At 41.1% G+C, this 64,566-nt stretch overlaps 3 protein-coding genes across 4 annotated transcripts in view; 2 read left to right on the top strand and 1 right to left on the bottom strand.

The window, feature by feature from the left end:
• Nucleotides 1-12,720: 12,720 nt before the first annotated feature.
• On the bottom strand, nt 12,721-27,131 carry retreg1 (reticulophagy regulator 1). Of its 2 annotated transcripts, XM_061920721.1 has the most exons (10): nt 27,049-27,131; nt 26,630-26,971; nt 26,100-26,209; nt 24,507-24,534; nt 17,938-18,025; nt 17,771-17,855; nt 17,570-17,692; nt 17,417-17,487; nt 13,613-13,736; nt 12,721-13,543 (listed from the first exon to the last, which is right to left on the bottom strand). In XM_061920721.1, exons 2-10 carry the CDS (start codon nt 26,800-26,802, stop codon nt 13,065-13,067), a joined length of 1,281 nt encoding a protein of 426 aa, XP_061776705.1. In that variant the 5' UTR covers nt 26,803-26,971; nt 27,049-27,131; the 3' UTR covers nt 12,721-13,064. The 2 variants fall into 2 exon arrangements, with proteins under 2 accessions (XP_061776705.1, XP_061776706.1); XM_061920722.1 differs by lacking the exons at nt 24,507-24,534; nt 26,100-26,209 and having other exon boundaries at nt 27,049-27,127.
• Nucleotides 27,132-30,841: 3,710 nt separating this feature from the next.
• Nucleotides 30,842-32,504, top strand: rnf182 (ring finger protein 182). The gene has a single exon (XM_061921134.1). The coding sequence runs from the start codon at nt 31,367-31,369 to the stop codon at nt 32,129-32,131; it is 765 nt and encodes a 254-aa protein (XP_061777118.1). The 5' UTR covers nt 30,842-31,366; the 3' UTR covers nt 32,132-32,504.
• A 17,305-nt stretch (nt 32,505-49,809) lies between these two features.
• Nucleotides 49,810-64,566, top strand: part of ranbp9 (RAN binding protein 9) — a 28,361-nt gene continuing 13,604 nt past the window's right edge. Inside the window, exons 1-3 of the mRNA XM_061920718.1 lie at nt 49,810-50,457; nt 54,286-54,397; nt 58,398-58,450. Coding sequence (XP_061776702.1) covers nt 50,241-50,457; nt 54,286-54,397; nt 58,398-58,450 — 382 coding nt within the window. The 5' untranslated portion in view covers nt 49,810-50,240. The remainder of the gene's footprint in view (nt 50,458-54,285; nt 54,398-58,397; nt 58,451-64,566) is intronic.

Genomic DNA, 64,566 nt, shown 5'->3' with positions numbered 1-64,566 from the left:
AGGTTAAGAACCACTGCTCTATTGCTTGGATTCAAAATGACGTCACGTCGGGCTCATTGAACACGCGTGGTGGTTTTTGATTAAGTGAAAATTTTATTAGTATATTGCACAGTACAGTACATATTCTGTACAATTGACCACTAAATGGTAACATCTGAATAAGTTTTTCAACTTGTTTAAGTCGGGGTCCACGTTAATCAATTCATGGTACAAATATATACAATCAGCATAATACAGTCATCACACAAGTTAATCATCGGAGTATATACATTGAATTATTTACATTATTTATAATCCGGGGGGTGGGAAGAGGGGCTTTGGTTGATATCAGTACTTCAGTCATCAACAATTGCATCAACAGAGAAATGGACATTGAAACAGTGTAGGTCTGACTTAGCAGGATATGTACAGCCAGCAGAGAACATAGTGAGTTCAGATAGCATAAGAACAAGTAAATACATTACAAGTAAATAAATAAATAAATGGGTTGTACTTGTATAGCGCTTTTCTACCTTCAAGGTACTCAAAGCGCTTTGACATTACTTCCACATTTACCCATTCACACACACATTCACACACTGATGGAGGGAGCTGCCATGCAAGGCGCCAACCAGCACACATCAGGAGCAAGGGTGAAGTGTCTTGCTCAGGACACAACGGACGTGACGAGGTTGGTACTAGGTGGGAATTGAACCAGGGACGCTCGGGTTGCGCACGGCCACTCTCCCCACTGCGCCACGCCGTCCCCAAGTACATTTGATTATTTACATTAGGCTATTTGCAATCCGAGGAGATGGGATGTGAATGGGGGAGGGTATTAGAAAAGGGTTGATGTTGCCTGGAGGTGTTGTTTTAGAGCGGTTTTGAAGGAATATAGAGATGCACTTACTTTTACACCTGTTGGGAGTGCAAAAGTTATTTTATTAGATGGCAATTTTTGCCAGTCCTGATGTGTGTGTAAAATTTGGTGAGTTTTGAAGCATGTTAAGGGAGTCAAATTACAGCTCGAAGAGGCGGCGGAATAATAATAATAATAATAAAGAATAAAACCTTAGAAATACAATAGGGTCCTCTGTCCCAAAGGGACATTCGGTCCCTAATAAATAATAAATACATGCGAGGGACACAAACAAATAAAAAGCAAATAAAAATATGTAGCTAACTACACATCATTAAATTTTTCTTTGGGTTATACTTGTATAGCGCTTTTCTACCTTCAAGGTACTCAAAGCGCTTTGACACTATTTCTACATTCACCCATTCACAAACACATTCACACACTGATGGTGGGAGCTGCCATAAGGCGCTAACCACGACCCATCAGGAGCAAGGGTGAATTGAGTGTCTTGCTCAAGGACACAATGGACGTGACGGGATTGGTAGAAGGTGGGCATCGAACCAGGAACCCTCAGGTTGCAGGCACAGCCAATCTCTCAACCTTGCCATGCCGTCATTGATAATAATTGTTTTTATAATTTCTTTCAGAACATGGAAGGTTACTATGACATTTTTGTTTTCCTATGTTATTATTAGTGAGTTATATATTTGTTTTTCAATTCAGAAAAATCCAAAATAAATATTTGGATTGCATGACATTACTCTGGAATTATGAATATGAACATTTACAAGAAGACATAACAGTTTGACTCCATTCTCTAAATCTTGATTGAATTTACAATGTAAAAACAGAACAATTTCTTCTTCGAAATTAAAAAGTGTATTGCAAGTAAAACGGTTAAGTGACTCTTTTTGAACATGACAAAAAAATTATTCTAGAGAAACATCCTGGAGGAATTTGGTCATGCGTCTGCCTCACAATACAAAGTTCCTGCAGTCCTGGGTTCAATTCCTGGCTCGGGATCTTTCTGTGTGGAGTTAGCATGTTCTCCCCGTGAATGCGTGGGTTCCCTCCGGGTACTCCGGCTTCCTCCCACTTCCAAAGACATGCACCTGGGGATAGGTTGATTGGCAACACTAAATTGGCCCTAGTGTGTGAATGTGAGTGTGAATGTTGTCTGTCTATCTATGTTGGCCCTGCGATGAGGTGGCGACTTGTCCAGGGTGTACACTGCCTTCCGCCCGATTGTAGCTGAGATAGGCGCCAGCGCCCCCCGCGACCCCAAAAGGGAATAAGCGGTAGAAAATGGATGGATGGATGGCATTTTTCCTACACAGGCAAGGGGCAAATATAAAGTGCTGCACAAAAAAAAGTAGAAGAAAAGTGTTGTATATTTGATGATCGTGTGATGAATGATGAGCCAAGGAGACGCCAAGAGGAGTCGTCGAACAAAAAGCTTTGTTTTCTTTCAGCGAGCCTCAGACTAGAGCTGCAGCTCGAGCCTGATCCGGCCTGCGGATCGTACGTTTGACACCCCTGTTGCAAAACCAAGTAAATGCATTATTTCCCAGGCGTGGCCACCGATGCTGCTCCCCTCGCTTCCCGTGGGGTGAACAAGGGGATGGGTCAAATGCAGAGGACAAATTTCACCACACCTAGTGTGTGTGTTACAATCATTGGTATTTGAATTTCAACTTTGATTTGAGTTAGGATTAATAATCCTAAAACGGTCTTGCAGAGCTAATTTACCACAGAAATAATGACTTATCGGGTTGATAATAAATTTGTAAATTCTTTGTGGAAATCTGTCAAGAGTTTTGGGGCTTCATTAAAATTTCCTCTACTAATAAAATAGGCTTCTGTATATTGACTGTTTATTTGTAGTATTTTTTAGGCTTCATTATCAAAAACCTCGACATTTGCAGCTGCAATGTAGCACCCATAGACGTTACAAAAAAGGAAATATTTTGTTTGCACTACCGTTATGATCCACCCTCCATCCATCCATCCATCAATCATCTTCCACTTATCCGAGGTCGGGTCGCGGGGGCAGCAGCCTTCGTCTAGCTCTTCCCGGGGGATCCCGAGGCGTTCCCAGGCCAGCCGGGAGACATAGTCTTCCCAACGTGTCCTGGGTCTTCCCCGTGGCCTCCTACCAGCTGGACGTGCCCTAAACACCTCCCTAGGGAGGCGTTCGGGTGGCATCCTGACCAGATGCCCGAACCACCTCATCTGGCTCCTCTCGATGTGGAGGAGCAGCGGCTTTACGTTGAGCTCCTCCCAGATGGCAGAGCTTCTCACCCTATCTCTAAGGGAGAAACCCGCCACACGGCGGAGGAAACTCATTTCGGCCGCTTGTACCCGTGATCTTATCCTTTCGGTCATGACCCAAAGCTCATGACCATAGGTGAGGATGGGAACGTAGATCGACCGGTAAATTGAGAGCTTTGCCTTGCGGCTCAGCTCCTTCTTCACCACAACGGATCGGTACAACGTCCGCATTACTGAAGACGCCGCACCGATCCGCCTGTCGATCTCACGATCCACTCTTCCCCCACTCGTGAACAAGACTCCTAGGTACTTGAACTCCTCCACTTGGGGCAGGGTCTCCTCCCCAACCCGGAGATGGCACTCCACCCTTTTCCGGGCGAGAACCATGGACTCGGACTTGGAGGTGCTGATTCTCATTCCGGTCGCTTCACACTCGGCTGCGAACCGATCCAGTGAGAGCTGAAGATCCCGGCCAGATGAAGCCATCAGGACTACATCATCTGCAAAAAGCAGAGACCTAATCCCGTGGCCACCAAACCGGAACCCCTCAACGCCTTGGCTGCGCCTAGAAATTCTGTCCATAAAAGTTATGAACAGAATCGGTGACAAAGGACAGCCTTGGCGGAGTCCAACCCTCACTGGAAACGTGTCCGACTTACTGCCAGCAATGCGGACCAAGCTCTGACACTGATCATACAGGGAGCGGACTGCCACAATAAGACATTCCGATACCCCATACTCTCTGAGCACTCCCCACAGGACTTCCCGAGGGACACAGTCGAATGCCTTCTCTAAGTCCACAAAGCACATGTAGACTGGTTGGGCAAACTCCCATGCACCCTCAAGAACCCTGCCGAGAGTATAGAGCTGGTCCACAGTTCCACGACCAGGACGAAAACCACACTGTTCCTCCTGAATCCGAGGTTCGACTATCCGGCGAAGCCTCCTCTCCAGTACACCTGAATAAACCTTACCGGGAAGGCTGAGGAGTGTGATCCCACGATCGTTGGAACACACCCTCCGGTCCCCCTTCTTAAAGAGAGGGACCACCACCCCGGTCTGCCAATCCAGAGGTACCGCCCCCGATGTCCACGAGATGCTGCAGAGTCTTGTCAACCAAGACAGCCCCACAGCATCCAGAGCCTTAAGGAACTCCGTGCGGTTCTCATCCACCCCCGGGGCCTTGCCGCCGAGGAGCTTTTTAACTACCTCAGCGACCTCAGCCCCAGAAATAGGAGAGTCCACTACAGATTCCCGAGGCACCGCTTCCTCAAAGAAAGACGTGTTGGTGGGATTGAGGAGGTCTTCGAAGTATTCCCTCCACCGATCCACAACATCCGCAGTCGAAGTCAGCAGAACACCATCCGCACCATACACGGTGTTGATAGTGCACTGCTTCCCCTTCCTGAGGCGCCGTATGGTGGTCCAGAATCGCTTCGAAGCCGTCCGGAAGTCGTTTTCCATGGCTTCCCCGAACTCTTCCCATGTCCGAGTTTTTGCCTCCGCGACCGCTAAAGCTGCACACCGCTTGGCCCGTCTGTACCCGTCCACTGCCTCCGGAGTCCTATGAGCCAAAAGAACCCGATAGGACTCCTTCTTCAGCTTGACGGCATCCCTCACTGCTGGTGTCCACCAGCGGGTTCTGGGATTACTGCCACGACAGGCACCAACAACCTTGCGGCCACAGCTCCAATCAGCCGCCTCGACAATAGAGGTTCGGAACATGGTCCACTCGGACTCAATGTCCCGCACCTCCCTCGTGACATGTTCAAAGTTCTCCCGGAGGTGTGAATTGAAACTCTCTCTGACAGGAGACTCTGCCAGACGTTCCCAGCAGACCCTCACAATGCGCTTGGGCCTGCCAGGTCTGTCCGGCATCCTCCCCCACCATCGCAGCCAACTCACCACCAGGTGGTGATCGGTAGAAAGCTCCGCCCCTCTCTTCACCCGAGTGTCCAAAACATAAGGCCGCAAATCCGATGACACAACTACAAAGTCGATCATGGAACTGCGGCCTAGGGTGTCCTGGTGCCATGTGCACATATGGACACCCTTATGTTTGAACATGGTGTTTGTTATGGACAATCCGTGACGAGCACAAAAGTCCAATAACAAAACACCACTCGGGTTCAGATCCGGGCGGCCATTCTTCCCAATCACGCCTCTCCAGGTTTCACTGTCGTTGCCAACATGAGCGTTGAAGTCTCCCAGTAGGACAAGGGAATCACCCGGAGGAGCACTTTCCAGTACTCCCTCGAGTGTACCCAAAATGGGTGGGTATTCTGAACTGCTGTTTGGTGCGTAAGCACAAACAACAGTCAGGACCCGTCCCCCCACCCGAAGGCGAAGGGAAGCTACCCTCTTGTCCACTGGGTTGAACTCAAACGTGCAGGCTTTGAGCCGGGGGGCAACGAGAATTGCCACCCCAGCCCGTCGCCTCTCACTGCCGGCAACGCCAGAGTGGAAGAGGGTCCAGTCCCTCTCGAGAGAACTGGTTCCAGAGCCCTTGCTGTGCGACGAGGTGAGTCCGACTATATCCAGCCGGAACTTCTCTACCTCGCGCACTAGCTCAGGCTCCTTCCCCCCCAGTGAGGTGACGTTCCACGTCCCAAGAGCTAGCTTCTGTAGCCGAGGATCGGACCGCCAAGTGCCCTGCCTTCGGCTGTCGCCCAGCTCACAATGCACCCGACCTCTATGGCCCCTGCTATGGGTGGTGAGCCCATTGGAGGGATGACCCACGTTGCCTCTTCGGGCTGTGCCCGGCCGGGCCCCATGGGGACAGGCCCGACCACCAGGCGCTCGCCATTGTGCCCCAACTCCGGGCCTGGCTCCAGAGCGGGGCCCCGGTGACCCACGTCCGGGCGAGGGAAATCTGGGTTCATTTTGTTGTAATTCCATAGAAGTCTTTGAGCTGCTCTTTGTCTGATCACTCACCTAGGACCTGTTTGTCTTGGGAGACCCTACCAGGGGGCATGAAAGCCCCCAGACAACATAGCTCCTAGGATCATTGGGACACGCAAACTCCTCTACCACGGTAAGGTAGCAGCTCAGAGAGGAGGATCCACCCTCCTTCCAACCTAAATTGTGAGTTAACAAATGTTTCCCTTGAAATCCCTCTCGCACAAAATGGCGACCCTACAAGAGTGATTGGAGCCGTGGCTAAAAATTAATTTCTCCCGGAAAAGGGTGGAGTGCCATCTCCGGGTTGGGGAGGAGACCGCGCCCCAATTAGAGGAGTTCAAGTACCTCGGAGTCTTGTTCACGAGTGAGGGAAGAGTGAATCGTGAGATGGACAGGCGGATCGATGCGGTGCCTTCAGTAATGCGGACGCTGTATCGATCTGTTGTGGTGAAGAAGGAGCTGAGCCGGAAGGCAAAGCTCTCAATTTACGAGTCAATCTAAGTTCCCATCCTCCCCTACGGTCATGAGCTTTGGGTTATGACCGAAAGGACAAGATCACGAGTACAAGCGGCCGAAATGAGTTTCCTCCGCCTCTTATAGATAGGGTGAGAAGCTTGGGCGGTATAGCTCGGTTGGTAGAGCGGCCGTGCCAGCAACTTGAGGGTTGCAGGTTCGATCCCCGCTTCAGCCATCCTAGTCACTGCTGTTGTGTCCTTGGGCAAGACACTTTACCGACCTGCTCCCAGTGCCACCCACACTGGTTTAAAAGTAAAAATTTGATATTGGGTTTCACTATGTAAAGCGCTTTGAGTCACTAGAGAAAAAGCGCTATATAAATATAATTCACTTCACTCTGCCATCCAAGGGTAGCTCAAAGTAAAGCCGCTGCTCCTCCACATCAAGAGGAGCCAGATGAAATGGTTCGGGCATCTGGTCAGGATGCCACTCGAAGGCCTCCCTAGGGAGGTGTTTAGGGCACGTCCAGCTGGTAGGAGGCCACGGGGAAGATCCAGGACACGTTGGGAAGACTATGTCTCCCCGCTGGCCTGGGAACGCCTCGGGATCACCCGGGAAGAGCTGGACGAAGTGGCTGGAGCTTAGGCTGCTTCCCCTGCGACCCATCCTCACATAAGTAGAAGAAGAGGGATGGATGGATTGATTTGAAAAATAATTGATATAAAATATCCACCCATCCATTTTCTACCACTTGTCCCTTTTGGGGTCGCGGGGGGTCGCTGGAGTCTATCTCAGCTGCAATCGGGCGGAAGGCGGGGTACACCCTGGACAAGTCTCCACCTCAAAGCAGGGCCAACACAGATAGACAGACAACATTCACACTCAAATCAACACATGAAATAATAAAATAGGGATTATCTTGCTACACATTCAAAAGGAATGAACAAGATTGTCGTCAGCTGAGAACTTCCTCAAATTTTCCTTTTTATGGGTACAATCTTCTGAAGTTATGTATTATGTATAGCATAGTATATGGATTATATTCTAAACTCTGCCAGCTCATTCCAGTGAGCACTACTTCTCAGAGATATAACACTAGAAGTAAACCTTTATTAAGAGGGAAAATCGTCATCTAAAGTGTACAAGCTTCAGTATAGCCTGTAGAGGCCTGATGATCTGCAATGAGATTGATAGCTCTATAAAAGGATCATATTCTTTAAACATTTTTAAAAAGCTTCTCAAGCAAATATTTTTGCGACGTTATGCTTAGTACCTTTAGCACACCCCTTATGGTTGAGGAATTCACGTTAGTCGCGTAATTTTGGTCTTGACCTTTGTATGTCTGATGAGATTACCGCAGCTCTTCAAGATGCAACATTTTAATCAAATTTGAATAATAGGATATTGAGACTGATTAGGTGGATTTAAAGATTCCTTTGTTATTTATAAATTAAATTGTAAATGGGTATTTTTGGGTAGATTTGAAATGTATTGTATTGTACTGTATTTTGTATATTTTATGAAGATGTATCATAATATATATGATGTATATTTTAACTGTGGGTCCCTGTCCATAAGCTGTGTGCTTCTATGGATGACCTTTTTGCAGAATGGACTCTGATATTAACAAAAAAACAATGATATAATACAAAAATATGTATGTCTGTAAATAAATAAATATAAACTTATTTCCATCGATAAAGGCAAACGCTCCTTTTTCATCTGTTTCTTGGCTTCTTCCACAAGAAGCACATCTTGGCTCCTGTTTCTCTGTCGCGCTGAACCTGGTCTTCCCTGATTTTTATTTGATTCTGCTTGTGGATTTCAGAGTTCTTGGCATCTTCCCACATCCAGTCTCGTACAGAGCGTGACCGGAAATGCTGCCATTTCCTTTGCGTTGCTTTGGACCCAGTCAGTGTGCTATGTCCACTGAACTTTGCAGGAGGTCGGCCAGGTGTAGTCAGATTCTTCAGACCAGGTCAGCTGCTCTTTTCATCATCTTGTTCTGGAATGCCAGATATTTTGAGATTCCGACAGCGCTGAAAAGCTTCCAACACTTTTAGCAAAAAAAATGGAGCTGTTTGTTTTCTTTTGATTAAGTAGTTATGTCCTTTTCTGCCGTTTCCATCCTTGATTTCATGTTTCTCCCCACGCTGTTCATCTCCTCTATTGAGATTGTCTCATGTTTTGGTATTTTTATTTAATCCATTCTCCATTACAATGAGCTTTTGGATAATAAATTGTTATGTTTCCCCTATCTTGTTTAAAGCTGCTTATAGGGCATGGGTCGGCAACCTTTACCACTCAAAGAGCCATTTTGACCCGTTCCACAAAATAAAGAAAACAATGGTAGCCACAAATCTCTTTTGAAATTTAAAATGAAATAACACTGCACACACAGTTTTTTTTACTTTGTGTTATGTATACACCAGGGGTCTCAGACACACTTTAATATGAAAATTTAATGATAGTGGGGCCCGCAAGTTTTTTATGAATGCCGCTTGACGGCATCACACTTGCCAACAATCCCGAATATTCCGAGAGACTAGCAAATGTCAGATCAACCATTCTCGCAAATGTTTGCAGAATTTCCCTCAATAAACAACAACAAGGGCAACCTATGAAGGTGCTGCCTTTGACGCTCTCTACAACATGTCCAATCAGCTTGTCAGCTCAGTCACATGTCGAACGAAGTTTCTGCTGACACACGCAAACGGTTGCAAGGCATAGTTGTTCAACAGCCATACAGGTTACACTGAGGGTTGTGATATAAACAAGTTTAACACTCTTACTAATATGCACCACACTGTGAACCCACACCAAACAAGAATGAAAAACACATTTTGGGAGAACATCGGCACTGTAACACAACATAGACACAAAAGAACAAATACCCAGAATCCCATGCATCCCACTCTACCGGGCTACATAAAACACCCCTCCAGCACCAATTTCCCCCACCCCCTCCGTGCGTCGGTTGAGGTGGGCCGGGTTGGAGGGGGCGGGGTTTGGTGCTAATGTAGCCCGGAAGAGCAGGGATGCATGGAATTCTGGGTATTTGTTCTTTTGTGTTTATGTTGTGTTACAGTGCGGATGTTCTCCCGAAATGTGTTTGTCATTCTTGTTTGGTGTGGGTTCACAGTGTGGCGCATATTAGTAACAGTGTTACAGTTGTTTATATTACAACCCTCAGTGTAAACTGCATGGTTGTTGACTAAGTATGCGTTGCAGTTGCATTCGTGTGTTAACAGAGGCTGAACATAAAATGACTAGTTGACACGCAGATCGCGTGATGTAAAAGCGGGTGCGACGACATGTTGTACAGGAGGTTAAAGACATTGCCATCACAGCACACCCTCAGTATTGTAGTCCAGGGGAAAATTGGAGAATGTTATCCTCGGGTGATTTTACAGATCGGCTCTAAAATCCGGAAACCTCACGGAATAGTCGTTGGGGTCGGCAATTTAGCAGCTGAGCCACATCAGAGTGATCAAAGAGCCGCATGCGGCTCCGGAGCCGCGAATTGCCGACCCTTGTTATATGGTCTGGTTGGCGATGTCATCATTGTTCTCTAGGAGAATAACTATTTTCATTGGGCTACTGGCCGGTGACATCAATCTTCTCGCAGGCTTCGAATGAGTTTTAGTATAGATGAGATCTCGTTTACCACTTACCTGGTCGATGTACACCGGACTCTCCTTTGTTTTTTGAGTTGCCTTCACCTTCTTTACTGGCCGTAATGGCCACTCGCACCTGCTTAGCTCATAACACTCAATGCTAGCGTCAGATGATACTGTTATGTTCTGCTGCACAATCCTACCTTCTTGATGCTGACAATAGTCCTGTTCTTAACAGTTCTTTGGTGAATATGTCAACGCAATGCACCTTATTTCTTATTATTTAAGTCAGTATACTTGATTCTGCAGAGGAATTATTGCTGCGGTATAAAAGAGTGCAATTATTCTGATGCCGTCTTGGCCGGACCTCCTCAAATATGAGGCAGATGTTTGTTAGATTCAAATATCATTGAATCATTTTGCCACTAGTGCAAAATAACAGGGAAAAACAACAAAAATGTATTCAAAAATAAACATAAATGTTGTGTCAAGAATCATTAGAACAAAGTGCATGGTTTGTAATTTCGCTAATCTTTTTATAAAAACTGGGCCAGTTTGTGACATGGGCAATAGGGCGACCGCCCAGGGGACAATCTATGTGAGGGCGTGTGCACACACAAAAAAAGATCACATCCAAAACTTGCCAGTTTGCTATACGACTGCCACTCATTTCCTTTAGTGGCCCTATTTATTTTGAGAAGGTGGCACATTTGCTCTAAGGTAAGGGTGGCAATTTGCAGGCCTGTCATTTTAATTTCATCCTTTTTCATAATCCGCCTCTGGTGCAGGTCATTAACACCTCCGCCCATCCGGCACATTTCAGCTTCGGTTTTATACAGAACTCGAGGCGGAAAAAGGGGGACCCTCTGAGGCGGAAAATCGGAGGACCAAAACAGACCCCCGATTTTCCGCCACATGTTGAAAAAAACTATGACTGAGCTGCTAAAAGGACAAGCAAAATGGTGGTTTGGTGTTTCGAATAAAACTGTTACTGATATGTTGGCAAGGGGTGAGGGGCGAAGACTCATAGACCAACATGTAATTAATTGGGTTGTGTAAAAATGGCAAGAACAAAAAAAAGTCTATGCAGTCATTTATGTGACTCACAAGACTCCGGTTGATTGTCTGGTGGATAAGTGAAGCTTATTAAAACGTACTTGAGATCCTCATTGTCACAGGAGCCTGTCTGTGGACTTGCTATAATCAGCATTAATCATACAGTTGCACAACAGATTTCGTATGATGATGTAATTAATCATTTTGCATCAAAAAAGGCTAGAAAAGTCAAGTAATAGATTACACTCCCATGTTTCATGTTAATGCCAGTCGTAAACGGGGTGAAAAATCTGCTACAGTCTGAGCAACCATGACATGAACACGCGGTAGAAAATGGATGGAATGTATTCATATGCTATTGAAGATCAGAAATATTTTTTTTTTAAATCAGCAACTTGGATTTTTTTTCCCAAAATAAGACTTGTAATATATTCAGCTAGACACCAGCTATGTGTCATGTGTTTTTAGGACAATATAATGTATATTCATAAAGCTATCGAAAATTAGAAACTACAAATACCATGAGTTGATTTAAAGTGGACCCTGACTTAAACAAGTTGAAAAACTTATTTGGGTGTTACCATTTAGTGGTCAATTGTATTATATGGAACATGTACTGTACTGTGCAATCTACTAATACATTTCTCAATCATCCATCCATCCATCCATTTTAAACCACTTATTCCCTTTGGGGTCGCGGGGGGCGCTGGAGCCTATCTCAGCTACAATCAGGCGGAAGGCGGGGTACACCCTGGACAAGTCGCCACCTCATCACAGGGCCAACACAGATAGACAGCCAACATTCACACACTAGAGACCATTTAGTGTTGCCAATCAACCTATCCCCAGGTTTTGATTGATTGATTAAAACTTTTATTAGTAGATTGCACAGTACAGTACATATTCCCTACAATTGACCACTAAATGGTAACACCCGAATAAGTTTTTCAACTTGTTTAAGTCGGGGTCCACGTTAATCAATTCATGGTAAATGAGGTGCATGTCTTTGGAAGTAGGAGGAAGCCCGAGCACCCGGAGGGAACCCACGCGGTCACAGGGAGAACATGTAAACTCCACACAGAAAGATCCCGAGCGCAGGAGCGAACCCAGGACCTTCATATTGTGAGGCAGAGGCACTAACCCCTGTTTCACCGTGCTGCCCAAGTCTCAATCAATCAATCAATCAATCAAAATAATTCATAAAAATCAGCAAAAAAAATTTTTACAAAATAAAACTTGTAGTCGAACCAACAAGATACTTATGTTTTATGTGTTTTTGAGACTATATTATGTATAATCATTAAGTTATTGAATATTATTTATCATTATTTATATGTTTAAAATATATACAAAACATGATCCGTCCAAAATGATAAATGTGGTATTATTAACATGAGACCATATATCTGATTTATTTTTGGTACTGTGAAGTTATAATTTATTTAACATTTATGGGGTTGCACACACGTACAAGCACACATATATTTCAGTGACAAATCATTATCTACCTCTACAGCGGTTAGAAAGAGGCATTGTTTGTGTTTTAAAGATTTTTTGCTACTGAGTTATTGATCCAAAAACTTTGAATGTGCCAAGATCTTTCTAACTTTAATGGTGACAAGGTGAATTTGTTTTCACTAAAGTGCACATAAATCATGTACATACTCTGAAGTTATTCATTTTACTGAAGCTCGAGATAGTAAAGCAACAAATGTACCATGAAAAAGTTATGAAAATAAAAAAATGGACAGAGTAAAAAAAGAAGAGCCACAATGAAACTGTTAAAGAAAACTAACAAACCAGCTTGAGATGATTAAGAACATTTACATTCGACACAAAACTGACAAAGATTCTCCTCCAGCTCCAACAAACTGTCGGTTTTGAAAGATATTATAAGAGCAAAGCCGAATGAAAACTCCTTCCTGTCATTGACGTCTCAGCAGTTTGGAAAAGAAACCAGAACCTTTGTGGGTGTTGTCCTGATCTTCTCTGTCGGTCGCTAAACCCAGCTCCCCCTCCAATTGTTCCAGCTCGGCCTGGTCCAGCAGCTCAAAGTCTTCCATTTCGCTGTCAGACTCGTCGGCCAGTTCCAGTGCCCTGGTGGATTCTGGTAGTCTGGACTGCTCTGGACAGTTCTGGTCTGAGCTCGCCGGGAAGCAAACCGCCTCTATTCTTTCCTGGATGGCGGCCGTGATGGCGGTGGCTATGACATCGCCCGCCATATGATGGACCAGGTCCAGAGCTGTATAGGTGGGCGTGTCCTCCGCAGGGCAAGCTCTATGCTTGGTTCTGATTGGCTGAGGAAGGCTGAAGTCGTCATCTTCGTCGCCATTGGTCGTCGCCCCGTTGTCAAGAGAGGGAAAGTCTGGGAGACCGCCAGTGAACACGTCTTCTCGGTTGAGGTCTGTGTGGTTAGTGCATCACAACAATGTCAAATAGGCTCCTCCCACTGCTATTTGATGATGTCTCGTACCTTCAGAGTTCTCCGTTTGGGGCGTATGTTCCTCTGACAGGTTGAAGGTGCTGTTGTCCGTCCACGTCACCTCAGAAATAGACGTGTCCGACACAGACATCTCCTTACAGGCCGTAGAGTCCAACTATGGAAAGCCATATAAAAAATAAAAACACCCGTCTATTAATAAACTTGTCTGGACATTAAAAACATCTATCCATCCATTTTCTACTGCTTTTCCCGTTCGGAGTCGCGGGGGGATGCTGGAGCCTATCTCAGCTGCATTCGGGCTGTAGGCGGAGTACACCCTGGACAAGTCGCCACCTCATCGCAGGGCCAACACAGATGGACAGACAACATTCAGACTCATGTTCATTCATTAGGGCCAATTTAGTGTTGCCAATCAACCTATCCACTAGACCAGTGGTTCTCAAATGGGGGTACACGTACCCCTGGGGGTACTTGAAGGTATGCGAAGGGGTACGTGAGATTTTTTTTTAAATATTCTAAAAATATTCTGTTCCTCCCGCAGAGTCGTTCCAAACACCACAGTGACTTTGTGTCAGCTTCACTTATAGGTTAGCATTCTACATCCGGTATGGGCTTTCAAAATAAACCTAACTTCCTGAAGAATGCTAACAGTCTTACAGTGGTTCTCAAATGGGGGTACACGTACCCCTGGGGGTACTTGAAGGTATGCCAAGGGGTACGTGAGATTTTTTTTTTAATATTCTAAAAATAGCAACAATTCAAAAATCCTTTATAAATATATTTATTGAATAATACTTCAACAAAATATGAATGTAAGTTCATAAACTGTGAAAAGAAATGCAGTGTTGACAGCTAGATTTTTTTGTGGACATGTTCCATAAATATTGATGTTAAAGATTTCTTTTTTTGTGAAGAAATGTTTAGAATTAAGTTCATGGATCCAGATGGATCTCTATTACAATCCCCAAAGAGGGCACTTTAAGTTGATGATTACTTCTATGTGTAGAAATCTTTATTTATAATTGAATCACTTGTTTATTTTTCAACAAGTTTTTAGTTATTTTTATATATTTTTTTCCAAATAGTTCAAGAAAGACCACTACAAATGAGCAATATTTTGCACTGTTATACAAATTAATAAATCAGAAACTGATGACATAGTACTGTATTTTACTTCTTTATCTCTTTTTTTCAACCAAAAATGCTTTGCTCTGATTAGGGGGTACTTGAATTAAAAACATTTTCACAGGGGGTACATCACTGAAAAAAGGTTGAGAACCACTGGTCTAGAAATTGTGGAAATGTTTTGAATCTTTTCACTCCCGTCAGGAAATACTAGTCCAACAAGAATTAAGAAGTAAAATCAAACTTAACTATAGAGACAACTCAATAGAACTTATACTGACCACTCAAGGTTGACAACATAAGTAGCCAGTATACACAGTTAAACAGCCCTTTTGAACTTGCGGCCATCTTGATTTTTCAGCTGGTAAAAACATGTGTGGTTGGATAATAGGAATAGCAATGTTGTTGTGGAGAGTTAGGACTTTAAGATGTTTACATTCCCATTAAAGAGCAAGGTGAGAACACCAAAAAACAAACAACTTTGTTTTATTGTCTTCTGTCAGATCTTTACATATTCCGTTTTTTGGTTTTTGGTAGCAGTCTGAAAGGTCAATATCTGTCTGGTATCTGAAATAAACGAAGAAGTAAGGATGTGTTGGTTAAGTTTATCATCTACCTAAATGAGTTAGCATATCAGCTGGCACATAAGCAACAAACGATTTGCAGTCTTGTTGCTGTCTATATTCAATGACAGCTAATGCAAACTATCCAAATCGCTATTATTAGCTAATGTGCGTACACGTGTTACGTATGTACGTCCAAGAAGACAGCGGGATATATCGCTTAAAGCAGGGGTGTCGAACACGGTTACACTGAGGGCCACATCGCAGTCATGGCTGCCCTAAGGGGCCACGTGTAACTGTATATAATTTATGAATATAAATGTATAAGCATTTACCTCATGATATTATAAAATTCATTGCTATGTATTTGATTATTGTATTTGTATCACATACACTGTAAAAATAACCAAAAAGGATTTTTCAGTAAAAAAAAAAAAAATGGCAGCTTCATTGTAAAATTTACACTATTTTTTAAAGCATATTGGTGTAAATGGAAAAACAGTACCAGAGTTGTGTTTTTTTTACTGTAAAATCCTGGCAACTGAGCTACCAGTTTTTTTTTAACTGTAAAATCTATTGTTATTTTTACAGTGTACAATTGGATGAATAACTTGCTTTAATATAACTCAAGCAGATATTTATTTTGTTTTAAATTTGAAAAAGTTTGAAAGTAATGATAGTATCATATTTGTTGCATTAATAGATAATAAAGTTTAAAATATACTCAATAGCATGCAATACATGTATTTCTGTCTATCACAATAAAAAGATTATATCTAGTAAATGATAAAATGCTTTATTGACTCATTATTTCAGGGCTTTCGTGGGCCGCTTTAAATGACGTGGTGGGCCAAATGAAGCCCTCGGGCCTTGAGTTTGACACCTGTGGCTTAAACTAAGTTAACGCCCTTTAGGCATCTGTGTAACTGTTGCAAACAGCCCCTTTAATATGTAGGGTCAAATGGTACTGGCTTAAATAAATACATACTTAAATAATTAAACATCCATTTAATTTTTTAGTCATGTAATTAGTTGTAATATTTAAATATTTATTTAATAATTTATTTATTGATTGTACTGTTTCCTTATATAATTATTTCCTTATTTATTTAATATATATTTTTAATCTATTTAATCAATTCATGATTTATTTGATAATTTAATGTAATATAGATGTGAATAGGAACAATTCCTAATGTACATCATTATTACTTGTTGGTGGGAATAAATCTGAAATATTTATTTATTTATGTATTTTTTTTTTTTTTTTGTGTCCTGTCCAGATTCTGAGGCAAATCATATAGTTGATGTAGATGCCCATATCGGCTGTTCAGATTTACTTCACAAAAGAGAAGTGTAGAATACTTCTCTTGTTGCCTTATTTGTATTTGACTTTATTAAATGTATTTATATTATCATTTGGTGCAGCTGGGCCGGAGTAGGAGGGGATAGAAAGAGAAAAAAAGGAAGACAGAGGGGGAAATTGTGGGGACAAGAGAGGGATTAGACAGAGAGACAAAAACAATCTGAAATATTAACTATAATTGGATGTTTAAATTTTTCCTCACTTTTGTGGCGTACCAATAAAATACACAAATACTAAATAAGAACAGAATGTATACAAAAAGTATAAATTAATTAAAACTAGAAGAAACACTAACACATAATAAAATTGTGCATACAAAATTAAACTACTCAACCTGGTGTCATATATTTCACGTACTTTACAAAAAAGTGAATCCAAATGCTGTAAGGTTTCTTTTGACCCATTTTTGAATGAGTTCTCATCATTCACTTTAAAAAGCCATTCGAAATATTTGATTTGTTCGCAAACGTCACATCTCTAGTGTCTGGCTGTGAGTTGTGGCCAACAACAGCTCTTGTGTTTTAATGACTGTCAAACAATTAAAATATTTAATCACGATTAATCGCACTTTGTTTATAGTTAACTCAAAATTAATCACGATTAATTGCAGATAAATATAATGTATTGTCTTTAGTGAGTGTACCCTAGACAGATAATGTTCATGTCATTAGCACCCTTGTGTGCAGTTTTTCTTTTCTGCTTTAATTACAACCCAAATCCAAAATTAAAGTCAAGTTAGGACTGGAAGTGTTTTTTTTTCAATTGAGATGACAAGCCCACCTTGGGAAACATGGTCGAAAGGTCCGCCTCGATGGATTCTCTCTCGGCGATAGCCTGCATCAGTTTTCTCTCTGACCACAACAGAAGCGCATGAGTCTACAGCCCAGATGATGCAAAGTACATTATTTGAATGATTTAATGCCGAATCAGCACCGTGATTTTCTTTGATTTTCCACAGGTAGGCCCCAATGCCAAAGTCCAGTTTCTGCAGAACCGGCTTCAGCCACAAGGAAACCTCATGAGATGAGAGCAGAGGCCACAGGAAGACGGACAGCACTACGCCGGACAGGACAGACAAGTCTTAAAAAAAGTGACAACGTGCTTATGAGGAGCTTTGACGAGACAAACGCTCACCAAGAAGATAGGAGACCACCATCCCAGGAATGTAGCGTCCTACGACAGCAAAGAAGGTGCAAAAGCTGCAAACCAGCAAACAGAACTGCAGGACAAAGAAGGCGTGTGCTTAAAAGAACCAACATTTACCAACACTGTCCTCCTGACTGGGTCCGCTTCTGCCTCACCTTGCCAGGGTTCTGCTGCTTGAACGCTGACATCTCCTGCAGGAAGAGGCGGAGCGAGCTGTCCTGACCCGTGTCCATCATCTCCCAGCTGCAAGAGGGAATTTAAAAGTTACTGTCGGCCGTCTTAAAAATGACACATTGACGTGTTTGTGCTACGTGGAATTGAAGAGTCAAAACAGACGAGACAGTGTCGATGAGGCAGTGCTGGCGTGCCAGACCCCCCCCCCCCGCCCCCCCACACCCCCTCGCCCCTGTTTGACCATTAATAACCCCCACATTTTTGCACATGTGCATCTTCACCCCCTCCCTTTCCAAAGGAGGCTGTTTCCTGGGAAACGTGAGCGAGACCCCACTTAGTTCCATGAACGACTCCTAAAAGAACATGCTGAGTCACCTGTTGACATTGGACATGGCTCTTGAGTCAGCAAGATTCTAGGTACATCATCCATCCATTTTCTACCGCTTGTCCCTTTTGGGATCGCGGAGGGTGCCGGAGTCTATTCTAGGTACACTAGGACACTATATTAAATATACAAACGACATAGGTAAGTTGGGTTAAACTATGTTACGGGTTTGGTGCAAATCTGGATAAAGGTGCTAACGGGACTTTTAATCTTCCATGAAGCAGCCCCAAAATGAACGCTACAGACAACTTCTTTTAGCGCAACAAGCTATCATAGCATACCCGTGCCCACAAATCGTGTTTGTTTACCTAGCATTCCTTCAATACAACAGTAAGACATCATTGTTCTAAAAATAGACAATGTGAGCAATGGAAAGGGGGAATGTTTAAGATAAGACAGGATAACAAGTTTGGTGGTCTGAACCAGTAGGACACAGCAAAGCTCTAATGTTGGACTTTGACGACAGTAGAACAACCAAGTGAAAGACCCCAGAGCGCACAAACAAATAATTGTCACCTGTACAGGAAGCACAAAGACTAGCAAACAAATCCTCCGAGACCCGATGAGGGTTTCGAACGCCATCAAGTACCTGAGTCCACGTTCCTCGGGAGACATGTCCGCAGCTTCGGCAGCCAAAGAACGAACCAGTTAAACAAAAGAAGTGTCGGTCTGAGAGTGACAATGCGCAGGTTCGAGCCCAGCTAGTGTTGAAGTGAAGGCAACTTGTGTTTATGCAGTGAAGCCAGGCCCGCTTATTTCAAGCCCCCGGCGCTAAAAATAACACGGTCACACTACTTTGTGACAGGCAGCCGCCAGCAGGACAGTGTCATGACGTGGTAAAAGAAGGTAGGGGTGGGGGCAAAGTAGAACCCCCCCACCCCTTCAGACTAACATGTGGTTTTTTATCACCGCAAATAGGAAACAACGTCAATATTCATAACGCTTCAGTCACGCCTGCACTGTTGATTGACAGCTCTGACTCATCTGTTGAGATGGTAAATAACTGACATGTGACGCGTGTTTGATTTCTATCAGCTGACCTGCGTCCAGTCAGAGGGCCCGCGACGGAGCACACCCCCTCCCATGCCTGCCAGCGATTGGTACAACTGTCGCTGCGTTGATGCTGCATGTTCAGGAAACAGCTGAGTCTCGCACACACACACGCACGCACACACACACACTGACCGTTCAGATTTCACAACTATTGAGACATTTGAAGTTTGTTGTGGGAACATGTCGTCGTCTTTGCGCCAACACCCACATGATGTTTTTACACTTGTACAATACACACACACACACACACACATTGCACACACACACACATTGGCAGGATTTGATTGACAGCTTTGTCTCCCCACTGCATGTAACCCAGGTTCATAAACACAAGGTGACGATGACCACAATAAAGAGTAAAATTATGAAAGTAGAGATATAAAGCACGGGGAATGATGTAGTGCAGTAGGACAATGACACAAATGACATTTGGGTCTTTGTCCCACAATCCTTTGCCTGAGCGGCAGCAGCAACAGGTGATAATAATAGCAACACAACAGCAGACAAATGTCGCGTACACCAGGGGTGATGAACTCAATCGCAGAGGGGGCAAAAAATTCCGACCTCGGGCAGAACAAGATTAATTGACACTGTTTACCCCACCCTCCCCACCCAATCACGCGATTAAAAAAAACATTTATGTGTACTGGATTTAAATATACACGTGTCATGTAGTTGCTTTTTCTGCCTCGGAAAAAATGTGCATGATTGCCGGTGAATGTATTTTCATGTGGATGGACCTTTTTTTTTTGTATTTCACTCGTGTCAATTGACTTTTTTTTTTTTCAAACACTGCTGTGGAGGAATTGTGCATTTCTGATAATAACCACATTTGTTTGTTCTTTCTTGAAGAGTTCTATTTTCTGTCAGTCTAATACAGTGGTTCTCAAATGGGGGTACGCGTACCCCTGGGGGTACTTGAAGGTATGCCAAGGGGTACGTGAAATTTTTTTTAAATATTCTAAAAAAAGCAAAAATTCAAAAATCCTTTATAAATATATTTATTGAATAATTCTTCAACAAAACATGAATGCAAGTTTATAAAATGTGAAAAGAAATGCAAAAATACAATATTCAGTGTTGACAGCTAGATTTTTTTTGTGGACATGTTCCATAAATATTGATGTTAAAGATTAATTTTTTCGTGAAGAAATGTTTAGAATGAAGTTCATGAATCCAGATGGATCTCTATTACAATCCCCAAAGAGGGCAGTTTAAGTTGATGATTACTTCTATGTGTAGAAATATTTATTTAAAATTGAATCACTTGTTTATTTTCCAACAAGTTTTTAATTATTTGTATATCTTTTTTTTCCAAATAGCTCAAGAAAGACCACTAGAAATGAGCAATATTTTGCACCGTTATACAATTTAATAAATCAGAAACTGATGACATAGTGCTGTATTTTACTTCTTTATCTTTTTTTTTCAACCAAAAATGCTTTGCTCTGATTAGGTGGTACTTGAATTAAAAAAATGTTCACAGGGGGTACATCACTGAAAAAAAGGTTGCGAACCACTGGTCTAAGAGTCCCTTAATGCATCATGATTGGTGAATGCGAAGGAAATGTGGATCTTGTTTTGGCTCGAATTAATCAAATTATTGTTGCTCGACCATCATCCTTTTTACAATACTATATCCGCAAACAGAGACAGCAGAGTTTTGTAACCTAGGCCGAGATGTCGGTAGACAAGGCCAATTTCTGTGAGTCTTTATTAGAACCGGTACACCGTACAACCCTAATACAGACAGCTGTGTGCCTTTCCAAATCTGGTCTAATCAACTGAATTTACCACGTGTGGACTCCAATTCAGCTGCAGGAACATTTCAAGGATGATCAGTTGAAACAAGATGCCCCTGAACACACTTTTGAGCTTCATGGCAAAGTTTGTGAATACTTATGTACATGTGATTTCTTAGTTGTGTTGTTTTTTATACATTTGCAAATAATCAAAAACATTTTCAAATTGAAATCATGGGGTATTGTGTGTAGAATTTTGAGGACCAAAATGAATATACTAATTTTTTGAATAGGGCTGTAACATAACACAATGTGGGAAAAGTAAAAGGCTGTGAATACTTTCCAGATGCACTATTTTTAAAACTATCGTGCCTTCTTTCAAACTTGCCCCAAACGAGCCATTTGGAATCCGATACTTTAGTGACATATTCTGCCTTAGTTACATCAGCAGATATCTCCATATATGGTAGAGATTTACCTGAAGAGCTTTGCGTGAGTCCGCCATTTTCATCCAATTGTAGTCAAAAAGTTGTAACCGCTAAGTTCCTTATTTTGCTCTATCCTCTTGTAGTGGGTCAGACTGGCTAGTACATACACATGCATGCCAAAATCCACAGTTGCTATTTCTGATGAAAAAGTAGAGTATAGTTCTGACTAGGGTTTTACGGTATACCGGTAGCCCTGTGATGAGGTGGCGACTTGTCCAGGGTGTACACCGCCTTCCGCCCGATTGTAGCTGAGATAGGCTCCAGCACCGCCCGCGACCCTGAATGGGATAAACGGTAGAAAATGGATGGATGGATGGTATACCGGTATTAGTATAGCACCGCGATACTGAAGAATCATATTCTGTACTACACCTCCTCTAAAAAGTACCGGTCCCCTGCCTCGTTTAAGTTTACTCCAGAGCGTGCTCATTCAAAACTTCCCGCTGCCGGCATGTCTACATACAACAACCTAAATTTGGCTACTGCTCATGGTCTACACTTCTGTGGCATGCTGGGTAATGGAGTTCTTTTGTTGCCTATCTTATAACATCGCTATATATCTGCCTTAGGCCAGCTAGAAGGCCTTACTGACAACAACTCGTGATCTGATTGGCTATCCCAACTGTCTATCACTGTATGTCTCCGTTCACTTACAGCGCATGGACGCCAGCATTGCTGAATCTGAAGGCGTTTGGCAGATTTGGTACAGCATGGCAAAATAAGCTAGCTGAATTCTGATTGGATAAAAAACTCTATAAACTAAAAAGAACAGTGCTAGAAGGAGCATAATATGACATGAAGAGAATATGAATACTTTTAGATATTTAGGGAAAGTAAATTACAAACTACTTTGATCTTTAATTATGATCATGATTTCTGGTTATATTAGGCCAGCAAAGAAGGCCTTGCCGGCCCACCACTGTTCAAACATTACAAATATAGAATAAACAAAACAATTATCAAAATGAAACCATAGCCAAATCAAGGTAACCCAACTACAAACTTAACTTATGTAAACATGGTAGATTTAAACATTAAATAAAATAGAACACACAACAAATGTAGAAACACACATTTTACAATGGAGTTCATGGTGCACATTGCATTGTCAACCAATTGCTAGCACTGCACAGGACTCTACCTACAAAGAGGATGGTCATGTTGACTTAAGGCTTTGCATTGTACCTTTTCGTTATTTCATGAGTTGAGTGCATAATTTACAATGAAAAAAGGTATTGCTGGTCGAGACTACATCCGTCTGTCGCCATGTGCTGCCAGCTACAACTGGAGCATCTGATTGCTTGCACCTGCGCTGATTAGAGTAGCGGCAGCCAATCCAGAGGGTTCTTAAAGTCAGCGGATATGTTATCCTTAAACAGTATCATGTGTGGTTTACACTTGAATTGCTATTGCGACATCGGTGGATGTTTATTTCAATAAAAAATTGCTGCTAATTTTTATATTTAGCAAACTAATCTTGAACTAAACCTCTTTGTTGGCCTGATACGGCCCAAGGGCCGTACGTTAGACACCAGTGGTCTAGAACAGTCGTTCTCAACTTTTTTCAGTGATGTACCCCCTGTGAAATTTTTTTTAATTCAAGTACCCCCTAATCAGAGCAAAGCATTTTTGGTTGAAAAAAAGAGATAAAGAAGTAAAATACAACACTATGTCATCAGTTTCTGATTTATTAAATTGTATAACAGTGCAAAATATTGCTCATTTGTAGTGGTCTTTCTTGAACTGTTTGGAAAAAAAGATATAAAAATAACTAAAAACTTAAAAATTGAAAAAATAAAAAAGTGATTCAATTGTAAATAAAGATTTCTACACATAGATGTAATCATCAACTTAAAGTGCCCTCTTTGGGGATTGTAATAGAGATCCATCTGGATTCATGAACTTAATTCTAAACATTTCTTCACAAAAAAATTAATCTTTAACATCAATATTTATGGAACATGTCCACAAAAAATCTAGCTGTCAACACTAAATATTGCATTGTTGCATTTCTTTTCACAGTTTATGAACTTACATTCATATTTTGTTGAAGTATTATTCAATAAATATATTTATAAAGGATTTTTGAATTGTTGCTATTTTTAGAATAGTTTTTGAAAATCTCACGTACCCCTTGGCATACCTTCAAGTACCACCAGGGGTACGCGTACCCCCATTTGAGAACCACTGGTCTAGAATGTGATAATTGGATCTAAAACATTTTCATGGGAACATTTGCTTTGGTTTTTGTACAATTTGGTTTATGGCTGACATTTTGGAACAGATTGTTTAACATAAACCGAGGTACCATTATTGATGAGTTCAAGACAACACGACATCAGCTACTTTACATCCACTGTGAGCAACATTCTGATCATTATGTATCAATGATTATGAACCAAAAACAACACATCAAAAGGACCGTCCTGTCACACAACAGTTCAGCATCAACATGCTAGTGACATTCTACAGGACTTATCCCATCACCGGCTCATAAATACACAACCAGACTGGCGCCCCCAAAATCTCCATGATCTGTACTGGATCCCAACAAGCTTACACATACACACACATACACATTTTTTCCATCTGCTCATGAAGGTTCTGGTCTACTAATTAACTAACAGTCTCAGCATGACTGGCGTGATACGTGATGTTGATGGATCACAGGGTTCATTCAGAGGATAGAGATGTTGCACTCAGACAGGGGCGGGGTTACTGGCCAGATCAGAAAATGTTCCTCACGACTCAACGCTTGTATTTACAGAAATGGGCCTGTCTTTTTCTTTTAATTGCTTGGGCCCCATGAAGACAACACCTTCATATAAGCTCCGCCTTCCTCAGATAGGTGGGGTATGTAGTGAGAGTTAAGCATCTCTTACCTGGCTGACATGCTGCTCCACAGGTGAGCTGCCGTGAAGAAGGTTAGAATAAGTGGACTTGCTAAAGCATTAATAATTAATGACTTAGATTTGTGATTCTCAAACTGTGGTACGCGTACCATTACTCCAAAGAAGTCGGTAGATATGTACTGTGAATGGAGTATCATTGTTGATAATGTGAGTGCAGTGTGTGTATTGTTATATAAAACCTCTGCCTTGTTTTTAATGAATACTTAGAGGCCTACTGAAACCCACTACTACCGACCACGCAGTCTGATAGTTTATATATCAATTATAAAATCTTAACATTGCAACACATTTAGTTTACTAAATTGCAATTTTAAATTTCGCGCGGAAGTATCATGCTAAAACGTTGCGGTATGATGACGCGTGCGCGTGACGTCACGCATTGTAGAGGACATTTTGGTCCAGCACCGTTCACAGCTATAAGTCGTCTCTTTTCATCGCATAATTCCACAGTATTATGGATATCTGTGTTGCTGAATCTTTTGCAATTTGTTCAATTAATAATGGATACGTCAAAGAAGAAAGATGTAGGTGGGAAGCGGTGTATTGCGGCCGCCTTTAGCAACACAAACACAGCCAGTGTTTCCTTGTTTACATTCCCAAAAGATGACAGTGAAGCTTTACTATGGAACAGAGCGGTCAAGCAAACATGGTTCCCTACCACATGTCAACCGGCAGGTATCGGTGAGAAAATGGTGGTAATAAGTCGGCTCTTACCTTAGACATGAGCGGAGAACTTGCGTCGTTCCACCTGCACTTGTCAAAGAGGCATTTGCGGATACTCTTGCCTCCTCCCACCGGCCGCACCCGACCGTCTGATGCTTCCAACGTGGAGGAAGCAATCGGCTGCCTTCGTCTCGTCGAGAAACGTGGCTTCTCTCGGAGACACTGGCGGTCACCACACCCGTGGCCACACCCCTCCGACCTTCAGGTTGTACAGGTACGACCTTTTAATCTCACTAGTAACACAATACGCAGACAAGGGATTTTCCAGAATTATCCTAGTAAATTTGTCTAATAACATCTGAATCGCTCTGCCGTCTATAGTTTTTTTTTTTTCGTAGTCCTTCATTCTGACTTTCCTCATCCACGAATCGTTCATCCTCGCTCAAATTAATGGGGAAATCGCCGCTTTCTCGGTCCGAATCGCTCTCGCTGCTGGTGGCCATGATTGTAAACAATGTGAGGTTGTGAGGAGCTCCACAACCCGTGACGCCACGCGCACATCGTCTGCTACTTCCGGTACAAAAAAGGCTTTTTTATTAGCGACCAAAAGTTGCTAACTTTATCGTCGATGTTCTCTACTAAATTCTTTCGGCAAAAATATGGCAATATCGCAAAATGATCAAGTATGAAACATAGAACGGACCTACTATCCCCGTTTAAATAAGAAAATGTCATTTCAGTAGGCCTTTAGGCTTACTATGATACTGTATATTAATGTTGGTAGTTATGGTGGCGCTTGGCGAGCAAAGTGTTTTCTGAGGTGGTACTAAGTGAAAAAAGTTTGAGAACCACTGACTGAGATCGAACAATTTTGGACTTTAGGCAAGGGCAGCCGTTTACCTTTGCATGTGTGGCGGACAACAATATCCATGACGGTCGCCATGGCGACCGCCAGAGCCAGAAGGAGAGCGACAAGGGCGTAGGCACGCAACGAGCTGCAGGCCACCAACCTAAAAGTTTTCATAACGTCATCTAACAGTACTGTACTGCAGCATCATCAAGCAGAAAAAAAAAAATATATATATAACAAATAATGTGTATTGCAGCAGCATCACACAACTAAAAACTCCAAACATATAAAAAATAATGTGTATTGCAGCATCATCACGTGACTGAATCGTCTAAAAATATGATAAAAATAATGTATCAGGCATGATGGAGGTGGGCGGTGCCCTCAATGTATCAAAAAGTATAGCAACGCCCCTGATGTGAATTGTAAAACAATGATAAATACAACAAATGACACATATTTCTACAGATGAACAAAAATGCCACAGAAAGTGAACGCATGATAATACAGAAGATGAAAAAGTATTGTTATTACAGAGTTTAAATAGAGGATTTGTTGTTAAGGCTGCGTCATTACTGACCACAAAGCTGTGATGGCTGCAGCAAACAAGGTAGAAGTCCTGCATGGTCTCTGCCTCCAGTCCACCAGGCCGCACAGGAGAACCCCAGGCCGGCGTGGACGCACCCCTTCCCCGCAGGGAGTCCGGCTCGGAGCCCCGCCGGCAGAGTTCCCTGCTTCCTTGTTTCCCAGCATCACAAGCCCACTTCTCGTCTAGTTGAGTCTCCGCCGGGCAGCGCCGCTCCTGCCCTGCTGCCGGTGATGGTCGTTCGCCAACGATCCTCCACTAAGATTCAATTCTTTCAAGTGGTTAAACTATTGGAAGCAGTGAGCCCACCACGTACCCCTCTCCCCGCCTTTCAATCTGTTAAAGTCGTACGCGATTGGTTAAAATGTGTCTACTCAGTGGAGAGTGGACTTTTAGCTCTTTGAAAATCTTACCTGAGAGTCGAATCTTGAGGAACTGTTCCTCTCGCAGAGTCGTTTCAAACACCACAGTGACTTTGTGTCAGCTTCACCTTTAGCTTAGCATTCTAAATCCGGTATGGGTTTTCAAAATAAACCTAACTTCCTGAAGAATGCTTACCATGTTGAACTCTAACTTATAATAATAATAATAATTCACCCCTGTACAATATCCTGCCCTAATACCCTATTGTGCAATACTACCCTTCGAGTGCAATACGTTCGACACTGATTGTTATTACTTCGGTACTCTTGTCTTGTTCTGTATATTGTACAGCATTTTTTATTTCTACAGTGTTTTATATATTGTATAGGATTGCTTGTTATTTTTATTGGTTAGTTAGTTCAATTGTGTTATTTATTTTACCCCATATTTGTTCCCACAACCGCCCCTTAAGTTGGAGTCTTTATTCTCGTTATATGCAAATATAATGACAATAAGGTCTATTCTATTCTATTCTTTTCTATTCTTACAGTCTTGTAAAACAGTGGTGCTCAAATGGGGGTACGCGTACCCCTGGGGGTACTTGAAGGTATGCCAAGGGGTACGTGAGATTTTTAAAAAATATTCTAAAAATAGCAACAATTCAAAAATACTTTATAAATATATTTATTGAATAATACTTCAGAGGGGTTAGTGCGTCTGCCTCACAATACAAAGTTCCTGCAGTCCTGGGTTCAAATCCAGGCTCGGGATCTTTCTGTGTGGAGTTTGCATGTTCTCCCCGTGAATGCGTGGGTTCCCTCCGGGTACTCCGGCTTCCTCCCACTTCCAAAGACATGCACCTGGGGATAGGTTGATTGGCAACACTAAATTAGCCCTAGTGTGTGAATGTGAGTGTGAAAGTTGTCTGTCTATCTGTGTTGGCCCTGCGATGAGGTAGCGACTTGTCCAGGGTGTACCCTGCCTTCCGCCCGATTGTAGCTTAGATAGGCGCCAGCGCCCCCCGCGACCCCAAAAGGGAATAAGCGGTAGAAAATGGATGGATGGATAACTTCAACAAAATATAAATGTAAGTTCATGAACTGTGAAAAGAAATGCAACAATGCAATATTCAGTGTTGACAGGTGGATTTTTTTGTGGACATGTTCCATAAATATTGATGTTAAAGATTTCTTTTTTTGTGAAGAAATGTTTAGAATTAAGTTCATGAATCCAAATGGATCTCTATTACAATCCCCAAAGTGGGCACTTTAAGTTGATGATTACTTCTATGTGTAGAAATCTCTATTTATAATTGAATCACTTTTTTACTTTTCAATTTTTTAAGTTTTTAGTTATTTTTATATCTTTTTTTCCAAATAGTTCAAGAAAGACCACTACAAATGAGAAACATTTTGCACTGTTATACAATTTAATAAATCAGAAACTGATGACATAGTGCTGTATTTTACTTCTTTATCTCTTTTTTTCAACCAAAAATGCTTTGCTCTGATTAGGGGGTACTTGAATTAAAAAAAATGTTCACAGGGGGCACATCACTGAAAAAAGGTTGAGAACCACTGTTGTAAAACATTATCAACGCTGCACACATTTTTTGTCGTTTCAATTTTGACTTGAAACAAAAGTTAAAGGGGCTGTTTTCAACCTTTACGCGGATACCTAAATGACGCTTATTTTCCTAAGTTTTACAAGCATTATATCCAGCCTGTACAGCTTTTAGCACACAATAACATAAATATAGATGTGCGTGAAACATACATTTGCTTTCATGATAGTGATTTGGCTTGCCAATGTTAGCCATCATTGCATGTACAAAACCCAAAACCAGTGAAGTTGGCACATCGTGTAATTCGTAAATAAAACCAGAATACGATTTGCAAATTATTTTCAACTTAAATTCAATTGAATACACTGCAAAAGCAATATATTTAATGTTCAAACTGAGAAACTATTTTTTTTTTGCAAATAACCATTAACTTAGAATTTATGTGGTCCTCTCCAAAGTTTCTCATAGTCATCATGGTCGACGTCCCACTGGGGAGAGTTTTTCCTTGCCCTTATGTGGGGCCTACCGAGGATGTCGTTGTGGTTTGTGCAGCCCTTTGAGGCACTTGTGATTCGGGGCTATATAAATAAACATTGATTGATTGATTGATTGATAATGGCAGCAACACATTGCAAAAAAGTTGGCACAGGGGCATTTTTTACCACTGTGTTACATGGCCTTTCCTTTTAACAACATTCAGTAAACATTCAGGAACTGAGGAGACCAATTTTTGAAATTGGAATTGAAATTTGGAATTCTTTCCCATTCTTGGTCTCTGTTGTTGTGTTTTACGCTTCATATTGCGCCACACATTTTCAAAGGGAGACAGGTCTGGACTACAAGCAGGCCAGTCGAGTACCCACACTCTTTTACTATGAAGCCATGCTGTTGTAACATGTGGCTTGGCATTGTCTTGCTGAAATAAGCAGGGGCGTCCATGATAACGTTGCGTGGATGGCAAGATATGTTGCTCCAAAACCTGTATGTACCTTTCAGCATTAATGGGGCCTTCACAGATGTGTAAGTTACCCATGCCTTGGGCACTGATACACCACCATACCATCACAGATGCTGGCTTTTGAACTTTGCGCCTATAAAAATCCGGATGGCTCTTTTCCTCTGACCTCCACAGTTTCCAAAAACAATTTGAAATGTGGACTCGTCAGACCACAGAACACTTTTCCAGTTTGAATCAGTCCATCTTAGATGAGCTCGGGCTCAGCGAAGCCGGCAGCGTTTCTGTGTGTTGTTGATAAATGGCTTTCGCTTTGCATAGTAGAGTTTTAACTTGCACTTACAGATGTAGCGACCAACTGTAGTTACTGACAGTGGTTTTCTGAAGTGTTCCTGAGCCCATGTGGTGATATCCTTTACATAATGATATCGCATTTTGATTCAGTACCGCCAAAGGGATCGAAGGTCCGTAATATCATCGCTTACGTGCAGTAATTTCTCCAGATTTTCTGAACCTTTTGATGATATTAGTGTAAAAGTCTTCTGTGTTCTGACGAGTCCACATTTCAAATTGCTTTTGGACACTGTGGACGTCGTGTCCTCCAGAACAAAGAGGAAAAGAACCATCCGGATTGTTATAGGCGCAAAGTTTATAAGCCAGCATCTGTGATGGTACGGAGGTGTATTAGTGCCCAAGGCATGGGTAACTTACACATCTGTGAAGGCACCATTAATGCTGAATGGTACATACATGTTTTGGAGAAACTTATTTCAGCATGACAATGCCAAGCCACATGTTACAACAGCGTGGCTTCATAGTAAGAGTGCGGGTACTAGACTGGCCTGTCTGTAGTCCAGACCTGTCTCCCATTGAAAATGTGGGGCGCAATATGAAGCCTAAAATGCCACAACAGAGACCCCGGACTGTTGAACAACTTAAGCTATACATCAAGCAAGAATAGGAAATAATTCCACCTGAAAAGCTTCAAAAATAGGTGTCCTCAGTTCCCAAATGTTTACTGAGTGTTGTTCAAAGGAAAGGCCATGTAACACAGTGGTAAAAATGTCCCTGTGCCAACTTTTTTGCAATGTGTTGCTGTCATTAAATTCTAACTTAATGATTATTGGTAAAATATATTGGTAAAAAAATAAAATACGTTTTTTTCAGTTTGAACATTAAATATCTTGTCTTTGCAGTCTATTCAATTGAATATAGGTTGAAAAATATTGGAAAATCCTTGTATTCTGTTTTTATTTACGAATTACACAAAGCACCAACTTCACTGGTTTGGGGTTTTGTAGATGGAACCAGTCACAAATCTTGACTTAAAAGTGCTCAAACAATGTAAGGTGCATGTTGATTTGAAATGTTTTCGCTTGTAAGTGTTTTGTCAGTGAGTGAACATGTGAGAGATAGTTTCACATAGAGATAGTGTGTCAGTCACTAATTGGACTGAATTTCACTGAGCAAGAAAAGATCTGGCTCGAAAATTCCAGCACTTGTTTGCACAGGCTGGCCTTTGTTGTCCTTGTTGCTGTGTTAATAGCTATCTCTCGGCCTCACACACTCGCATGCAGCCTCCCCCTTGAAAGGTCTTCAGTGCCAAACAAGATCAGACCCTCCACCTTCTCAGGAACCTGACGAGATCCTACGGGGATAGAGACCTATCCTCCTGGTATTTCACAGCACCGGAGCCTGCAGGACTGCAGCACCATGATCCTGAAAGCTCCACAACAGTCAGGAATCGTCTCCATGAATGGAAAGGGGGCCTCTGGGTCCCCCCTGGCTGAGCCTGGACCATAGCTAGTAGGGAATCTCCTGCTGATCTTCAGTCAAGATAGACATTGAGATGTTTGAGGTAAAGACCTGCGCTCAGGATGTTGGCAGCCATGTGGAAGAGCTGGAGTGCAAGATTTGCTACTGTGCTTATAATCTGGGGTGTCGCAGGCCAAAGGTGTTGGAATGCTGCCACTGCCTGTGTGCCAAATGTCTCGCCAAAATCCACGACTTGGGAGAGTCGCCCCCGAGTAGCGTGGTGTGCCCCTTCTGCCGCTACTCCACCAGCCTGTTGGGAGAGGTGGTGAGCAGCCTGCCGGACGACCGCAGCCTGGTGGCAATGTTGACTTTGCAAAGCAGAAACCGAAGGAACCTTCAGTACCGCCAGGAGAACACCACAGAACTGCTGCTCGACCCCAGAAACCTGGGCGACCCCTCTACTTACTCTTCCATCCGAGGCTCTCCTAACTTTGTGGTCATCACCATCATGGACACTCCGCCGCGTCCCTCCCTGAGCCAGGACACCCTGCACCGGCAGGGCGGACCCCACGCTCCAAACCGTTTGTCCAGCCAGGACTCCATGGCGTCCATCACACAGAGGTGGACCTGGTGGAACTGCATCGCCCTCCTGTGCCAGACCTCGGCCCGGGTGCTGGTGTGGATGCTGGGCCTGCTCTTCTTCAGCTCGCTGCCCATGGGGGTCTACCTGCTTATCATGCAGCAGACCACTGTGGGGGTGCTGCTGGTCGGCCTGATCCCCACCAGCCTGGTTGTTGTCATGTTCTACGGCTTCTGCCAGTGCTTCTGCCGGGAGGTCTGGAAATGCATGCCGCCATAGTGGGACCAATGGGGGTTACATGTAGCGTACTGCTTGGAAGTATTTTTGAGCCATTATGACAACTGTACTTCTTCTTTAGGAATCCCATGTTAGAAGTCATTAGTCATCACTAACAAGAGAACATGCATGTGATGTTTATCTTAACATATGTTTAGCACAGGAGTAGGCAACGCGCAGCTTTTGAGCCACAAGCGGCTCTTTGGCGCCGCCCTAGTGGCTCTCTGGAGCTTTTTCAAAAACGTATGAAAATGGAAAAAGATGAAGAAAAAAATTTTTTTTTTGTTTTAATATGGTTTCTGTAGGAGGACAAACACGACACAAACTTTCCTAACTGTTAGAAATCCCACTGTTGACATTAAACATGCTTCTCTAATGAGTGTTTGGCACGCACCATTTTGTCCTCATTTCGGAAGTCCTTGAACGCACCGTGGTTTGTTTGCATGTGATTGATTGATTGAAACTTTTATTAGTAGATTGCACAGTACAGTACATATTTCGTACAATTGACCACTAAATGGTAACACCCAAATAACTTTTTCATCTTGTTTAAGTCGGAGTCCACGTTAATCAATTCATCGTACAACTTTACTTGATGCTGCCACAGAAAGACGTGTTTTATGCCACTCCTTCTTCGTCTCTTTATGTCCGTTTAACGTCTTATGCTGTGCGTGAATGCACAAAGGTGAGCTTTGTTGATGTCATTGACATGTGTGGAGTGCTAATCAGACATAGACTGCATCAGACTGCAAGCTAATCGATGCTAACATGCTATTTGTGCTAGCTGTATGTACATAATGCATCATTATGCCTCGTATTTCAGGTATATTTGAGCTCATTTTATTTGTAGTTTTTGTTTCCTTTAACCTGAACACACACATACCTTGGGCCATTTAAGCCAGTCATTTCCAGGAGTTATCACACCCTCTGAAAAGCCTCCATTTTAGTAATTTTTTACAATGTTGTAAACATTTGTAGAATGTTTGTAGAGTGGCTGTGCAAGTAATCTGAGGTGACTGGTTCAATCCCCACCTTCTACCATCCACGTCACGTCCGTTGTGTCCTTGGGCAAGACACTTCAGCCTTGCTCCTGATGGGTCCTGGTGAGCGCCTTGCATGGCAGCTCCCGACGTCAGTGTGTGACTGTGTGTGTGAATGGGCAAATGTGGAAATACTGTCAAAGCGCTTTGGGCTCCTTAAAAAGGGGTAGAAAAGCGATATACAAGTACAACCCATTTACCATATTTGGTCACTGCCTGACTGCAAGCTAATCAATGCTAACATGCTATTTGTGCTAGCTGTATGTACATAATGCATCATTATGCCTCGTATTTCAGGTATATTTGAGCTCATTTTATTTGGAGTTTTCGTTTCCTTTAACCTGAACACACACACATCTTTACCTTGGGCCATTGTAAGCCAGTCATTTCCAGAAGTTATCACACCCTCTTAAAAGCCCCCGTTTTAGTGATGTTTTCCAATGTTGTAAAAATGTGTAGAATAAATATTACATTTCTGTCAACAAAGTTTGCACCAGCCAATGACACGTAGTCATTTTGATAATAGTTTAATATAAATGATATAAACACTTACATCATGTGTTGCCTTCCTTTTAATACTTACATAAGGCTTCACATTTTTTGCGGCTCCAGGCAGATTTTTTTTTTTTTTTAGTTTAGTTTAGTCTTTATTTGAAGGGACAATGCGCATAAACATTAAGCTCAAAGACAGCTATGTTCTGCACCAGATTATAGCTGAATAGCTCATTTACATCTGCAGTCCCTGGCTACCTAAATTAAAGTGATACAAAAATCATGCAATAAAATTATAAAAATCTAATTATACTATAGCATGTAATCAAATTAAGAAAAGCCATAAAATGCCCTTTCATTGACACATACTTATTATACAATACAACCACACCTCATTTACATTCTAACACAGAGACAATGCGTGCTCTAGTTCACATCTGTCGTTTGTAAAAACAACCATGATTTTAACACACACACCTCACAGTTTACAACAAAATGTTCTCATGCGTCAATAAAATACACATGAAGTTGACATGTCAAACATAGTGCCCACCTCAGCGACTGTGTGAGCAGGTTTGATTGCTCCAAAGCCACTTTTTAACTTTGAATTGAATTTTTATTTTATTTTTTTTTTAACTTCAATTGTGAATAAAGCGTAATCTGTTAGACTTTTCAAGTTTGTTGTGAGGTCGTTCCATTCCTTTTTCGCTTTATATGAAAAGGCTGATTTTGCAAAAGAGGTTTTACATCTGGGTACGCTACGATGCTCCCTGGTGGAGGCTCAAGTGTTTGTAGTTGTCACAGTTGATGTAAACTGGACAAAGTGCTTAAAGGGCGCTGGTGCTGTGTTATTTAGGATTCGATGGGCCATTCGTATTAATGCTAATCATTTAAAGTTAGCACAATTTAACAATCTATATTTTTGGAGAACTAGACAGTGATGGTGGTGTTGTGGTTTTCGGTCAAGGATTTTGAGTGATTGTTTGTGCAAGGTTTCTAATGGTCTCAGTGTCATTTTGCCTGCCTGGGACAAACATGTTATACAATAATAAAATCGAGACGTAATCATTGCATTGAAGTAAGTTTGAGCTGCCTCCAGTGTTAATCAGAATCAGAATCAGAATCAGATATACTTTTAATCATCCCAGTAGGCTCCAGTGTCCCCCGCCACCCCGAAGGGAATAAGCGGTAGAAATGGATGGATGGAATCCCCGAGGGTAAATGAACATTTTCACCACAATCCCATTCAAGAGCAGACAAACATTACAGGGAGACAGAACAGGATCGGTGACAGGCCTGCCAACTTCCGGCGCGCCTTACAAAAATGGTGAAAAACAGGGAGGTGGGGTGGGTGGGGGGTTGGGGGGGGGGGGACATCTGTCTATGCCTGGGCCCCTGGAGAGGGGGTCCAGACTGAGGCCAGGGAAGAAAAAAAAAAAATAAGTAAACGAAATTCCTTATACATTTAAACATGTTCATGTTGTACTTAAGACTCTGGCACATCTGTTTGATATGTTTTTTTAAAGCCAAGTGTTGGGTCTAAAATGAGACCCAGGTAACAATATTCATTAACATTTTGTATTATTTCCTTATTAACAGTTATATATGGAAAGGATGACATTTTATATGTGTTTACAAAATAAAAACCCCGTTTCCCTATGAGTTGGGAAATTGTGTTAGATGTAAATATAAACGGAATACAATGATTTGCAAATCCTTTTCAACCCATATTCAGTTGAATATGCTACAAAGACAAGATATTTGATGTTCAAACTCATAAACTTTATTTTTTTTTGCAAATAATAACTAACTTACATTTTCATGGCTGCAACACGTGCCAAAGTAGTTGGGAAAGGGCATGTTCATCACTGTGTTACATCACCTTTTCTTTTAACAACACTCAATAAATGTTTGGGAACTGAAGAAACTAATTGTTGAAGCTTTGAAAGTGGAATTCTTTCTCATTCTTGTTTTATGTAGAGCTTTAGTCGTTTTACAGTCTGGGGTCTCCGCTGTCGTATTTTACGCTTCATAATGCGCCACACATTTTCAACGGAAGACAGGTCTGGACTGCAGGTGGGCCAGGAAAGTACCAGCACTCTTTCACTACGAAACCACGCTGTTGTAACACGTGGCTTGGCATTGTCTTGCTGAAATAAGCAGGGGCGTCCATGATAACGTTGCTTGGATGACAACATAGGTTGCTCCAAAACCTGTATGGAACTTTCAGCAATAATGGTGCCTTCACAGATGTGTAAGTTACCCATGCCTTGGGCACTAATACACCCCCATACCATCACAGATGCTGGCTTTTGAACTTTGCGCCTATAACAATCCGGATGGTTATTTTCCTCTTTGTTCTGGAGGCCACCACGTCCACAGTTTCCAAATATAATTTGAAATATGGACTCGTCAGACCACAGAACACTTTTCCACTTTGCATCAGTCCATCTTATATGAGCTCGGGTCCAGCCAAGCCAGCGGCGTTCCTTGGTGTTGTTGATAAATGGGTTTTGCTTTGCATAGCAGAGTTTTAACTTGCACTTACAGATGTAGCAACCGACTGTAGTTACTGACAGTGGTTTTATGAAGTGTTCCTGAGCCCATGTGGTGATATCCTTTACACACTGATGTCGGTTTTTGATGCAGTACCGCCTGAGGGATCCAAGGTCCGTAATATCATCGCTTACGTGCAGTGATTTCTCCGGATTCTCTGAACTTTTTGATGATTTTACGGACCGTAGATGGTAAAATCCCTAAATTCCTTGCAATAGCTCGTTGAGAAATGTTCTAAAAATATTCGACAATTTGCTTACAAATTGGTGACCCTCGCCCCATCCTTGTCTGTGAATTACTTAGCATTTCATGGAAGCTGCTTTTATACCCAATCATGGCACCCACCTGTTCCCAATTAGCCTGCACACCTGTGGGATGTTCCACATGAGTGTTTGATAAGCATTTCTCAACTTTATCAGTATTTATTGCCACCTTTCCCAAATTCTATGTCACGTGTTGCTGGCATCAAATTCTAAAGTTAATGATTATTTGCAAAAAAAAAAAAAATGTTAATCAGTTTGAACATCAAATATGTTGTCTTTGTAGCATATTCAATTGATTATGGGTTGAAAATGATTTGCAAATCATTGTATTCCATTTATATTTACATCTAACACAATTTCCCAACTCATATGGAAACGGGATTTGTACATTGTTGCCTTTTTCTTAATGTTTAATGTAAGAGTAGAGTCATGTAGCCATCTTGCCACCTTCTCCATGGCTGCTGTAATTTTTTTGGCAACCGTTTCAGCGTCCTTTCCCCTGGTATATATAACCGTGTCATCTGCATCCATCTGGATATTAACATCCTCACATGGCAGGTCGTTTATACTGTATACGGTACATGGAGAGGTCCAATACGACTCTTTCAACATTTTGTGTTGCCGACCCCTGGTTTAGCCAAACAATAAAATACAAGTGATTTCCATCCACCGTGTTCCACATAGTGTATTTAAACATCCAGCACCTTTGCAAAAGTATTCAACCCTATTCAACATGTCAGCCTTGTATTACTTTGATAAAAGGTGCTTTCTGCAGACTGCACCACCAGAGAGCGTCCTTCCTCACAGCTGCAGTGAGTCATGTGACCGAATGGATGACCCCGATCACCCCAACAATCCACACCTACTCATTTGTTTTTGTGATTAGAGAGGAACGTTGAAGAAAGTACAAAAAAGTACATTCACGTGATAAAACATTCTTGAAATTCCTAAGTAGCAGGAAATGCCAGAAATGTCTTCAGTTTTTAAACGTTTTTGAAGTCCTACCACTGTGGTTGTGTGGTTTTACTACACTTGTGAGTGTGGAAGCTTTCCAGTACACTTTGTGCTTGCTCTGCTGATAAAAAGATGTTTTAAAGCTATTCTTTCCTGCCTGCAGGGACAACACATCATTCCTTGGCAGTGATGCAATCAACATTCCCACATGTTGGCTACAGAAACACTCACAGGCTGTTAAATACTTTCTTAACGTTCTTATGAGACTAATTGTGGTTGAAAACCAGCATCAAAGGTACGGTGACATCATTCTGTGAAGTGAAGTGAATTATATTTATATAGCGCTTTACTCTAGTGACTCAAAGCGCTTTACATAGTGAAACCCAATATCTATTTTTTTACATTTAAACCAGTGTGGGTGGCACTGGGAGCAGGTAGATAAAGTGTCTTGCCCAAGGACACAACGGCAGTGACTAGGATGGCGGAAGCGGGAATCGAACCTGCAACCCTCAAGTTGGTGGCACGGCCGCTCTACCAACCGAGCTACGCCGCCCCTGTTAAAATATAATTTCATATCTGATGGTATCGTCAGAATATGCAGGTTGTCATGGTAAGTAATCGTTTCATAAATATTTACCATTGCACAGTTCAACAAATCTGAGAGGGAGTAGGAAGAAGCAAAGCTGGTTTAATTCTACACCCTGGTCTACGACTATTACTGATGATTCAGGCACTTCCTGTCTTGAGTTGTCCATTCTCTTAACAAGAAGAAGGAATACGGATGTCTCGCTCTAGCATTAAAAATTATCAATAAACAAAGAGAGCATGGATGAATAGGTAAAAGATCATTTTTAAAATTGATTGATTGATTGAAACTTTTATTAGTAGATTGCACAGTACAGTACATATTTTGTACAACTGACCACTAAATGGTAACACCCGAATAATTTTTCAACCTGTTTAAGTCGGGGTCCACGTTAATCAGGTTTAGTTGATATCAGCATTTCAGTCATCAACAATTGCATCATATAAGGAATGGACATTGAAACAGTGTGGGTCTGCAAGACTTCGTAGGATATGTACAGCAAGCAGTGAACATAGTGAGTTTACAATGCATAAGAACAAGTTATTTACAATCCGGGGAGGTGGTATGTGTAGGGATGGGGGGGGGGGGTGGAAAGGAAAATGATTTAGTGACAATGAAGCCAAAAAAGACTGTGATGAGGTTGCAACTTGTCCAGGGTGTACCCCGCCTTCCGCCCGATTGTAGCTGAGATAGGCACCAGCGCCCCCTGCGACCCCAAAGGGAATAAGCGGTATTAAATGGATGGATGGGAAGCCAAAAAGATTACATACAAAACATACACACCGTTTGGATATTTTTACATTTACAATCATACAGGACAACAGATCATGCAGTCATGAATATTAAACATCCTTAACTGTAGAATTGTGGGGATGCTCCAAAACATTCACACGTATGATATTCGACACCAAAATTAATCTATTTATTTGGGCCTGCTGCAATGCAAAGCGCCCATTCACATGCTGCAAAAGTGAACGGGCACTTTGCATTGCAGCAGGTTCATAATAATATGGGCAGCTTGCCCATTCACTGCTGCTTTGCAGTATGCTAACTTTGTCAGCTACTTTTACACTTTTTTTCTTTCATCTCACTGCCATACACCTTAGAGCAGTGTTTTTCAACCACTGTGCCGCGGCACACTAGTGTGCTGTGAGATACAGTCTGGTGTGCTGTGGGAAATTATCTAATTTCACCTATTTGGGTTAAGAGTTCAAGTACCGTGTTTACGAGTGGGGGAAGAGTGGATTGTGAGGTCGACAGGCGGATCGGTGCGGCGTCGATCCGTTGTGGTGAAGAAGGAGCTGAGCCGGAAGGCAAAGCTCTAAATTTACCGGTCGAAGACTTACTGTGGAGAAAAAAATAGCGTCCACAAAGTACATCCGAACATGACATGACAATCAACAATGTCTCCACAAAGCAGGATGAAAACAACTAAAATCTTCTTGATTGCTAAAACAAAGTAGATGCGGGAAATATCGCTCAAAGAAAAACATGAAACTGCTACAGGAAAATACCAAAAAAAGAGAAAAAGCCATTAAAATAGGAGCCCGAAACAAGAACTAAAACACTATACACAGGAAAACAGCAAAAAAACTTTAAATAAGTCAGGGTGTGAATTGACAGGCGGTGACAGTACACCTACTTTGAGACAAGAGCTATAGTCATGCATGCTTGGTTATGCTTTAAAGTCATATCCAACATTTGCGACAACGACTTTTTACTGAGATTTGTTTTCTAGTGATTTCTGCTGGTGGTGTGCCTCCGGATTTTTTCAGCGCAAAAAGTGTGCCTTGGCTCAAAAAAGGTTGAAAAACACTGCCTTAGAGCCATGCAACTTGGTATATGTGACACATGCTAACTGTAAACATGCTAATGTTTTAGGCTAGCTCTGTAGCTCATTTTGTACGGTTGCTTGGTATGTGACACATGCTAAGTGTTAGCACGCTACAGTTAGCATGCTAATGTTTTAAGCCAGCTTTTTAGCTCAATTTGTACGGTTAAAGTTAAAGTACCACTGATTACCCGCTGCAATTGACCCATCCCCTTGTTCCACCCCCCTGGGAGGTGAGGGGGCACCTAAAACTCATATATTGGGATATTCGGTGCCATTTTAAAAGTACACCAGCCCCCACTGACCCCCGCACAGAGGACCAGGCCACAGATAGCAGGCCCTTCAAAACTTTCACAAGAAAATTATTCGTATTAGTTATTATTTTTATTCTTAATCTTATTATTTCGCGCTACTCTTTCCACATTTTTCAACCGATTCATACCTTTCAACCTATTGAAGAATCCTGGGCTTCACATGAAAAATATTCCCAGACTTACCAGAATTCCCAGCTTTCCGGAACATTTTTTCCTTTTCAAAATGAATTGGCCATTTTTCAAACTTCCACAATTCCCACATTTTCAACGGATTTAGGCCATTCCACCATCAACCAGTTCCACTCAACCTGGAAATTTAGACTACCATTTTTCCAAGTTAAAAAAAAAATCAGATATTTCCAAAATTCCCACTTTTCCAAACCCCTTTTCCACCCTTTTTTCTTCCGACTACTCCTTCCACATTTTTCAACCCATTTCAACCGTTCCATTGTCAAAACATTCCTCTTAATCAGGACAAAATACAGAGTTGTTTTTTAAACTGTATAAATTCTCGGTATTCCCGAAATTCCAGGAATTACATAGTACCATTCCTCAATTTAAAATGTTACTACTACAACATTTCTGAACATATAAAAAAAAATAATCACCAACCAATTCAGTTCATTCCGGTCATTCATGCTATTTATCCTTTCCCCCCCAAAATCCCACTTTTTCCGATATTCCCATTGAAATCAATGAGACATTCAAAGTTCCACAATTACAACTGCTATTGAGAACTATATTCCAACAGTTCTCAACCGATTAAAACAATTTTACCATCAAAACATTCCACTCATCCTGGAAATTCAAACTAACACATTCCCAAGTTGGCCCTGCGATGAGGTGGCGACTTGTCCAGGGTGTACATCGCCTTCCGCTCGATTGTAGCTGTGATAGGCACCAGCGCCCCCCGCGACCCGAAAAGGGAATAAGCGGTAGGAAATGGATGGATGGATGGACATTCCCAAGTTGGCCTTGCAATGAGGTGGCGACTTGTCCAGGGTGTACGCCGCCTTCCGCCCGATTGTAGCTGAGATAGGCACCAGCGCCCCCGCGACCCCAAAAGGGAATAAGCGGTAGGAAATGGATGGATGGATGGACATTCCCAAGTTGGCCTTGCAATGAGGTGGCGACTTGTCCAGGGTGTACGCCGCCTTCCGCCCGATTGTAGCTGAGATAGGCACCAGCGCCCCCGCGCGACCCCAAAGGGAATAAGCGGTAGAAATTGGATGGATGGATGGACAATCCCAAGTTCCAGACGAAATTCAGTTTTTCCTGAAATTTGTGGAAATCTTGGAATTATGTAACACTCGTGTGAATGTGAGTGTAAATTGTTATCTATCTATATTGGCCCTGCGATGAATTGGCAACTTGTCCAGAGTGTACCCTGCCTTCCGCCCGAGTGCAGCTGGGATAGGCTCCAGCCACTCTGCGACTCCAAAATGGACAAGCAATAAAAAATGGATGGATGGATATTGTCACTACTAAAACATTTCCTCAACCGCTTTAAACAATTCCAACACCAACCAATTCAGCTCATTCAGGACATTCATGCTTTTTATCACTTTTTTAAAAATTCAATTTTCCTGAAATTCCCAAATTACCAGATAATTCCCATTGAGATGAATTGGACATTTTTCTAAGTTCCACAATTCCCACATTTCTCAACTGGTTCAAACTATTCCAACACTAGCCAGTTCAGATCATTCAGGACATTCATGCTATTTATCATTTTCCAAAACTCCAAAATTACCAGGAAATTACCATTGAAATCAGTAGGACATATTTCCAATTTCAACAATTCCCACAATTATTGACCGGTTCAAACTATTTTTTTTAAACATTTGTTTATTGGATTTTTTTCAAATACAGTCCAGAAATCCAATTAAACACATGTCAAATCTTTTTTCTCCCCCCAACAAGTCACCCACAAAAATTACATATAAAAAAAAAAATAATAATAATAAACTAGATAAAAACCCAAAACGAAACCAAAAAAACATGAATCAGTCAAAAAAGTACAGGCAAATATTGACATGAAGCCACAGACAACTGCACTCCTGAAAGCTTGCATCACGGTCCAGCAATACACAATAGGAGACAAAAGGCTCATCAATTATATACCTTTCAATTAATTTTGAATCAGTTTTAAATTTTAGATCAGTCTCTTTTACATATTTTAAGAATTAACCACCCCATAATTACTGAAACTTCACAGAACAACCATTCCATTTCACCCCAATTTCCTCCAATCTAAGGAAATAAAGAATATATCTAGTGGATGTGGCAAGGAGGCGCTGCAGCCTTCCAAATTAGCACAATGAGTCTTCTATAGCCAACAAAAAAAGGGGCTATCCCAAACAGTTTGCCGAGAGCAGAGCTGTCAAACTCATTTTAACTCATGGATCGCATGGGGGAAAATCTGTTTCCACGAGGGCCGGACAAGTAAAATCATGGCCTAATAACTTCAAAATACAACTTCGACAACTTCAGATAGTTTGTTTGTTTTGTTTTACTTTGCCCCAAAAGAGAACCAGCACATTCTAAAAATGTACATATCACAAATAATCCTCTTGGTGAAACACGTCAAGTTAGTTAAAAATTCCAAGGAAAAAATTGGTGCAGTTTCAAAAACACCATCAGGAACGCAATCAATTTAAACTTAATCCCGGTGTATTTACAAAGCAATTCAAGATTAAGTAACTGCTCATCTAGGGTTGAACAAAAAAACTAAATAAAGCCCAAATAAAAATACTTATATGTACCTCATTTGTCATTTTCACTGTTCACTTTTCTTTAAATTTGCACAGAAGACAAGCATTTTCACATAACTATAGCAACGTGCAGTGTTTCATGCAGCATTTTAAGTGGGGTTACAAATTGTTTATTTTACTCCTGTTTGTTTTAGGTTGGGTCGAGGAGGCGGAGTCGCAGCCCCGTTTTACCGTGTACCTCTTGCTTGGTACACTTGCTCGCACCAGTCTAGACTATTTGCTTGCCTAACAGATTTGTTATTGCAACATCTAGTGGACACATTTAGAACAGCAGTTTCTTTCATTTAAAAATGCAGCTGAGTTTTACATTTAGCAATCTCATCTCGTGGACCATATTGAACCTGTTCACAGGCCTGATCCGGCCCATGGGCCACGTGCTTAACATCCCTGTCTTAGAGGATTCGGTTCGATCTTTTCGCAAATTACCAAAGACAAAGTATTCCACATTTCAGTCCAATAACTGCACAGGGAAGGGCAAATCTAAAACAAATGTACTGTATTACGTTAGCTGGAGACTGTTGTCACCGATCACATAATACCAATATTCCATCATACATTTTAGCCAGCCGGACCTTGGTATAATAGGTACGATGTAAAAAACCCTGTTTCCTTAAGAGTTGGGAAATTGTGTTAGATGTAAATATAAACGGAATACAATCAAATCATTTTCAACCCATATTCAGTTCAATATGCTACAAAGACAACATATTTGATGTTCAAACTGATAATATTTTTTTGTTGTTGCAAATAATCATTAACTTAAGAATTTGATGCCAGCAACACGTGACAAAGAAGTTGGGAAATGTGGCAATAAATACTGATAAAGTTGAGTAATGCTCATTACACACTTATTTGGAACATCCCATAGGTGTGCAGGCTAATTGGGAACAGGTGGGTGCCATGATTGGATATAAAAACAGCTTCCCAAAAAATGCTCAGTCTTTCACAAAAAAGGATGGGGCGAGGTACACCCCTTTGTCCACAACTGCGTGAGCAAATAGTCAAACAGTTTAAGAACAACGTTTCTCAAAGTGCAACTGCAAGAAATTTAAGGATTTCAACATCTACGGTCCATAATATCAGAAGGTTCAGAGAATCTGGAGAAATCACTCCACGTAAGCGGCATGGCCGGAAACCAACATTGAATGACCGTGACCTTCGATCCCTCAGACGGCACTGTATGAAAAACCGACATCAATCTCTAAAGGATATCACCACATGGGGATCAGGAACAATTCAGAAAACTACTGTCACTAAATACAGTTTGTCGCAACATCTGTAAGTGCAAGTTAAAGCTGTACTATGCAAAGCGAAAGCCATTTATCAACAACATCCAGAAACGCCCGAGATCATCTAAGATGGACTGATGCAAAGTGGAAAAGTGTTCTGTGGTCTGACGAGTCCACATTTCAAATTGTTTTTTGGAAATATTTTACATCGTGTCATCCAGACCAAAGGGGAAGCGAACCATCCAGACTGTTATCGACGCAAAGTTCAAAATCCAGCATCTGTGATGGTATGGGGGTGCCTTAGTGCCCAAGAAATGGGAAACGTACACATCTGTGAAGGCACCATTAATGCTGAAAGGTACATACAGGTTTTGGAGCAACATATGCTGCCATCTAAGCGGCGTCTTTTTCATGGATGCCCCTGCTTATTTCAGCAAGACAATGCCAAGCCACATTCAGTATGTGTTACAACAGTGTGGCTTCGTTAAAAAAGAGTGCGGGTACTTCCCTGGCCCGCCTGCAGTCCAGACCTGTCCCCCGTGGAAAATGTGTGGCGCATTATGAAGCGTAAAATACGACAGCAGAGACGGAATGTTAAACGACTGAAGCTCTACATAAAACAAGAATGAGAAATAATTCAATTTTCAAAGCTTCAACAATTAGTTTCCTCAGTTCCCAAACATTTATTGAGTCTTGTTAAAAGAAAAGGATGATGAAACAGTGGTAAACATGCCCTTTCCCAAATACTTTTGCACGTGTTGCAGCCATGAAATTCTAAGTTTATTATTATTTGCAAAAAAATAAAAATACAGTTCATGAGTTTGAACATCAAGTATCTTGTCTTTGTAATGCATTCAATTGAATATGGGTTGAAAAGGATTTGCCATACATTGTATTCCGTTCATATTTACATCTAACACAATTTCCCAACTAATATGGAAACAGGGTTTGTATTAGCTTGCATCAAATAAGGCTGTGTTTAGCACAAATAGAAGATTTATGAACGCTACTTAAAATCTCTGTCCTGCTCTCTTCAGATAGGGTCACTCCTAAGTCACCCTCCCAAAGTGACTTAATTGAATTCAGAGACCCAAGACGTAAATAAAAAATCTGTTTGTAAATACGTCTAACTGATCCTTTTAAAGCCGGAAGTAGAGTCAAAAAAGCCATCGAAAACAATAAATCAGTAATTTTGGTAATCTGGGAAAAGTATTACAAACAAAACTGCAGATCTGTAGATATCTTAAAAAAGTGTTGATGAGGGAATGACAATTTATTAGAAAGTTGCTAGAAGGAAGCACAAGTATTGTCAATGTATAAATTATGAATGTTGTTGATCCCCAGACTTGACCATCTTAAAAAGGCCCTATCTACAAGAGAGGGAGGGAAAGCATGATTAGCAGTGAAGGGTGTAAGACTAGAAATAATCTGTAAACCAATATAGCGCTTAAACTGAAGTCAAATTCTGAATGAGGTTTCTACGATTGGATTTTCAGTATAAGCAGAAGTAGAAGAGTGGATGGGAGATTGAACCAGAGCCCCTAAGAGATACTGGTTTACTTGAGTAAGCCTCTATAACCAGCCATAACAGAGGGGGATGAAATGCTTTGTATAGCATCCAATATTTAAGAATTCTACTAGAAGAGAAAGGGTTCACATTGACTGAAGGCGCCTGGAACTGGTTTGCCGCTACTGAGGAGGAACGCCACATCATTGGATTTATCTTTGAGGAAAAATTCCCTTGTGGCCCAGTAGTAAAACCTAAACTTTGGTATTGCTAATCCTCCCGACGATTTGGTTCTCCATAAATATTTTTTACCGAACCTGTGATTTTTTTCATTCTTAATGAAGTCTAAAATCTGACCGTCTAATTTACGAATGTAGGACTGAGGGAGAAAAAAATGGTACGAACTGGAACAAATAGGAAAATCTAGGAAGTACATTAATTTTAAGAGAGTTGACACGAACCACTGCAGACAAATTAAGTAAAGACCATCAATCAAAATCTCCCTGGATTTTGGACAACAATGGAACAAAGTTGACTTTAAAAAGCTCTGCAAGCGTATGTGTGACCTGGACACCCAAGCATGTGAAACTTTGTGAGGCATTTTTAAAGGAAACATTTTGCAGAGGATATTTCTTAGCAGCAGAATTTATAGGAAATATTTCACATTTACCCAAATTTAATTTGTAACCAGACACATGCCCAAAAGCTTAGAGGCTAGATGGATCTCTATTACAACCCCCAAAGAGTTTAAGTTGATGATTACTTCTATGTATAGAAATCTTTATTTACAATTGAATCACTTGTTTATTTTTCAACAAGTTTTTAGTTATTTTTATAACTTTTTTTCCAAATAGTTCAAGAAAGACCACTACAAATGAGCAATATTTTGCACTGTTATACAATTTAATAAATCAGAAACTGATGACATAGTGCTGTATTTTACTTCATTATCTCTTTTTTCCAACCAAAAATGCTTTGCTCTGATTAGGGGGTACTTGACTTAAAAAATGTTCACAGGGGGTACATCACTGGAAAAAGGTTGAGAACCACTTAACTAGACCGCTGAGTAAAAGGGTAAACATAAAATGTATAAAGTTAACATGGACATTGATTTAAGTTGTTGCAGATATGGTCCAAGCTCATTGTATTCATCTACTTAAGTTAATAATATAACATATATTATATACAATATATTTTTAAGGAATTAAGAATGTTACTGAACGTTGTACAGATAATAAATATCATCAAGTTCTCAATAGCAGTTCAATTTTGTAGGATCGTGCGTTTTTTTTTGTCTTCCAAGGGTGTCATTAAATTAAAAGTACAAAATAATATTACATGGATATTATCTGTACCATTGTACCAGAATATTGTTGGCTGTTCTATTTTTGTTGTCATCTTTAGTGAGTTGTTAAAAATGTTAATTCTGTGTAAAAAATATTTGGTTTGCATGACGACATTCTGTATTTGTGAATATGAAATGTTTTATTGATAGGGACAAGCGGTAGGAAATTGATGGATGCATGTATATGCAATTTGCACAGTCTAGAACAGTGGTTCTCAAGTGGGGGTACACGTACTCCTGGGGTTACTTGAAGGTATGCCCAGGGGTACGTGAGATTTTTAAAAAATATTCCAAAAATAGCAACAATTCAAAACTCCTTTATAAATATATTTATTGAATAATACTTCAAGAAAATATGAAAAGAAATGCAACAATGCAATATTCAGTGTTGACAGCTAGATTTTTTGTGGACATGTTCCATAAATATTGATGTTAAAGATTATTTTTTTTGTGAAGAAATTTTTAGAATTCAGTTCATGAATCCAGATGGATCCGTATTACAATCCCCAAAGAGGGCACTTTAAGTTGATGATTACTTCTATGTGTAGAAATATTTATTTATAATTGAATCACTTGTTTATTTTTCAACACGTTTTTAGTTATTTTTATATCTTTTTTTCCAAATAGTTCTAGAAAGACCACTAAAAATGAACAACATTTTGCACTGTTATACAATTTAATAAATCAGAAACTGATGATATAGTGCTGTATTTTACTTCTTTACCTCTTTTTTCCAACCAAAAATGCTTTGCTCTGATTAGGGTGTACTTGAATTAAAAAAACGTTCACAGGGGGTACATCACTGAAAAAAGGTTAAGAACCACTGAACTAGACCACTGAGTAAAAGGGTAAACATAAAATGTATAAAGTCAACATGGACATTGATTTAAGTTGTTACAGATATGGTTCAAGCTCATTGTATTCATCTACTTAAGTTAATAATATAACATATATTATATACAATATATTTTTAAGAAATTGGGAATGTTACTGAACGTTGTACAGATAAATAAATATTATCAATAGCAGTTCAATTTTGTAGGATTGTGCGTTTTTTTTTTGTCTTCCAATGGTGTCATTAAATTAAAAATACAAAATAATATTACATGGATATTATCTGTACCATTGTACCAGAATATTGTTGGCTGTTCTATTTTTGTTGTCATCTTTAGTGAGTTGTTAAAAATGTTAATTCTGTGTAAAAAAATATTTGGTTTGCATGACGACATTCTGTATTTGTGAATATGAAATGTTCTATTGATAGGGACAAGCTGTAGAAATTGATGGATGCATGTATATGCAATTTGCACAGTCTAGAACAGTGGTTCTCAAATGGGGTTACGTGTACCCCTGGGGGTACTTGAAGGTATGCCATGGGGTACGTGAGATTTTTAAAAATATGCTAAAAATAGCAACAATTCAAAAATCCTTTTATAAATATATTTATTGAATAATACTTCAACAAAATATGAAAAGAAATGCAACAATGCAATATTCAGTGTTGACAGCTAGATTTTTTGTGGACATGTTCCATAAATATTAATGTTAAAGATTTCTTTTTTTGTGGATACCATCCATCCATCCATTTCCTACCGCTTATTCCCTTTCGGGGGCGCGAATACATTTTTGGAATTCAGTTCATGAATCCACATGGATCTCTATTACAATCCCCAAAGAGGGCACTTTAATTTGATGATTACTTCTATGTGTATAAATCTTTATTTATAATTGAATCACTTGTTTGTTTTTTGACAAGTTTTTTGTTATTTTTATATATTTTTTTCCAAATAGTTCAAGAAAGACCACTACAAATTAGCAATATTTTGCACTGTTTTACAATTTAATAAATCAGAAACTGATGACATAGTGCTGTATTTTACTTCTTTATCTCTTTTTTTCCAAACAAAAATGCTTTGCTCTGATTAGGGGGTACTTGAATTAAAAAAAAATTCACAGGGGGTACATCACTGAAAAAAGGTTGAGAACCACTGGTCTAGAACAGTGGTTCTCACATGGGGGTACGCGTACCCCTGGGGGTACTTGAAGGTATGCCAAGGGGTACGTGAGATTTTTTAAAAATGTTTTAAAAATAGCAGCAATTCAAAAATCATATATTTATCGAATAATACTTCAACAAAATAAAAATGTAAGTTCATAAACTGTGAAAAGAAATGCAACAATGCAATATTCAGTGTTGACAGCTAGATTTTTTGTGGTCATGTTCCATAAATATTAATGTTAAAGATTTATTTTTTTTGGTGAACAAATGTTTAGAATTAAGTTCATGAATCCGGATGGATCTCTATTACAATCCCCAAAGAGGGCACTTTAAGTTGATGATTATGTGTAGAAATCTACATTTATAATTGAATCACTTCTTTAATTTTTAACAAGTTTTTAGTTATTAAAAAAAAAATCCAAATAGTTCAAGAAAGACCACTTAAAATGAGCAATATTTTGCACTTTTATACAATTTAATGAATCAGAAACTGATGACATAGTGCTGTATTTTACTTCTTTATCTCTTTTTTTTTCAACCAAAAATGCTTTACTCTGATTAGGGGGTACTTGAATCAAAAAAATGTTCATATGGGGTACATCACTGCTCTAGAAAATAATATAATACATGCAGGTGTATAGATGTAACGTTTAAAGGCATCATAAGGGACATATGTTGGTAGCGTGTTTGTCGATGATGAACGCAGATGACCATAAAGTGTAGATGACGTCACAATTGTCCACTGTACAAGTTTTCACGGCCTCACTGTTTACATCGCCTGACAAACCGGAAGTGAGCCGGGCAGCCTTCCGCCAATCAGATGCGAGGATAAGGCTCCGACAACAAACAAAAGATCGAGGCTGTTTGAGACTAAAAGACTTTTCTCATCCCTCAGCTAAGAACGTTGCTTGACACTTTGATCCGACCTCCATCTCGCCTTGTATTCCCATGCTTGTCATCCGGCGTGGCGGCGTGGCGGCGTGTCTTCTCCCAGCGACTATCTCCTTTGTCCGCTGATGTCGACCTGACTTGTTTGGAACGGCTCGCTTTGCCTTTGGTGGCTAAGCTAACGTTAGCCAGGCTAGCTGCTAGGCTAACCAGCTCTGGCTGCTTCCCTGCGGCCAGCGGAGGCAGTTAGCATCGGCTGCCCGGACTTGACGGACGCAGGAAGCGGTGGCTCGCTGCTGACAAGCCACTCTTTAACGAACGTCGTGTCGTCGCCATGTCGGGGCAGTCTTCCGGCTCCGGCTTCCCCATGTCCGTGGTCGTCCACGGAGACTCGACTCTCAACGAGCAGGAAAAAGAGCTCAACCAGCGGCTGCGACGCCTCTACCCAGCCGTCAACGAGAACGAGACACCGCTGCCTCGCTCCTGGAGCCCCAAGGACAAGTTTAGCTACATCGGGCTGTCCCAGAACAACCTCCGTGTGCACTATAAAGGTATGGCGGCGCACTGCCAGCGCTATAACCCGCTGATGAAAGCCAGATGCCGTCGACGGGGGCTAAAAACAAAGTAGCAGTGTTGTAAGCACAATACCAATGGCAAGCAATTTGCGAAATGCGCAACCGCATTTTGCAAATTTAATGTCAAATCAAATCAAATGTTTATTGGATTCATCACTATACAGTGTACATCCACGACTAAACTACTGACTAAACTACTATCAGGCCGGGTGGCCTATTTCAAGTTCCAGGTAACCCTACATTATTATGTTTTATAAATAGTAAACCAAGTTGTGGTAGTAGTTTAGTCGTGGATGTACACTGTATAGCGAAGAATCCAATAAACATTTGATTTGATTTCATTTGACAAACCGCATTTTGCAAATTGCTTGCCATTGGTATTGTGCTTACAAGAGCAGCTTCCATTTTCTACAGCTCTTTAGCTTTCAGGCCACGTTAAAATCCTCTCGAACCACCATGCGACTTATTGGACGAACTAAGCCTGTCGTCATGTGATATAAGATACACGGTCCTCCATGTTGGATGCAATAAATGTAGTCAATGTCCTGATGGGTCCTCAGGTGTTATCTAAGTTGATGATGTCTTTGCTAAGACTCAGGTGGGCCTTGATGATGCTTTTTACAAAGCTGTCATGAAGCTTGCAGGGGAAGGCCATCAGGAAAGCTATACTTATTGTTAAAAAAAAAAAGTGCTTCCTGGGTGTGTTTTACCAGGCTGTGCTGTCACTACCCTCCTTACAAAACAGCCTTCTAGAACAGTGGTTCTCAACCTTTTTTCAGTGATGTACCCCCTGTGAACGTTTTTTTAATTCAAGTACCCCCTAATCAGAGCAAAGCATTTTTGGTAGAAAAAAAGAGATAAAGAAGTAAAATACAGCACTGTGTCATCAGTTTCTGATTTATTAAATTGTATAACAGTGCAAAATACTGGTCATTTGTAGTGGCCTTTCTTGAACTATTTGGAAAAAAGATAAAAAAATACTAAAAACTTGTCGAAAAATAAACAAGTGATTCAATTATAAATAAAGATTTCTACACATAGAAGTAATCATCAACTTTAAGTGCCCTCTTTGGGGATTGTAATAGAGATCCATCTGGATTCATGAACTTAATTCCAAACATTTCTTCACAAAAAAAGAAATCTTTAACATCAATATTTATGGAACATGTCCACAAAAAAATCTAGCCGTCAACACTGAATACTGCATTGTTGCATTTCTTTTCACAGTTTATGAACTTACATTCATATTTTGTTGAAGTATTGTTCAATAAATATGTTTATAAATGATTTTTGAATTGTTGCTATTTTTAGAACATTTAAAAAAAATCTCACATACCCCTTGGCATAATTTGCAGTACCCCCATTTGAGAAACACTGATCTAAGTGGATGATGTCTTTGTTAAGACTCAGGTGGGCCTTGATGATGCTTTTTGCAAAGCTGTCATGAAGCTTGCAGGGGAAGGCCATCAGGAAAGCTACTTATTGTTAAAAAAAAAAAAGTGCTTCCCGGGTGTGTTTTACCAGGCTGTGCTGTCACTACCCTCCTTACAAAACAGCCTTCTGGAATAACTGACGTTGTTGTTGAAATCTTTTACATAGTGGTCAAACATCATGTTGTCATTCTTGTTAAGCATCTGTAATCATTGTGTGTCACTTCTCTTCTTACTTGTACTATATGCTAATAGCATTTGTGGGTTAAATGTTTTATAACAGCTTCTTTGATTACCAAATACTCTCATGGGCTGTTGAAGGTTTTCAATCCCTATTCTCGAGAGGGATGGAGGTAGGGCTGGGCGATATGGCCTTTTTTTAATATCTCGATATTTGTAGGCTATATTGTGATACACGATTATATATCTCAATATTTTGCCTTAGCCTTGAATTAACACTTCCATCCATCCATTTTCTATCGCTTATTCACCTTTGGGGGCGCTGGTGCCTATCTCAGCTACAATCGGGCGGAAGGCGTTTCACACCCTGGACAAGTCGCCACCTCATCACAGGGCCAACACAGATAGACAGACAACACTCATACTCACATTCACACACTAGGGGCAATTTTAGTGTTGCCAATCAACCTATCTCCAGGTGCATGTCTTTGGAAGTGGGAGGAAGCCGGAGTACCCGGAGGGAACCCACGCGTTCACGGGGAGGACATGCAAACTCCACACAGAAAGATCCCGAGCCCGTGATTGAACCCTGACTACTCACGACCTTTGTATTGACACATATAATCACAGCAGTATGATGATTCTATGTAAATGATAAATGGGTTGTACTTGTATAGCGCTTTTCTACCTTCAAGGTACTCAAAGCGCTTTGACACTACTTCCACATTTACCCATTCACACACACATTCACACACTGACGGAGGGAGCTGCCATGCAAGGCGCCAACCAGCACCCATCAGGAGCAAGGGTGAAGTGTCTTGCTCAGGACACAAGGACGTGACGAGGTTGGTACTAGGTGGGATTTGAACCAGGGCCCCTCGGGTTGCGCACGGCCACTCTCCCACTGCGCCACGCCGTCCCCATTAAAACATTCCTCGTCATACTGCATTAATATATGCTCATTTTAAACTTTCATGCAGAGAAGGAAATCACAACTAAGTCAATTGACCAAAAGTGTATTTATTACACAGTTATTAAGCAGTGGCACAAACATTCATGTCATTTCCAAAGCAGAAAGTGCAAGATTGTCAGAGACATTTTAAAACAAGCTATTAGTGCACTTTTGTGCAAGATGTCACTAAGATGACATATCAAAACAACACTAAATTAAAGTGCACTTTTTGTACAGAACGCCACTACAATAGTTAAAAACAAATGAAGTGCACTTGTGCATGATGTCACACAATATATTTCAGTAAGTGTCACATAAAAATGAGCTGCATATCAAATAGTATGTCGTACGGTGTTGATGTGGAAATTGTTGCTTTGGCATTTTGTGGGTGTGGCATCGAACAGAGATGTTGACATGCAGTTTCAAGCACTCTTCATTCTCTAGCGGGTGACTTTTAAAATTATGTTACAAATTAGCAGTGCTGCTTCTTTTGTTAGCAACGCTTCTGCCGTATAAATGTTCAACATATTCCCGCTTGAAGCCAAACCACCGCCAGACGATGCACCACGTGCTGTTTTTCTTGGGAATTAATTCTTCCTTCATTTTTTACCAGATTCGCACCGTCTTTCTCTCGTATTATTACCACTCGCAACACACTGTTAGCATCACAGCTAATGTTACTAATGCCGCTACCTCTCTGCTCGGGGAGGGCGTGTGACGTTACACGTGTGACGTTACACGTGTGACGTATGTAAGAAAGTGCGCTTGTTTTAAGTCTCTGTGTGAAGGAGAGACAAGAAAGAGGAAGAAACACATGCAGTTTAATGCAAGCAGCTAAAAGCAACTGCATGAGAACGTATACTCGAATATCACGATATAGTAATTTTCTATATCTTACAGAGACAAACCCGCGATATATCGAGTGTATCGATATATCGCCCAGCCCTAGCCGATAGCATTTGTGGGTTAAATGTTTTACAACAGCCTCTCTGATTACCAAATGCTCTCATGGGCTGTTAAAGGTTCTCCATCCCTATTCTCGAGAGAGATGAAGGAAAGCGAGATGAAAGAACAATGCACTCAGTGACAGTGGTAGTAATAGAAATTAACTATTGTCTTGTTTGTCCCGCTCATCTCTTCTTCCAAGCTATGAGATCAGCATATGAATGAAGGCCTAAGTATTCAAATATGAATGTATACAAAAACAAGCTGTGGCATCATTGTAGTGTCTCCTTCCCTAAGGTCATGGCAAGACCCCGAAAGACGCTGCGTCCGTCCGGGCCACTCACCCCATCCCAGCGGCGTGCGGCGTCTACTACTTTGAGGTGAAGATCATCAGCAAAGGCCGAGACGGGTAAGAAGACAACGAATGCTTTGTTGGTCCTTGCTGCACTCATGACTCCTTGTGGCCTCATAAACGCCTCATCTTCTAAGACCACTTTTAAGACAATGTTATTGTTGTGGAAAATCCCCTCTCGGTATATTTGAATTCTACATTCACTAATGAAATGGTGTTTTTAAATTAATGAATGGTAATTATCAATGGTGCATGGGTGTTGCAATCAGGAGTGGTTTTTTTCACGTTTGAATAAAAATGAAGACATATTGGATAAAGGTGCAATTAGGGCTGGGCGATATGGCCTTTTATTAATATCTCAATATTTTCAAGCCATGTCACCATACACGAAATATATCTCGATACTTTGCCTTAGCCTTGAATGAACACTTAAGGCATATAATCACACCGGTATGATGATTCTATGTGTCTACATTAAAACATTCTTGTTCATACTGCATTAATATATGCTCATTTTAAACTTTCATGCAGAGAGGAAAATCAAAGATAAGTCAATTTAACAAAACTGTATTTATTAAACAGTTATTAAGCAGTGGCACAAACATTCATGTCATTTCCAAAACAGAAAGTGCAAGATTGTCAGAGACATATTAAAACAAGCTTTTAGTGCACATTTGTGTATGATGTCACTAGGATGACATATTAATTAAAACAACACTAAATTAAATTGCACTTTTTATACAGAACGCCACTACAATAGTTTAAAACAAATAAAGTGCACTTTTGTGCATGATCTCACTCAAGATATTTCAATAACTGTCAAATAAAAATTAGCTGCATAATAAGAAATCAAATCGCTATGTGGTAGGTTACTGTGGACGTTATCTCCTTATGTTGTTGACTATTTTTTTCATACGGTGTTGATCTGGAAATGGTTGCGTCAGCATTTTGTTGGTGTGGCACCCAGTGGAGATATTGACTTGCGGAGTAAGCACTCTTCATTCTCTAGCAGGTGACTTTTCAAATGATGCTACTTATTAGCAGTAATGCTACTTTTTTGTAGCAACGCTTTTGCCGCACACTTGACAAATTACGGTTGTCTGTTCGACATATTCCCGGTTGTAGCCAAACCCCTGCCAGACGATGGACCCCCTGCTGTGTTTCTTGGGAATTAATTCTTCCTTCATTTGTTACCGGATTTGCACTTTTTTTCTCTCGTATTATCACTCACCACAGCTAACGTTACCCATGCTGCTACCTCTCTGCTCGTACCTCTCTAACGTATGTAAGAAGGTGCGCTTGCTGTCTGTGAGAAGGAGAGACAACAAAGAGTGGGAAGAGCCTTTAGTGTAATGTCAGCAGCTAAAAGCAACTGCTTGAGGACATGAAGCACTGACTGTCCAGAGTCGAGACCCAGGATGGACCGCTCGTCGGGACCCAGGATGGACCGCTCGCCTGTATCGGTTGGGGACATCTCCACGCTGCTGATCCGCTTGAGATGGTTTCCTGTGGACGGGACTCTCACTGCTGTCTTGGAGCCACTATGGATTGAACTTTCACAGTATCATGTTAGACCCGCTCGACATCCATTGCTTTCGGTCCCCTAGAGGGGGGGGGTTGCCCACATCTGAGGTCCTCTCCAAGGTTTCTCATAGTCAGCATTGTCGCTGGCGTCCCACTGAATGTGAATTCTCCCTGCCCACTGGGTGTGAGTTTTCCTTGCCCTTTTGTGGGTTCTTCCGAGGATGTTGTAGTCGTAATGATTTGTGCAGTCCTTTGAGACATTTGTGATTTGGGGCTATATAAATAAACATTGATTGATTGATTGATTGATATACTACAATATCACGATATAGTCATTTTCTATAATCCACAGAGACAAACCCGCAATATATTGGATATATCGCCCAGCCCTAGGTGCAATGCTCCCGAATAAACATTGTAGTTCTATACAGTATTTTTTTTCTAGAATAAATACAATGATGTTTACTGGACATCCACTATAAATAAACTTTGATTTTCTTTATACTCTGACATGAAGATAGAATTTAAACTAATAGGAAATGTCATGTCAGCCACAAACTTTTTCAGCGGCTCTGTCAACAAAAAAACAAGTGTTTATAAAAATGAAAGTTGAAGCTTATTGTTCACTTACTCAGAGTGAATTTTGTTTACTACATATACGTCTGCAGACAAATTAGGCCGCAAATCAAGGGTTTGATGCAGGATTAGGTGTGAAACAAAATGGCTGCAAGGTAGCGCTCCCAACTAAAAATGCGAACACAGAGTGCACACAATTGACTCGTCTGAATCTGGATTTGCATGCATTGTAAGCACATAGAGAGATAAGACTCACATGCACTTCATATCAATGTAAATATTTATTTTCATATAGTACAAAAGTTTTGACCTGGAAGATTCTTTAAGTGTCATCTAGTCTTTGACACAGGCACAACATTGTCATATGTGTAGCCTCTGACCCTCATAAAGCTTCCTTTTAAGGATGTGAATGAAGGCAAACAGGATGTATGGAATTGCTGAGTTTGAACGTGACGTCACATCCGGCTGGTTACTGTCACCCCAGACTCCAACACATGGTTTAAACAATCGCATTTTTAAGCAGGAAGTCAAGCGACGTCAGAGTGAAAATGTTGCATACATTTTTGTCTGTGGAAATGGTTCACTTAGGGATTTTGGTCGAAGTTCCTATGATAGTTAACCATGAAGAAAAAACTGACAAAATAAAAGATCCAAAGAAAGGTTGTTAGTTTGAATCTGCCACACTCGTCAAGTATAGCCGAGTCAACTTTGTCGATGTTAGTATCAACTAAAAATAAACTGTAAAGACATCTTTATGATTCATTTACTAATCTTATTCACCATATACCTAAATATGAGTGAACTTCTTCCGAAAACTTCTACATGGAATGGATTTGTGGGTTGTTGCAATGTTTAAGCCTTGCTAAATGGCATTAAATATTACTAAATCTCTTGTAGGCTGTACAACAGGGATGTGAATCTTACAATACCTCATGATTCGATTCAGATTCCTTGGGTGACACTTCGATACAAAATCAATTCTCTAGTTTAACCGATTCCCACAGAATATTATTTGGTATAAAATTATAAAAAACCCTTTTCAAAACAGGCTACAAAAGATAATCTTTGACATATATGTGCAGCGAGTATATGCAAAGATGGTCTAAAAATGCCTCTTTTAAAATTGATTCTTAAAAAGGATGGATTGGTTTAGAATCGGAATAAATAAGAATTTTAATTAGAATATGAATTTGTGTTTTGTTCAATTCCCCTACTGCATATTCCATAGAAACAGTATTGTCCGTCATATTTATCCTGGCTTTTCTTGGTTTCCTCATATTGCTAATTATTTTTGGAAACCAAACATTGATGGAAGTAGCTAAATCAAACTAAACATTGAAACAAAACATGAACTTTACACCAGTAAAGTAACATCAGGCGCCCAATTACTGATGACACAATATTTGTTTTGCGACAAGAGATCAACTGCAAAAACTAAACCTATATATTGTATGCTTTATATGCTAATTAAAAAAAAAGGAAAAAAAAGACTGGAACAATATGACTTTGTTTGAAGTAACACAAAATAAAGTACAGCAGGATAAAGTACATAATGTTGTGAATCCATACATTGTTTACAAACATCACAATTTGGGGCAAATTTCAAACAGCCCGTTTGGAAGAAGTATGAAGGCAGACAAGATTGTTTTACAAATAGTTCCACAATACCTCCCAAGGTTTGATTTCAAATGTCTGGGACTTACGCAGACCCCAAATACACAAACAGGTACAAATAGGTAAGAAAAGTTGTTTTTGCATAATAGGTCCCCTTTAATGTTAATAAGGGTACAATGTTATACAGAGGAGTACTTATAACATTTTAATAGACAAATTATACTATTTATGTGGGGGGTGGGGCGTGATGTATGTATGGTAATCATCATGTTCATGAAAAAGCATCTCACATAATCCTCTCTCTTTCTCTCTTTTTGTCTCTGCTTGTTCCATGTGGGCACAGGTACATGGGCATCGGCCTCTCCGCTCAGGGTGTCAACATGAACAGACTTCCTGGTAAGTTGACGGGTGGTGTGACACCCAACCTCTTGATTGTGCCTCTTATGTTGTCTGCAAGTGTGGCGGGCTTTTGTTAGCTTAGGTTCAGCATGTGGAACACTTAAAGGCAGAATTATTATACATGACATGATACAAACACAATAACTAACGTAATTTGAGGCCATGCCTCTTTGACCGCGTCGACCATAACTGAACATTATTAATCGATGTGTACTATATAGTTTGTATCTTTATTTAATATTGCTACGTCTCTTGTATTGCCTTACATGAGATGTGCAATAATGGGAAGAATACGAGTGGGTGTGTCCTAACCTGTATTCCGACGCCTCAAACTGGTTTTGTTCTTTGTAGCTTAAACAACTATTGTGGCGCAATTCTTTAGTGCCGACCTCAGCGGAAAGATGAAACCACAAATCTGAAAAGTCGTTTTTTTTTAGTGTGAAGAACACTAAATAGGCAATGTGACTTCATATTTAAAATTATTGACAGTATTTTGAGTGATTGTGAGGGAGGAGCCTAGCGTTACAGTATAATATGGGTGTTTAATTTTGTGTTTATTCAACAATCTAAACACAACTAAATATATGGATATGGTCATATTGCTGGGGTTTTTTTTTGAACATGCATACAATATGGTACAAGTTCCTCATTATTATAGCATATCTGAAAAGAAGTATGAATTGTAATTAGTTCCCCATATTTATACACAATAAATCAGCTATGGTAACACTAGTGAACAATAGATAATATGTTGTGATTTCTGGTCTAGTACATATATTTTGTATACAATATACAAAATAAGATGGCCAGAGGGGTTCACGGTGAGAGAGGGGTTAGTGCGTCTGCCTCACAATACGAAGGTCCTGAGTAGTCTGGGGTTCAATCCTGGGCTCGGGATCTTTTTGTGTGGAGTTTTCATGTTCTCCCCGTGAATGGGTGGGTTCCTTCCGGGCACTTTGGCTTCCTCCCACTTCCAAAGACATGCACCTGGGGATAGGTTGATTGGCAACACTAAATTGGCCCTAGTGTGTGAATGTGAGTGTGAATGTTGTCTGTCTATCTGTGTTGGCCCTGCGATGAGGTAGCGACTTGTCCAGGGTGTACCCCGCCTTCCGCTCGATTGTAGCTGAGATAGGCACCAGTTACCCCCGCGATCTCAAAGAGAATAAGCTGTAGAAAATGGATCGATGGAAGATGGCCTGGTTACAAGTTTATTTTATCAACTATTAATACACCAAAAAATGTTATCTTCTACTCTTTCATTGTCTACTTTGTCTACTTTGTTCATTTGTATTTGTGTTTGACTTTCTATTCTGGTGTCGAATAGCATTATTTTGGTTTAGCCAAGATTCAAAGAGTCTGTGTTTGTCAAACCATCACTTTAATTTGTTTGTTTCTTCTGTTATTTGTATTAACTTCTGTGTGTTCTTTTCTGAACAAAACGCAGTTGTGTCGTCTGCAAATAGTACTAACATTAACTCCTTTGTAACTTTACAAATGGCGTTGATGTAAAGAGAGAACAGTTTCGGTTCCATTATTGAACCCTTGGGTACACCGCAATATATATTTAGGGCTGAAGGCGTATGGTTGCCTAGCTTCATGTATTCCTCTCTGTTGGTTAAGTAGCTTTTTACTCCGTTTAAGACCATCCCTTTTGTGCAATACCGTTATGATTTGTTAATTAAGGTAATATGGTTAGTTTTATCAATTTCAAATGCTTTTGTTAGACCCATAAACACTGCAGCTGCACAGTGTTTACAATCTATTGCATTGGTAAACTCTTTTTTTGTTTTGTTTTAATGAAGGCCATCAATGTTGAAATGTATGCCCAGTATTTGTTTTGGCTGTCTGCAAGAGTTCACATTTATATATGAATTTGTCCAATCTGTTAATGTTGGTCCAAATATGCAAATATTGAAAGGAAAAACAAAAATTTTTTTCTTACAGCGCTTCAGTTTTTCAATATTATTTACTGTTAAATATTTCGCCAGCCAATGAAAAGTGTAAGGAATGGAAATCTTTGGCCCCTTCAATAGGGACAACCAAGCTAACATAAGATCCACTATAAAAGGTTGATTCAATTCTTCCTTTATGGCTACCAGAAATCTCTAGGTTTAATAAGTCACTTATTGCAAACAAATAAAACCATTTATCATTCATGATCTGTCACTGCATAGGTGTATAATGTGATTGTGGTCACCAGCTGTCATCAATATGGTGGAGCTTATCAGGCCGAACAGTTTTTGGATGCACCCGTGAGCTTGCGTCCTCATCAATCAATCAATCAATCAATGTTTACTTATATAGCCCTAAATCACTAGTGTCTCAAAGGGCTGCACAAACCACAACACAAACCACTACGACATCCCCGGTAGGCCCACATAAGGGCAAGGAAAACTCAGACCCAGTGGGACGTCGGTGATAATGATGACTATGAGAACCTTTGAGAGGAGGAAAGCAATGGATGTCGAGCGGGTCTAACATGATACTGTGAAAGTTCAATCCATAATGGATCCACACATTCGCGAGAGTCCAGTCCAAAGCGGATCCGACACAGCAGCGAGAGTCCCGTTCACAGTGGAGCCAGCAGGAAAACATCCCAAGCGGAGGCGGATCAGCAGCGCAGAGATGTCCTCAGCCGATACAAAGGCAAGCAGTACATGGCCACCGGATCGGACCGGACCCCCTCCACAACGGAGAGTGGGACATAGGAGAAAAAGAAAAGAAACGGCAAATCAACTGGTCTAAAAAGGGAGTCTATTTAAAGGCTACAGTATACAAATGAGTTTTAAGGTGAGACTTATGATGCACACATGTTAATTAGGTGCCTCTGTAGGCAGCACTTTATTTTGTTCCTATGATGAAATTCACTTGTAGAATATCTGCATTTACCGTGTGTGAGTGCGCAATCGGGAGTATATATATTTATATAGTGTACACGTGTGTAACTCTCGCTGAGTGTGTGTGTGTGTGTGTGTGTGTGTGTGTGTGTGTGTGTGTACATACAAGAGTATATGTGCGTGAGTATATAGATATATATGTTAGGGTTGTGCTGATTGACTGGCCACCGATAAGTGTTGGTCAATTTTTGTGAAAAAGTACTTGCTTGTTAAAACTGATTACAAAAGCTGGTCCTGTGGTTAAAGAAGGCACCAAAACTCAAACGAATAGAATACTTGCTTGTCATGTAGGCTGCGACAGTGCTCTCGTATCTAAGCGTAACATAAAACAGTTTTCTTCCTGGTCGTTCAATTGTGGACAAAAGATTGAAGGTACTGCATGTCTTTTAAATATGGAGGGGTCCAAAAAATTCATGGAGGAACAGTGTGGTTTTCGTCCTGGTCGTGGAACTGTGGACCAGCTCTATACTCTCGGCAGGGTCCATGAGGGTGCATGGGGGTTTGCCCAACCACTCTACATGTGCTTTGTGGACTTTGAGAATGCATTTGACCATGTCCCTTGGGAAGTCCTGTGGGGAGTGCTCGGAGAGTATGGGTTATCACACTGTCTGACTTTGGCGGTCCGCTCCCTGTGTGATCGGTGTCCGAGCTTTGTCCGCATTGCCGGCAGTATGTCGGACTCGTTTCCAGTGACTGTTGAACTCTACCAAAGTTTGTCACTGATTCTGTTCATAACTTTTATGGCCAGAATTTCTACGCACAGTCATTGTGTTGAGGGGGTCTGGTTTGATGGCTGTAGGATTAGGTTTCTGCTTTTTGCAGATGATGTGGTTCTGATGGCTTCTTCTTGCGAGGATCTTCAGCTCTCACTGGATCGGTTGGCAGTCAAGTGTAAAGCGACTGGAATGAGAATCCGCACCTCTCAAGTCCGAGTCCATGGTTCTCGCCTGGAAAAGGACGGAGTGCTATCTCCGGGTTGGGGAGGAGATCCTGCCCTAAGTGGAGGAGTTCAGGTACCTCTGAGTCTTGTTCACGAGTGAGGCAAGAGTGAATCGAGAGATCAACAGGCGGATCGGTGCGGCATCTGCAGTAATGCGGACACTGTATCGATCCGTTGTGGTAAAGAAGGAGCTGAGCCGGATAGCAAAACTGAATTTACCGGTTGATCTACGTTCCCATCCTCACCTACGGTCACGAGCTTTGTAATTATGACTGAAAAGACAAGATCCTTGGTACAAGCGATGTCAATGAGTTTCCTCCATCGGGTGGAGGGGCTCTTCTTAGGGATAGGGTGAACAGCTCTGTCATTCAGGACTGCTCAAAGTAAAGCCGCTGCTCCTCCACATCAAGAGGAGCTAGATGAGGTGGTTTGGGCATCTAGTCAGGATGCCCCCGGACACTACTGTGGAGGTTTTAAGGACACGTTTGTCCGGTAAGGAGACAGGGTGAAGACCCAGGACACATTGGGGAGACTGTCTCCCAGCTGGTCTGGGAAAGCCTTGGGATCCATCCATCCATCCATCCTTTGTCTACCGTTTATTCCCTTGGGGTCGTGGGGGGCTCTGGTGCCTATCTCAGCTACAATCGGGCGGAAGGCGAGTACACCCTGGACAAGTCGCCACCTCATCGCAGGGCGCCCTGGGAACCATTGGGTAAAACTGGACAAAGTGGCTTGGGAAAAGGAAGTCTGGGCTTCTCTGCTTAGGCTGCTGCCCCCACGGCCCAACTTTGGATAAGCGGCATAAGATAAATGGCTTGATATTATGTAGAAGAACAAATTTAGAAATGGAGTTCAGTGTGCACATTATGCCTTCAACCAATTGCGAGCACTGCACAGAACAATGATGGTCATGTTGTGTTGACTTAAGTCTTTGCATCTTATCGTTTCGTTACTTTATTCATGGAGTGGGTAATTTACAATTAAAGAAGGTGTTGTGTGTTGTTACAGCATTAGGCAGCCTCCGTAGCAGAACCTCCAGCTCTTTCTCTCAGGCTGTAAGACTCTTAACGCATCATAATAATCCCCTCAATTCCCCTCAAAAATTGATTAACTCACTGAAATATAAAGACAATATAACATACATCTATAAATGTGGATGTATATGCAAAAGTGCAATATATTTATCTGTACAGTAATCTATTTATGGGCTTCACGGTGGCAGAGGGGTTAGTGCGTCTGCCTCACAATACGAAGGTCCTGCAGTCCTGAGTTCAATCCCAGGCTCGGGATCTTTATGTGTGGAGTTTGCATGTTCTCCCCGTGAATGCGTGGGTTCCCTCCGGGTACTCCGGCTTCCTCCCACCTCAAAGACATGCACCTGGGGATAGGTTGATTGGCAACACTAAATTGCCGCTAGTGTGTGAATGTGAGTGTGAATGTTGTCTGTCTATCTGTCTTGGCCCTGCGATGAGGTGGCGACTTGTCCAGGGTGTACACCGCCTTCTGTCCGATTGTAGTTGAGATTGGCGCCAGCGACCCCAAAAGGAAATAAGCGATAAAAAATGGATGGATGGTTGGATAATCTATTTATTTATATCTGCACCTTATTGCTCTTTTATCCTGCACTACAACGAGCTAATGCAACAAAATGTTGTTCTTATGTGTACTGTAAAGTTCAAATTTGAATGACAATAAAAAAGTAAGTCAAAGTCTGCTGCCATCCACAACAGGAGCAGCTGATTGCTTGCACCTGCACTGATTGGAATATCGGCAGCCAATCCAGAGAGCGCTTAAAGTCAGCTGACATGTCATTTTTTTAAACCATGTGATGAGAGTAGGGTTGGGTAATGTTTGAATTCGAACGATTCCGAATCTTTGTTTCGATTCCGATTTCTGACGATTCTCAATTCCGATTCTTCTTGTACCATGTGTTTGACAGGTAGTCCCTGGAAGGTGGTATGTAATTTGGGTTGAGAGTTTTCACCATATCCCTGCAAACATAAACAAACATGTAATGTTGCTGTTACTGTTTACCCCAGTATCAATTAGCTTAGCTCTAATGTTATTGCTTAACCAACCTAAATGTCGGAGATTCCACCTCTGAAAAGGGATGCAGTCTTTTGACTATGTGTGCAGTGACCTTTCTGTGGCACTCTTCTGTCTGTGGCACCGACATCTTCCCCATTGCCGCTACAGTGAACGGAGTACGCTGAACACATCGCGGAGCCTGGCTAGCAGGTTGTAAATTGTCTATGAAAAGATACGCGGGCTAA

The sequence above is a fragment of the Nerophis ophidion genome, linkage group LG14 (assembly GCF_033978795.1).
Source record: "Nerophis ophidion isolate RoL-2023_Sa linkage group LG14, RoL_Noph_v1.0, whole genome shotgun sequence".
In the NCBI taxonomy this organism is placed as follows: domain Eukaryota; kingdom Metazoa; phylum Chordata; class Actinopteri; order Syngnathiformes; family Syngnathidae; genus Nerophis; species Nerophis ophidion.
The sequence above is the reverse complement of the archived record's forward strand: the minus strand, read 5'-3'. Positions and strand labels throughout refer to the sequence as shown.

Excerpts from the sequence above, each read along its gene's own strand:
- retreg1 (XM_061920721.1), bottom strand. The coding sequence starts at position 26,802 with ATGCTGGGAAACAAGGAAGCAGGGAACTCTGCCGGCGGGGCTCCGAGC. Across the intron at positions 17,488-17,569 it reads GAAAATCAAAGAAAATCACG|AGAGAAAACTGATGCAGGCT; the intron begins GTGCTGATTCGG and ends TGTTGTGGTCAG. Across the intron at positions 13,544-13,612 it reads CCAAACGGAGAACTCTGAAG|ACCTCAACCGAGAAGACGTG; the intron begins GTACGAGACATC and ends CTAACCACACAG.
- rnf182 (XM_061921134.1), top strand. The coding sequence starts at position 31,367 with ATGTTTGAGGTAAAGACCTGCGCTCAGGATGTTGGCAGCCATGTGGAA.